The 72,089-nt window shown below is 42.4% G+C and overlaps 1 long non-coding RNA gene across 1 annotated transcript; it reads right to left on the bottom strand.

Moving 5' to 3' along the window:
• Positions 1-26,851: 26,851 nt before the first annotated feature.
• Positions 26,852-49,849, bottom strand: LOC125451770 (uncharacterized). The gene is made up of 3 exons (XR_007247379.2): positions 49,668-49,849; positions 46,112-46,331; positions 26,852-28,242 (listed from the first exon to the last, which is right to left on the bottom strand). It is a non-coding gene; the product is annotated as an uncharacterized LOC125451770 (long non-coding RNA).
• Positions 49,850-72,089: the final 22,240 nt, after the last annotated feature.

Genomic DNA, 72,089 nt, shown 5'->3' with positions numbered 1-72,089 from the left:
ACCTTGCCCTGGAATCACTACCACCAAGGCAGAAGTCTAGCCAACTGAAAGCTGTATGACAATCAGAGGCCTTGAGCTCAGTAGCACCACTGGGTAGGCTCAGCATGCATTCAGAAGGACAGTCACCAGAGTAAAGGGATTGTGAAGCAATCCAGGCCCCAGGTATGCAATCTGATGAGGGCATGGTGGTTTGCAGGGGAGGATAGGAGGGAGAGCGAGGGAGCAAGGTGGGGGTTACATCAGGCTTTGATTCCCAATGTTCAGTCCATCAATCAGATACTGAATGCCTGAGGAGGGAAGTTGTTGGGGTCCAGACAGGCCACAGCTCACCCAATTATATGCTCTTCCCTTCTTCAAGTTTGCTACCAGAGAGAACTTCCCCTCTAATCAGGACTAGATACTGGGTCAGTAGACAGATTGAGAGTATTTTTGATCATTTCACGTGGGATTCTACGACTGTGATTCTGAAAAATGGGTTAAATGTTAACTTGTGCCATTTGCCAGAATTGTAAATCATGTTCGTACATGTTTTGAAACAGTAAGCAGCGTCCATCTCATTTCCATGATTGTAGCAAAAAGTTGTGGGTCTGCTGCAGTGGTTGCTGCTATCTCTACATTTAGCAAGAAACTGATCACCCTGGGCTAATATTATGTTGCGAAACCTGCTAGTTTTCTGTTCTTAAAGGCATTCTGACCCTCTGAAAGGAAAGCTGTACTCATTCACAAGAGATTATTGCTAAATGCTACCACTGCCATTTAAAACAAGGAGAATGAAACACACAGGTAAAGATAAAGTTTGAGAGTTGCTGATGGAGTGACAGATAGCTGTTATGAGTGGGGAGTGGGATGATGGGGGAGGAAGAGCGTTAATTCTCAGGAAGGATTGGGAGCAATTCAATTCCTAGCATCTAGATCTGAGAGTATTGCACTCATGCCTTAAGATACCATGATATCATTAGACTTTTTACAGCACTGTATGCAGCAGTGCAGCCTTACTCTTGAATAGCTCAAAGCACAATGTCCTGTGATACGACTGAAAACTGCAGTGGCTCTCAAGTTGTTCAGCTGTTGATTCAGTTCTTGCATTTCTGAGGTGTTCCATTCTGATTCCCAGGAGAGCCCCTTTAAATAACAGATCAGACTGAGATAGCAGTAGATAACTTAATTCATAATTTTTGTGCCTCATTTTACAATTGGCTGGAAATTCAGAAAGAAAATACTGTGGCTGAATTAAGAAACCACAGACAAGTAAGCTACAGATACTACCTGATTGTCAACACAAGACAGCCTCCACACTCCAAACAGGTCAGGATAATCCAGTTCAACTCAATGGTTTTTGCTTAAAAACATAGATTTGTAAAATTAATTAACAAAAGTTATTTGCTTTATTATAGGATAATGAGATTAATGGATAGTTATAGATAAAAGTAATAAAGAACACATGGCTATCTTGTTCCATATCACAGCTTTACTTTAAATAAAAGATCTTATGAATTCATGATCACCCCACCTACTCATTCATCATTGACAAAACAAACATTCCCAATGAAATCTCTTGGACATTGCAGCCTGGCAATAGAAAAACTTATTTCGATCCATAATAATGCTCAGCAGAAACTTGAGTACAATATATCCTTACCCAAAGCCCTTGGGATACGTTCCACCCTAAAAGCACTGAGTGGCCACTCACAATTCCTGGCAGGAGATCAAGTTCACTTTGAAAGGCAAGTCTGAATTAGAATTCCGCCAGCAGTTTATGCATGGAAAATAAGCATTTTGGGGACGGAACTGGCTGATATTAATTCCGGAGACTATCTGAAGTAGCAGTAGGCCAGGCTGCATTAATGGAGTTTTGGGAAGCACTCCTGATTCTCCTGACCAAGCTCCTTTGTTTGGCTGGGCCACCAGCTGATTCAGGATGCCAAGCACATGCAATGCCTGTTTCTCCCCATACAGAGGTACATGCAAAAATATTGAGGGGATCCTGTGTCATTTATGGGAGCAACCCCAGGCTCAAGGTGATATTCCACTACTTCAGCAGTAGGCATGGGAGGCTGGTGACGCCGGAGATACAGCTAGAAGGGGGTGTTCAGTCAAATCAACCACATCAGAAGTCTCAAAATCTAGGCCATTTGTTCAGAAGATGATACTAGGCATAGTTATGATGAAGGGTCTAGGCCCAAAATGTCAGCTTTTGTGCTCCTAAGATGTTGCTTGGCCTGCTGTGTTCATCCAGCTCCACACTTTGTTATCTCGGATTCTCCAGCATCTGCAGTTCCCATTATCTCTGACAGTTATAGTAATTGCCCATTTTGAGTTCAGAAGATGATACTAAGCAAAGTTATAATAATTCTTGAAATGCTGAGATTCCTGATGTTTCCACAAAGTAATTAGGTCAGAAATCCCAGGATTTCAGCCAGCAATGAAGGAGTATTGATTATACAAGCAATTCCAAATGATATGTGACTGAGAGCATGATGATGCCGCTATCCTAAAGCTATAAATTTCTTGTTGGTATAATCAGGTGCTGGATGTGCTGCTGAAGAAAGTGCTTGGCAAGTTGCTGCTGTGCAAACAGCTGAAAGTCAATCCTACAAATAGCATAAACTACAACAATAGTGCAACACTGAGGGAGTCCTTATTGGTTATGGAGTAATTAGAAAAGAGAATTTCCATGGAAAAGGGTAAACCATTCTATCAGGCCAGAATGCCAACCAATGCGTGAGTTTCAATTTACATCATGATTAAGTAACCTTAATTAGCTGAGGAAAGTCAGTAGTCACATGTAATCTGAGATAATGGGAACTGCAGATGCTGGAGAATCCAAGATAACAAAGTGTGGGGCTGGATGAACACAGCAGGCCAAGCAGCATCTCAGGAGCACAAAAGCTGACGTTTCAGGCGCTCTGATGAAAGGTCTAGGCCCGAAATGTCAGCTTTTGTGCTCCTGAGATGCTGCTTGGCCTGCTGTGCTCATCCAGCCCCACACTTTGTTATCTTAATCACATGTAAACTGTTCGATGACAAGAGGCTCCAGGAACATCCATCGGTACCCCTCCCAACAGGAAAGCTGAGATACATTCTAGCATTTATTGTGATCACTTACATTCCATTGAGTCTAGACATGTATGGGGATGTAATCAAAGTGTTTCAAAATGTAATTAGCAAAATATGCCTTACTTACTGAAATAAACATGAATTATTCTGACATCCAGATAACCCATGCGGATTTTTTTTCAAAGTGTTTGTCCGAAGTGTATAGTGTAGAGTTGTGTCTGGACAAATTGTCACAAAATTCTAAAACGTGGAAATGATGACTGACAATTTGGGTTTTGATCTTTAGGTTTTGCTGGCACAAGGTGAAGCAGACTTCACAGAAACTGTTGGATTAGCTCCTCCCTTCAAATGCAATGGACTCCCAGCACCAGGAGAAAAGGCACTCAGTTATGAGCGAACTACTGCAGATGCTGGAAATCTGAAATTAAAACAGAAAGTGCTGGAAAGGCTCAGCAGATCTGGCAGCATGTGGAGAGAGATGGACAGAGTTAACATTTTGAGCCCTGAGTAGATGTAATTATCTATATTCCACAGCCCTCTAAGGTAATGAATTCCACGACTGACTACCGTACGGCAGAAAAAAGACTCCTCAACTCTGTCTTAAATGAGCGGCCCCCTTACTCCGGGTCCTAGAAGAGAAAACATTCTGTCAGTATCCACACAGTCACGTCACCTAAGAGCCGTATACATTTCAATAAAACTACCCATTTGTCTTCTAAACTATAATGGATACAGGCCCAACATGTTCAGCCTCTCCTTAGAAGCTAATCCCTCTATACTCCGAATCAACCAGCTGAACATTCTCTAGATTGCCTCCAATGAGATTGAAAGAGCTCACAGAATTTTAACTAGTGTCTTGTATAGTTTTAGCAAGACTTCCTTATTTCTATACTGAATTCCCTTTGAAAGAATGGCCAACATTCCAATTGTGCTTCCTATTACCTGATGGACTTGTAAGTGAACTTTTTGTGATTCAAGTACAAGGACTCCCAAATTGCTCTGTGTTGCCTCTTTCTCCATTTACATAATTTTCTACTCATCTGTTATTCCTAATAAAGTGCATAACCTCATATTTTCCAACATTATATTTCATTTGTCAAGCTTTTGCCTACTAATTTCCCTGTCTACATTCCTTTATTGGCTCTTTAAGTTATCCTCACTACTTGACACATATTTTTGTGTCATCTGCAGACTTGATGATATTACATTCACTTCTCTCAAAATCATTAGAATATATTTGATACGGTTGTGGCCCCAGCACTGATCCTTGTGACACTCCACTCGTTACAGGTTACCATCCTGAAAATACTCTCTAATGCCAATTCTCTTATTTCTATTAGTTAGCCAATTCCCTGTACATCCAAATATACTCGACCAGCACCATAAGCTCTTGTCTTATTAAGTAGCCTTATATGTGGTACCTCTTGAAATGTGTGTTAGAAATCCAAATATATTACATCCACTGCTTCCCCTTTATTCATCCTGCATGTTACATCCTCAAAAAATTCTAATAAATGTGTCAAGTATGATTTCCCCTCCATAAGCTGCATAAGTTTGCAGTCACAAAGAGGTCACTGGCCTCAGGGCTCTCTGACTGAATATTCTGCCAGTTTTTAACATTGAGATGTCCTGTGTGTATTTTTTTCCCCCAGGAATTAATTGCCAATGACAGTGAATGACCAGTCATGGATATGGGTAGCATCATACTTGGAAAGACTAGCATAAAATAGTGAGATGGCCTTGACAGACTTGGTCCTCAATAAACAGGAGGATATGTTTGGAGGAGTGTTGCCTCTTACATAGGAAGCATTCTACTTCTTCATTGTTGCAATTTCTCATTGTCAGTCAGAAACTAAGAAGCAAAAATTATGCCGCAATTACATACTATCCTATGCCTGTTGCAAATCACATCTCTATTGTGTTCTGAAACAACTGTAGAACACGTTCATTCCCTCTTCCAATAGTCTCTTCAAAGTTTAGAAGAACTATTGAATGGCAGCCAGGAAAAGAGCACTTCGCAGCATATTAGATCGCACGGCCCACCTTTCACAAGCACTACCACAGTTCATGACTCCTCGAGAAGCAAAATAGAATAAATGGAAGGAGCTAGTACAAGAATAACACATTTCGTAGAGATAACACATTTCCCAGGCTTAAACCTGAGATAGCTCTTTGATTCATGTGATTCATAGATATCAGATTGATATCCTGAGATAACAAGCTGGATGAACACAGCAGGCTAAGCAGCATCAGACGAAAAGGAAAGCTGACGTTTCAGGCCTGGACCCTCCTTCATAAATGGCGGGGGGAAGGGGACTCTGAAATAAATAGAGAGATGGGGGAGGCAGATGGAAGATGGATAAAGTAGCAGACAGGTGGAGAGGAGACAGACAGGTCAAGGAGGTGGGGATGGAGCCAGTAAAGGTGAGTGTAGTTGGGGAGTTAGGGTGTGGGTTGGTCAGTTCAGGGAGGATGGACAGGTCAAGGAGGCGTGAAAGAGGCTGGTAGGTAGGAGGTGGGTGTGGAGGTTGAGGTGGGAGGAGTGGATAGATTAGATTAGATTACCGACAGTGCGGAAACAGGCCTTTCGGCCCAACAAGTCCATGCCGCCCCTTGAAGCATCCCACCCAGACCTATTCCCCTATTTCCCACACACCCCTGAACGCTACAGGCAAATTAGCACGGCCAATCCACCTAGCCTGCACATCTTTGGATTGTGGGAGGAAACCGGAGCACCCAGAGGAAACCCACGCAGACACGGGGAGAATGTGCAAACTCCACACAGTCGCCCAAGGCTGGAACAGAACCCGGGTTCCTGGCACTGTGAGGCTGCAGTGCTAACCACTGAGCCATCGTGCTGCCCCATAGGTGAGAGGAAGGACGGGTTAGGGAGGCGGGGACCAGCTGAGCTGGTTTTGGGATGCGGTCATGGGCAGGGATAATTTGAAGCTTGTGAAATCCACATTGATACCATTGGGCTGCAGGGTTCCCAAGCAAAATATGAGGTGCTATTCCTGCAACCTTCGGGTGGCATCATTGTGGCACTGGAGGATGCCCAGGATGGACATGTCATCCAAGGAGTTGAAGGGGTTGTTGAAGTGGTTCTCAAATGGAAAGTGCTGTCGTTTGTCGCGAACCTAGCGTAGGTGTTCCACAAAGCGGTCTCCAAGCCTCCGCTTGGTTTCCCCGATGTAGAGGAGGCCACAATGGGTACAGCGGATACAATATACCACATTAGCAGATGTGCAGATGAACATCTGCTTGACGTGGAAGGTTTCCTGGGAGCCTGGGATGGGTTTGACGGGAGAGGTATACGGGCAGGTGTAACACTGCCTGCAGTATCAATGGTATCAATGTGGACTTCACAAGCTTCAAAATCTCCCCTCCCCGACCACATTCCAAAACCAGCCCAGCTCATCCCCACCTCCATAACCTGTCTGTCCTTTCTCCCACCTATCCACTCCTCCCACCTCAACCCCCACTCCCACCTCCTACCTACTAGCCTCATCCCCGCCTCCTTGACCTGCCTGTCTTCTCTGGACTGACCTATCCCCTCCCTAACTCCCCACCTACACTCACCTTTACTGGGTCCATCCCCGCCTCCTTGACCTGTCTGTCTCCTCTCCACCTATCTGCTACTTTAGCCAACTTCCATCCACCTCCCCCTCTATCTCTATTTATTTCAGAATCCCCGTCCCCATTTCTGAAGAAGGGTCCAGACTTGAAACGTCAGCTTTCCTGCTCCTCTGATATTGCTTGGCCTGCTGTGTTCATCCAGCTTCACACCTTGTCATCTCAGACCCCTGTATCGGCAGTTCCTACTATCTCAGATAGATATCCTATTTTGATGACCTTCAGAAGTGAATTAACTAAGTACCAAAAGATATTTATGTCATCTTTTGGGTAGCCTAAAGAAGCTTCAGATCCCCACTCCTGCAGAGTTGCCCAAATACCTCTGGCATTAAGGATGTGATGGATGATGGAGTTTCTGCTGATAATGACTATATATCCATACCACTCAAATCCCTCAAAAGGTAGAAGATATGTCAGGTAGCAGAAAGACCTTGCACTCGGTACTAGAAATGTGATACCACCCAATCTCTGGAGGTGTCCACTCACCAACAACATCCTCACCCCTCCTCGTATTCAGAGAGTTCTAAGACATATTAATAAGGTTGACATTAAAGGAACTATGTTTCTTAGGGTCTCAAGGGGAAACATGATTGTAAGTATAATCAAAATATGATTTGAATCTTGTGTAATCAAACTGGAACACTTGACAAAAAGTAAACTGCAGATGCTTAAGATCTGAAACAAAAACAGAAATTGCTGGAGAAACTCAGCAAGTCTGACTGCATCTGTGGAGAGAAAGCAGAATTAAAGTTTCAGGTGCAGTGACCCTTCTTCAGAACAGACTGTAGCTTGGAAAAGATTGAGACATATGCTGAAGATGGAGTGGAGGGGGGGTGGTGATAGGAGTAAATGATGGGTAGAGATGGAACCCACAGGGATAGAAGAGAGGTTAAGCAGACAGAGGAATGGGTTAAGATCAGCCTGAAAGAATAAGTATCCGTTAATGAGTACTATTGGGAACTGACAATGGGTTGCTTGTGGTAGCAGCCTATGTGATGATAAGGACTCATGTGGGGAGAACACATAGACAAAGGAGCTCAGGCCCTGAAATGATTAAACTCAATGTTGAGTCCTGAAGGCTCCAGGGTCCACAAGCAGAAATGATGGACTGTTCTTCCAGTCTGTGCGGAGCTGTGCTGGAACTCTACAGCAAACCTGAGACAGAGATGTTGGCCAGGAAGCACACTGGTGTGTTGAAATAGCAGGCTACTAGAAGTGCAGGTTCATTTTGCAGACAGAGCATAGATGTTCTGCAAAGCTTTCAAGAAGTCTCTGTTTTGTATCCCCAGTGTACATTGTGAATACAGTAGATTAGATTGAGTGAAGAGGAGGTAAATCGTTGTTTCACCTGGAAGGTGTGTCTGGGGCTTTGGAAAGTGAGAAGGGAGGAGGTAAACAGGCAAGTGTTATACCTTCCACAAATGCTTGGGAAGGTGGTGTGGGAGTGTGGGGGTTGTTGGGAATGGAGAAGGTGTGTACATAAGGGAACAATCCCTGCACAGCACTGACAAGGAAAGGGAGGGGAATAGGTGTTGGGTGATGGCGTCCCACAGGAGGTGGTGAAAATGGCAGCTAATGAAACTTCGGATGTGGATGTTGACGGGGTAGTAGGTGAGGATGAGGGAGATCCTACTGCTGTTGTGGGAGAGGAGAGAAGGGGTGAGGGCAGAAATGAGTTGGAAACGGCTGAAGGCCTTGTCAACCATGATGGTGGAAAATCCTCAGTTGAGGAAGAAGGTGGGTATTTCAGAGGCCCTCTGATTATTGAATGGATCTTAGAATCCCTACAATGTGGAAATAGGCTATTCGGCCCAACAAGTCTACATCAAACCTCCGAAGGGCATCACACACACAGATCCCACCAATAATTCCCATTGCTAGCACATCTAACCTACACATTCCTGGCCACTATGGGGCAATTTACCAAGGCCTATCCACCTAATTTGCACATCTTTAGACAGTGGGAGGAAACTGGAGCACCTACAGAAAACCCCACGCAGAAACAGGGAGAATGTGTAAACTCCATACAGTTGTCCAAGGGGGGAATTGAACCCAGGTCCCTGGCACTGAGAGGCAGAAATGCTAACCATTAAGCCACCGTGCCACCCCTTGTGGCAGCAGCCATCATTGGAACCGATACAATGGCGATGGAGAAACTGGGAGAATAGAACAGAACGTTTACAGGAAGCAGGGTGTGAGGATGAGTACTTGAGGTAACTGTGGGGGTCAGTGTGTTTGTAGTGGATATTGGGAGCCAGGCTATCCCCAGAAATGGAAACAGGGATGTTGAGGAAGGGAAAGAAGGAGTCAGAAACAGACTAGGTGAAAGTGAGAGCAGGGAGGAAATTGGAAACAAAATTGATATTTTTTTCCAATTCCAGATGAGAGAGGGAAGCAGCACTGATGATGTTATCAATGTACCACAGAAAGAGTTTTAGTTGGGGTCTGAAGTAGGACTGGAACAAGAAATGTTCCATGTACCCCACAAAGAATCAGGCATAAATGAGGCCCATGTGGACACCCAATAGCCACACCTTTGACCTGAAGAAAGTGAGAGGAGTGAAAAGGATTGATGTTCAGATTGAGGAAGGTCTCAGCCAGGCAGGTGAATGAAGTGGTGGTGGAGAGGGACGGTTCAGGCCTTTTTCTCTAGGAAGAAGCAGAGGTCTCTGAGGCCACCCTGATGGGTGATGGGTATGTAAAGGGATTGGACTTTCATAGTAAAGAGGAGAAAGCTGGAGCCCACAAACTAGAAATTCTGAAACTGGTATAAAGTGTCAGAAGAGTCTTGGATATAAATGGAAGGGGAGAAAAAAAATCATGTTGAGGTCAGAAGAGGTAGAGGATTAGACCTGGTTCTCTGTGGCCAGGATCAAGAGTCCCTTAGGCCATGTTGCATGCCTTGTGCCCAGGTTCAGGATATCTCATTGCGCTACAGAGGAACTTAGAGTGGGAGAGGAAACATCCAATTATTATGGTCCATGTAGATACCAATGATATAGGTAGAAAGAGGAAAGATGCTCTGTTGAGGGGTGCAGCTGAAAGCTAAATTAAATATCAGAATCAAAATGCTAAAAATCTCCACATTAGACGAGGCGATGGGATCTGCTTGAATCATGCTAGGACCAGAGTCCTGGTATATCACATTATATTGTGTGTGTGTGTGTGTGTGTGTGTGTGTGTGTGTGTGTATGTGTGTGTGTGTGTGTGTGTGTGTGTGTGTTTGCACTGAAATAGAAATCGAGTTATACAGGGCTTGGAGACAATGAGCTTGGAGGCAATGCAGCGGAGTTTACCAGATGAAATGAGGTTGGTGACTGTTATGGACACACTGGCCTGGTGTTCAACGATGGCATCATGGTCCGAGGAAGATAGCAGGAGGTATCCGAGAGCTGATGTTCAGTCTCTGCAATGTAGAGGTCAGTACGCCAGACGACAACAGCACCACCCTTATCCGCAGGCTTAATTACAGAGTCAGGGTTGTATCTAACAGCATGGGCTGCATTCTGTTCAAGGGAAGTAGGTTCAAATTGTTGAGAAGGGCAGAGAAATTAAGGCGGCTAATGTTGCTTTGACAGTTCTCAATGAACAGGTCGAGTGCAGGTAAAAAGCCAGAGGGAGAGGACCGGATGGAGGGACAGTGTTGGAGGTGGGTGAAGGCATCTCTTGGACGGAGGGAGGACTCCTGTCCAAAGAAATGGACAGCGATGCGAACATGACAGGAAAAGAATTCAAAGTCATGTCATGCTCGAAATTCATTGAAGTGGGGACGCAGAGGGATAAAACTAAGAACTTTGCTGAGTACAGAACATTCAGCAACAGAAAGTGGAGTCAGAAAGGATAGTAAACACTAGACAGGAGATGGGGTTAGGAGAGGGGATGGAGTCAGAGGGAAGGGGAAGGGACAAAGGTGTCAGATGAGCATGGGTCATTGCATCTTGAGTCCCCCAGTGCCAAAAGGAAAAGAAAAAGTTTCTTGTTTGAACATCGAATGAGGCACAGGATGGAGCAGATCTGATGGCTTGGCAGCTCTGAGCCAGCAAGAGGTGGTACTGATAGAGAGCGAGGTTAAGCGTGTGCAAATGGCGATGCAGGCACTGAACGGATCACAGAATGAGGCAAGAAATTATTTCCCCTTGAACTGATTCTTTTGAGATTGATCATATTAAATCTTTACCTTAGATCTCATTGTAATCAATTGCTTCTGCAGCAATACAGTTTTTCTGTTTCTGATTGTTGCAAATTGTGGTGCAGTTAACTGGGCACAAGTTCTTGCATGTCATATTATTATGATTTGGGTGTTCCCATGACAAAACTCCAACTAAAGGACGTTAAACTTCACAATTTCAGGGCTTACATGTTTTCATCATCACGTTCTGATGTTGCGTCCTTGACACTTGATTTGAGGACATTGTGATAATTCCTTGACAGCATAAATGAGCAGATTTATTGAAGATCTAGTTACTCAAACTGCCTGCAAAGTGCAAATTATGGCAACAAAAAAGCACCAGTACAATGAGCTAGCTTAAGAACATCGTGATTTAAGAGGATAAACCATAATTACTGATTTATTTTTCACACTTAAGGTGAGATTTTACGAATTATGATTTCCAGCAGAAAGCTTCACCTTTATTTAGGTTAGGAATTCAAGTGCAGGAGTCAGCAAGTTCTGGAGGAATTAAATCAAAGAAAGGAAAGTTCTGTGAAGTCGATAAATTTTCATGCCAGAATTTCCCTACTTGTGTGGCTCTGCGTCAGAATTTCAAAATTGTGCAATCTTCCCTCCACTAGGTTTTTGTTTAAACTTTTGCTACACACACAGCCAAGATAGTTGAGGTAACTTGTTACACCCTGTAAGAGAGGAAGCTTTCCTTGGTAAATTCCCTTCAGGGAGATGAAAGCTGAAAAGACGCGAGTTGTTTCAGTCAAGAGCAAAGGCAAAGGTAATTGGATTCCAGAAAAGTCTCAGGGAACTTATCAAGTAGCAACATGTACTGGCCACATCAGAATTTTATGACCATGGTGGATCAGTTAAATCTTTACCGTTTACATTTCACCTGTAAGGCATTTTTGGAGCTTTATCCTTTCCTCCAGTGGGAATTTTTTTTGTTTATTTGCAGCACGAGGGCATTGCTGGCTAGGCAGCATTTATTGCTTAACCCCTCTAATAGCCCTGAGGGCAGTTACAGTCAACCACATGGCTGTGGGTCTGTTGTCATATATAGATCGGACCAGGTAAGGATGACAATTTCCTTCCCTAAAGTGTGTTAATGAACCAGATGTTCTTTTCCTAACAATCGCTAATGATTTCATGATTGTCATTAGATTCTTAATGTTAGATTTTTATTGAATTCAAATTCCACCAACTGCCCTGGCAGATTTTGAATCCGGTCATGAGAACGTTATCAAGAATCTGTATTAACAGTCCAGTGATAATACAACTAGGCTGGCAACTCCACTGATGTAGTAGAGATTCAGGAAGGGTTTCCCTAATGACTCACCATGACTTTAACAGAATATAAAGTGATCCCCATCAAAACCGTTGGTTTGTGAATTGCTATCAGATAACCCCATTGGGGATGCTGCCTCAGACATTCAAAAGGCGATTTGCTCCACCAGCTTATTTTACCACAGAAAGCTGCAGTGGCACTTGCTTCCACAGTGGTAACTATGGTTACTGCAAACATTTCATATTTTGTTTTACATCATTTACTGTTGTAATCAAGTACTGCATATTACAATCAGAAAGTAGCACCAGTGGTAAAACCTCAAGTTCCTTCTTACAGTGGTGCTTACTTGAAACCTATTGCCTCATGCTCTAGACAGCTGTCAGTCTGACCTATAGTTACCTCTTCTTACTTAATTCATTGGCACTAATGCGAGGAAAATGTTAATGCTGCTGTAAATTGTAGGTTGTGGCCTGGAGTTCTTCATGCAAATCCAACTAAATTTTTGAAAAATACTTCAATTTTTAAAAGAACTTGCCCTCAAGCAATATTTGCAATACATATTTACTCACGACTATGACAAATTACAGCCCTTATCATACTGTAGCATTTCAACTCCATAGTAACATCAAGTAACACCACAGTTGCCACTGTTTAAATTAGATCAAAAGTAATGATTTAATGTGCTACCTTTCCGCTTCAGACATTTAAATTGTTCTATCATACCCAGTACAAGGCCAATGATTAACAGTTGACCATTTTGTTTAGAAAATGCTGTGGAATTGTGACTCCAAACCGTTGTGCAGGATGTGACATTGGTGTGTAAGCAAGATTTGCACCATTTCATGCAAACTACTCTGAATATGCTGAAAGGGATGTGAAAAGGACTTCGGCTCATTCACAACGACATTTCAGTACATTGCTCCTGTAAGGTATGAGCCTATTTAAGCCACATTAAGGCCTACCCCTGAACTCTGCGTCCACAACGTCTGCTTGTTGCTGTCCCTCACTTGTCACCTTTTACAATATGGGCCATTACATTCATGCAAAGGGTCTAGGCCCAATGCTGCTGGGCCTGCTGTGTTCATCCAGCTCAACACCTTGTATCTCATGCAACCATGTAGCCTGTTTCAGACTCAATGTACTTGAGACAAGATAATATTGTCTGCAAGCATATTGGGTTTCTCACTTGAAGAAGGCTCATTAAGACATTTTAAATTGGCATTACTAAAGAATTTCACTTTTATTTTTGGATAGCCCTCTCCTGTAAGGATGTCCCATTTTGGAGTTGCACTCCAGAAATTTGGACAATGTTGTTTTCAGGAGATAATGCATTTTCTCTCATAAACAGAATTGTCCATCTTCGCTGAACTTCTGATCATATGTTGTCAAGAGTGTGTTTTGAGACTGGAGCAGTTTCACTCAGGATGTATTTTTGTCCCCACAACTGCCTCACCACCCAAAGTGACTCTCAAAAAAATTTCAGCTTTGAGACCCTCCTGGAATCTTTTTATAATTTAATAAGCCAGCACAAGATCATTATTGAAATCTCAGCAAGCAATAGGGAAATGCCGCAACAAATTAAGCAGCTGACTTTACATTATCAGTAAAGATTCACTGTTTGCCCCCTAGTGTGTGTATGTAGTGTGATATTCCTGACAAAGCTGCATTAGGTGCTCCTGTGTGCAGACAGCTTATAGCAAAAGCCACATGTTCACACTTGTGTTTCTTTTCACTAACAGTATCTGATCTGTTCCATATGCAGGTGATTGTTTCTTGGTAGCTGAGAAACTGAGATGTGCACAGACAGGAAACCTCAGTCTTCAATGGCTTTCCTGTCACACCCTAAATTCAAAAATGTCCACCAACTATATTTCCATGCTGAACAACTACAGCTCCTACAGATCAGTTCTGAAGAAGGGTCACTCCTCATACTGCTGCTAGAACTGCTGGGTCTTTTCAGCATTTCCGGGTTTTGTTCCGAAATGTTTGTTTTCTTTATGAAACCACAGGTAGGATAGTTCTATCGCTGTTCATTCATCCAGTGATTTCACCCACTGCTGTAGGTCACTCTATTTACGGGCAGCAGAATTCAGTGCCATAGGGCTTGGGTGCTACAGGGCCTGGGAGCAAGACGAAACAGGTCGATGTCCACTTGGATTATTCCCAGCACACTCACCCCAATTGCCATGTTTTGAAGAGCAATAGCGTGGAATTCCTATGCATGTGTTGGAGGTGCCCCTTGGTCCCCAGCATCACAGATACCCGACTTCAGCCAATTCAATTCATTTTATGTGATATCGACAAACTGTTGGAGATACTGGATACTGCAAAGCCTATGGTCCCTGACAACATTGCAGCAACAGGCATGAAGATTTGTGCTCTAGAACTTGCCTCTCACCTATCCAAGCTGTTCTAGTACAATTACAACACTGGCATCTACCCCACAATGTGGAAAACTGCTCAGGTATGTCTGGCACATAAAAAGCAGGACAAATGCAACCCAGCCAATTACCGCCCTATCACTCTACTTTCGATCATCAATAAAGTGATGGAAGGTGTCATCAACAACACTTACTCAGCAATAACCTGCTCAGTGGCGCCCAGTTTTGGTTCCGCCAAGCACACTCAACTCCTGATTGCATTACAGCCTCGGTTCAAACATGAACAAAGAACTGAATTCCAGAAGTGAGGTGAGGGTGACAGCCCTTGACATCAAGGATGCATTTCACTGAGTGGCATCAAGGAGCCCAAGTAAAACTGGAATCAATGGGTATCAAGGGGGAAGCTCCCTGGTGTTTGGAGTCATAGGAAGATGGCTGTGGCTGTTGGAAGTCAGTTATTTCAGATCCAAGACATCTCTGCACGAGTTACTCAGCATAGTGTCCCAGGCCCAACTATCTCCAGCTGCCTCATCAGTGGCCATACCCCCCCAATTAGGTCAGAAGTGGGGAAGTTCGCCAATGATTGCATAACGTTCAGCATAATTCATGACTCCTCAGACACTGAAGCCGCCTCTGTTCAAATACAACAAGGTCGGACCAAAGCGCCACACAATTGCTGGGCAATGACCATCAACGATAAGAGCCAATCTCACTACCGTCCCTTGACGTTCAGTAATGTTACTGTCAGTGAATCCCCACCTATCAACATCGTGGTGGTTACCATTGACAAGTAACTAAATTAAACTGGACTCACCACATAAACTATGATCACGACAAGAACAGGTCAGAGGCTTGGAATACTGCGATGAGTTACACACTTCCTGACTCCCCAAAGCCTGTCCAGCATTTACAAGATACAAGTCAGGAGTGTGATGGAATACTCCCCACTTGCCTGGATGCGTACCGCTCCAAAAATAGTCAATAAGTTTGACATTATCCAAGACAAAGCAGCACGTCTTGATGGGCTCTACATCCACAGGTATCCACTCTCCACCACTGATGCTCAGTAGCAGCAGTGTGTACTATTGGCATGATTTACTGCAAAAATTCATCGAGGATCCTCGGACAGCACCTTTTAAACCCACAACTATTTTCATCTGAAAGAACAAGGGCCGCAGATACATGGGAACACCACCACCTGCAAGTTCCCCTCCAGGACACTCACCATCCTGTCTTGGAAATATATCGCCATTACCTTACTAGGTCAAAATTCTCAAATTCCTTCCCTAATGGCTGTGAGGTTCAGCCCACAGCAGGTGGACTGCAGCAGATCGAGACGGCAGTTCACCAACATCTTCTCAGGGGCAGCTAGGTATGGGCAAAAAAAGTTGGCCAGACAGCAATGCCCACATTCCACAAATGAATAAAAATTTGTTCAGCGAAGGAAGATGATAATGGAAGTAGGCTGGAGAGTGCAGTCACGGTTATGTGGAATATTCCTACTGATTCTTTTTTCAAATCTTATGTTTAACTCTGAAGAGACCAACAGTCATCCATTTTAAACCGCCCAGCTCCCTCCATTTAATTCCATCTATTAGCATGCATTGCCAAATATGTACATAAGGGACGATCACCATTTCACAACCCAAACCTCACAACTCCACTACTTTTGCAGTGAATGTATGAATTTGAATGTAAAACTACCTTTCTATTCCCTTCTAACTTCTGCTTAACACCTTCAGCACTGCCACTGAGAACATTAGACCTCTGCCTCTCTCTCCCTCTCTCTGAAACTTTTCTCCATTGATCTGATTTCTTCCCACCAAGAAAATAACGTCCAACACTTCCAGGGCCTGTTGCAGAAAGAGCCATATTTAAGAAATGTAGTTCACATCAGTTGGTGCTAAGCTTAGATAAACCTATTGTTCCAAGTGACCTTGGAGTCAATCAGCAGGTGTTCGGCGCTGAAGGAGTACTGTGCAATTTGCATGAAGTCTGCATCACTTCCATAGGGCATGAGTCAGTTGCATATTGTGACCTTCAAATCCACTTATCCAATTTTCAGCCCATTTATTTTGGATCTGTTTTGTTACCATGTTCTTTCCTATTCGTTGTTTCTCTTGGTTCATTTATTGTTGCCATGAAAAGATCCGGTCACATCAATATCAGTGCCACTTTTTAATAGAACTGAAAAGGGATGCAAATATAGCCATACATATACACTGTCTCCATCACACTATCTGGGTTACTTGTGTCCAGTCCGGGATTTTATGAATAAATTCAAGACTGGAGCACTATGTTTTAGTTCATTTGTGCCTACTTGTCTTTTTCTATCAGGGTCTTCAAAATAGGTCTAAGTAACTCATATATTCCTGTGATCTGCTTCAGCTCCAGTACTTACTCTTGCCTTTGCATTGTTCTCAGCTGACTGATCATGTTGGCAAGGGATAGTGAGGACAAACAAATAGCCTGCTATGTACATAGCACCATTAATATCAGAATGACACCTCCCTCTTTGGTAAGAGGCAACTGTTTTCACATTTGCTTGTGAGGCATGATCTTTGGGGTGGCACAGTGGTTAGCACTGCTGCCTCACAGTGCCAGGAACATGGGTTTGCCTCGGGTGACTGTGTGGAGTTTGTACACGCTCCCTGTGTCTGCGTGGGTTTCCTCCGGTTGGTCCAGTTTCCTCCCACAGTCCAAAAACATGTGGTTTAGATGGATTAGCCATGCTAAATTGCCCATAGTTTCCAGGGATGTGGGGGTTAGCCACGGAAGACGCAGGGTTATAGGGTTGGGGTAGATATGGGTGGGATGCTCTTCAGAGTGTTGGTGTAGACTCGATGAGCCAAATGGTCTGTTTCCATACTGTGGGGATTCTATAATTTCCCAAAAACAATATTATGGTGGGCATTTTATGAAGGATATATATGGGACTTTTTCTCTTTTATGTGGACAGAATTTTTGAGGAATGTAATAAATGGATAGTTTTACAACTCATTAATGTGAAGTCAAGATGAATAGCTGCAAAGTAAGAGCAACAGACTTTGCTGACTTCCTATAATTTTCAGTTCATATGCATAAATAGTAACAGTTTGACCTTCATTGATTGGCAGATCAAATTTAAAAATTATAAAGAAATTCATCAACATGTCTCTTCACCTCTTCCAACGTGTTGTGAATGGGGAGGTGTTTGAAACCACCATTCAAATAATTTTACTTGCATTGGCCATCAGCACAGCTGTGAACTCTGTTAAATTTTAACTGCTGCAAAATGGTGCACGTGGCACATTGGATGCTTGACTAATTTCACAAACTGTGTACACTGCCGGCATTCCCCACACGCCTCAATGAACGTATGGCAGGAGAACAACAGAAGAATTGCCTCTTTTAAGGTTGACATTCATGAGGGGCAATTCTCCTATCTCTGTTGCCATCTTTCTGCTTCGAAACAGATGATAACTGAAACAAAATAGCTTGGCTGGTTGATGAGTCAACTTTACTACCTGCCTGAGAGATAGTAGGAACTGCAGATGCTGGAGAATCTGAGATAACAAAGTGTAGAGCTGGATGAACACAGCAGGCCAAGCAGCATCAGAGGAGCAGGAAAGCTGACATTTTGGGCCATTTTCCTGAAGGGTCCAGGCCCGAAACATCAGCCTTCCTGCTCCTTTGATGCTGCTTGGCCTGCTGTGTTCATCCAGCTCTACATCTTATTATCTTGGTACCTGCCAGTTCTAGTTTTGCTTTGGAACCTGAATTAGGCTTTATATTTCCAAAGTAAAGAACTTAAGTGGTTTGGATAGGTTGGAGAAGATGAGGTTGCTCTACTCTGACAGCAATGTTTTTGTGAGGAGACTTAGTAGATCCTATCAAAATCATAAGGCATCTGGGCAGAGCAGACAGGGGAAAACTGTTGCCTTAAGGTGAATGGTAGGCGAAGCAAAGGTGGCATGAGGAGAAACTTTTTATGCAGCTTGTGACTAGAATCTTGAATGTGATTCCTAAAAATACGGTAAAAGCAAATTCAGTCACGACTTTCAAAGGGGAATCGGATAATTGCAAGGAAATAACAGTAATTGGAGCATCACAGGGAAAGGGGGCAGATATGAAGGGCCAAATGGCTCACTTCTGTGCTGTAACTATTTCATGATTCTATGAAAACAAGATTGCTCTCATCTCTGATGCCCTTCATTCTTGATTAGCTAACTGAAGAATGACTTGGTTGCTCATAACAGTTTAACAGTCAGCCCAGCAAGATGGAGTGCTTAAAATTAGAAAGTTGGAGGATGCAGTAAAGGGAATTAGATAAGCAATTGAAGGAACAATGTATGGGAATACGTATATGATTAATTGAATGGCTCCGTCAAAGAGTGGCAAAGGCATAAGGGGATGAGTAGCTGCATTTTCTGTTGCATCTTTCGACTGAAATGGGACCTGTTCCTTCTTTGACACACGATGAGATAACTGGGAAAAAATATTGAGCAAAAGATTATCAAATGCAGTTTCTGCAAACAGCTCTGGCATGTTAGCTATTGAAGAGGTTTCAAAATGCCCATCTTGTATAAATTTGTGCTTGAAAGAAATTGAAAATTTTTAAACAAATCACTTGATTGCTGAGACGATGGGATAGTGCTACTCTGAGGGTATTACATTTGAACCATGTTTTTCAGAAAGAATCAAGGATGCTTTGTCCTGGACCTGACCTGGATGTGTTAAATTCGCTAATTGAGAGACCGAGAGAAAGTCAATTATTTCATGCACCACCACTGACACCTATTTCCCTGAGCAAAAGTACAAATAACTTGGTAAAGAAAAAAGTGAAGAGTGCTCTGGATTGCATCAAATGATATACAAATGCAGGTTTCTCAGAAGTCAAAGTTGTATTAATTCCCCAAGATTAAGAATGTAAGTGTAAGATTACATGACCTTTAGCACCACCTGACTTCTGTTGTCAAGTTTTAAAAATAGGAGTTTGAAAATATTCGCATATGAAATTAAGGGCAATGAGACATGGTTGAAGTGTCCTCTGGCTGGCTGTGCAAAGAACAACTAGCAGTTCGGCAATAAGCAGACAGCTCTACTCTCTGAAAGTCGTGTCACAGCTGCCTTGCTTTGCAATTGGCTGCTGATTTTCTCAGTGCCACTGGGGTCAATTTACACGGCTGTGAGGTGATCATGCTCTGCCTGGATTCCTCCATTCAGAATCCAGCATTATAATCAGACCACTAGGATATTATACGACATGATAATGAGAAATTGAAAACTCCATCAGCAAGGTTTTGTAAGAGATCAATACTTAATCTGCTTAGCAGCTGCCAGCCTCTCTGAATATGCCTGTGAAGCTTTCATGGATATATCTCTCTGTTGATTTGTGAAGAACTGGCAGAGGCATTCCTTCCCAACGTTGTTTAAATAGGAATATTCACTTAACCACAGACACCATATCTAGGTCAACTATTTGAAGCGGTAGTAAGAGTATAGGCATGATGTCCTAACCTTGTGTCGAATACTGTGAAGTTCCCGTTCTTTTCACAAACCATTTGTGAAATGCTATTCAGGAGGGCTGAATTATGTATGTTGTAATAATAATAAATGTTATAATTTGACAATCTGCTAGATTATAGAGATGGGGGAAGGGTCTGGTAAAACTGACAATGAACATTATCTGAAAAGTTGTTACTGATGTACTTGAAAGGTAGGTTGGCAATTCAGATGAGGCTGATTATCAGTAGCAGCCATTGATAAAGGGCATATTTATGAATGCTTACAAGCACTTGAAAATACAAATACTTAGCTAGGTATTAGGTTCATGTTTTGAGCAGGAAAATAGGAACAGGAGGGGCCCCCAGGATAGTTTGTGACAAACAAAATGATTAGATATTTTAAATATTAAAGGCAAAATGCAACATATTAAAAATAGGAGTAGAAATTTTTGAACATGGAGGCAAGTCTAGCGAGAGGAAGAGCAGATTTTGCCATTTATGCCATGACCATGGCATTAGATGCCTCCTAATGGCTGGCAGGACTGATATTATTGTGCCAATCAGAGGGTCAGCAGCTCTAGAACTCAGCAGTTCCTCCAGAAGTGATTGGTGATGCTGATGCATCTCGAGGGTAATTTAACAGGGAGGCAACTTAGAGAGGTAAAAGTGAGTTGTTAACTGATCGCATGAAAGACAGTGTAGGCCCCTTGGATCAGAGGGAGTGCCTTTCCAGATACTTCTTTCAGACCTTGTGATCTGCCATTCGTAGCTGTTGCCCTTTCTTTGCGGCAGAGATAATCCACTAAACTATCGTGGGAGGACCGCCCCCATTAAGTTTATGGTCCTTCATGTAGCAGGGAGTAGTCACTACACTGGCAAAACAAGGCCAGAAAGTCATCTGCAAATTGGATCTTTAACTACAGTTATTGGTTGCTGCCTCCTGCTGCACATATCTCCGAGGCCCATGTGAGGTCATAGCTTTTGGAAATGGAAGGTTGATCAGTGCACACAGCCCAGTTACTCAGCAACTGTGGAATGGCTGTGCAGCCTCGAGGGAATGTTGCCAGAGGGATGGGAATGTTCAGCCCAAAATCTCATCCCTATCCAGCTTTGTAACTCCCTCTTCACCTTCTTTCTTCTCTTCTTCATGTATCTAGCCCTCATTATGCGTCAAATGGCCTTTTTCTGCACCAAGGCAGTTGTGAGACTTTGTACTTAAACTAAAACAATGATGCATTATTCATGCAAAAGGGGCATCATATCAAATCCAGAGCCTGTGCTGAGATAGGAAAACAGAAATTGCCCAGAAAACTCAGCAGGTATGGCAGCATCTGTCAAGAAAGCAGTGTTAATATTACATAGCATTACCTATAATTATTAACTCTGGTTTCTCGCCACAGATGCTGCCAGACTTGCTGAGTTTTACTTAGCAATTTCTGTTTTTGTTTCTGAATGCCAGCATTCACAGTTTTTGTCCTGTGTTTAGATGAAGAGTTATACAGCACCTTTCAGCATGACCTGACATCTCAAAACATGTTACAACAGATGCAGTGAAGTGATGTATGCGAGAGTATGACAGTCAATTTGCATGCAGCAAATTCCCATCAATATTATTGTGATAATGACTTTATAATCTATCTTCTTGCAATGTTCAATTGCAGGGATAAATTTCCTTTTTTTGATATATAGTTGTGCGATTGCATATTATTGTGAAAAGTATATATGATTGCATGGTCTTGGAACTGTGTCTTTAAGATAAAATGAATGGGGTTGTGTGACCTGCTCTGAACTTTGCCTGACACCTGGAAGCATTTATTATTGGAGATTGAAAACGGACCAGATAATTTTGTTGCAAAGAAGGTGCAAGGTGTTTACACTTCAAGACAATAATGTAGCTATAAGTTGGCATATAATGGTATTCTGTAAGGGATGGTCACATCAGTTAGATAACTGGTGTGTGATGCCAATAGCACAGGTACAATTCCCACACTGGCTGAGATTACCATGAAGGAGACTTCTCAACCTCTCCCCTTACCTGAGGTGTAGTGGCCTTTAGGTTAAACCACTATAGTTGTGTCTCTCTCCCTCTCCCTAACTGAGAGGTCAGCCCTATGGTCCAGTAGGACTATGGCAACATTACCTTTATATATTAACAGTGGATTAACTGAGTCTCCAAAGCCCTGGGAGAGTGCTGACAAATATACAGTTATGTTTTAAATTGCCCTCTTACTTCCAAGATAGCAGAGCTGAGGTCTGAATTATAGCTAATCTGCATTGCTACCTGGACACAAGGCTCATGTGATTCACATTGTTGTAGAGGTAGAGAAGTGTCCAAGGTATTCTGGAAAATTCTCAGCCAAGGTTTCTCTGCTAGAATCCACAGGGGCAGAGCAGCATTAGACAGCAAGATGGTGTGGCTCAATATGGATGGAAGCTCATACTCAGATTGAATGGACTGAATTCGTGAGGAATTGAAATTAGGCTGGAAAATTTGCATAACTTATGCTAGGGGAAGAATCTCCAGAGGGAAAAAGAGATAAACTAACTGTATAAGACAGTGATAATGGGAACTGCAGATGCTGGAGAATCCGAGGTAACAAAGTGTGGAGCTGGATGAACACAGCAGGCCAAGCAGCAACTTAAGAGCACAAAAGCTGATGTTTTGGGCCTAGGCCCTTCATCAGAAAAGGCTAAGCATAAGACAGTTCTGATTTTTTAAAAATCCAACTGGGAAAGGAAAAGAACAGAAGTAAATCCTCAGGAACCAAAATTTCATGTGGGTGCTTTTTCCAGAAGAATTGAATGCCTGCTTAAGAGCAATGTAAAATATGTCTGTGAGCATGTTTCCAGACCATGGAGTGACAGACAGAATTTAATTTAGATAAATGTGAGACGCTACATTTTGGAAAGGCAAATCAGGGCAGGACTTATAGACTTAATGGTAAGGTCCTGGGCAGTGTTGCTGAACAAAGAGACCTTGAAGTACAAGGTTCATAGTTCCTTTAAAGTGGAGTCACAGATTGATAGGATAGTGAAGAAGGTATTTGGTATGCTTGTCTTTATTGGTCAGTGCATTGAATATAGGAATTGGGAGGTCATGTTGCAGCTGTACGGGATGTTATTTTGGCTGCTTTTGAATATTGTGAGCAATTCTGGTCTCCTTCCTATAGGAAGGATATTGTCTAACTTGGAAGGGTTTAGAAAAGGATGTTGCCAGGGTTGGAGGATTTGAGCTACTGAGAGAGGCTGAATAGACTGGAACTATTTTCCCTGGAGTATTGGAGGCTAAGAAGTGACCTTATAAAGGTTTATAAAATCATGAGGGGAATGGATAACATAAACAGACAATGTCTTTTCCACAGATAGGGGTGTCCAAATCTAGAGGGCAGATGTTTAAGATGAGAGGAGCAAGGTATAAAAGGGACCTAAGAGAAAACATTTTCATGCAGAGGGTAGTGTGTGTATGGAATGAGCTGCCACAGGAAGTGGTGGAGGCCAGTACAATTACAACATTTAAAACACATCTGGATGGGTGTATGAATAGGAAGAGTTTAATGGGCCAAATGCTGGCAAATGGGACTAGATTAATTCAGACTATCTGTTCAGCATGGACGGGTTTGACTGAAGGGTTTATTTCCACGCTGTATGACTCTATGGTTCTATGTATGAAAGATAAAGGGGAATATTATGTTTTGTGGTTGAGAGTTAAAGTAAAAACATTGTGACTTCTATATTCAAAAGTGTTTTTGGAGAAGTGTAGACTGCAGTTCCATATCAAAACCATGCAGAAGCTTTCAGATAACTCCATGGGAACTTCCAAGGATATTTAATGTTTTTATGGGTAAATACCTGATGTCTGGAACCCATCTAAAAGGTCCACTGAAGTTGGACTGTCTTACCTCAGCTTAACAGTTGTTAATCGTTAGAATCAAATACCTGCTCTAGTTCCTGGATAACATTGGAACTGACCTCTAACACATCATTAACTTCACCCATCCACACATCACCCCACCCGACCATACCTGGGCCCTGAAGAATCACTGTAACCAATTTCCCCACTCCAATTCCAGTTGAAACTCTCAAAGATCTTCTTTAGTCCTCTCACCCAACACTTTCTTTTCCCGAGCACTCACATGACAACCAATACACCTAGCACTCTCTCTGCCTGGCACACTACCTCTCACCTACTTAGCTCACCATGTCCCTCACCCACCTGGCATGCTACCCATGTATCTAAACACCTGGCACCCTGTCCAGTCACGTACCTTGTGCATTTCTCTTTCTTCAGTCGATAACAAATGCCTTTGAAACTTTAAACTCCTGAAAATCAGGGGCAAGTATTGTAAAACAAGGGGTACATCTTGATATTTAATGCTACTCTTGTGCTGAGTGGACTTCTCCCTCCAATGGACAAATTTAGGAGAGGCCAGAATTGGAATCTTGTCTGGAAATATCTATGAGGTAGGAGCATGTATTGTAAAACCATCACTGTTTTCCAATAGGAACTCCACCTATCATTGGAATCCCTTGTCAGTGTTTCATCAATAATGTTTTATGGATGGCAGGATATAGACGCAGAGGACATAGATTTAAAGTAAGTAATACTGCAAGTGAATAGGATCTGGAACACACTTCTTGCAGGACTACTGAAGACAGATTCCATTGAGGCTTTCAAAGTAAATTGGATCATATTCTGAAAATGGAAAAATTGCCAGGCCAAGGGGAAAAGGCAGCGGAATAGCAGCAAGTGAATTTCAGAGGGCCAGCAAATGACTGGCCAAAAGGCCTCATTCTGTCCTGAAACAATTCTATGATTCTAGACTTTTTGTAGCTACTGCTACCTCCCCAAGAAACCACAGCTGCTTGCTGACACCATTCCCCACACATTCTGTACCTCTCCACCATCTGCCAAATTGGATTTACCACCAACGTGCAGTTATTAAATAAACTGTAGCCTGTACGACTAACAATAAAAAATTAAGCTCAGCTGATAGAATGTGTGTCTACAGTAGTTACATCTAATTATTATTATGTATAGGACTTTAAATATAACCACAGCTAGAGTGAAGGTTTTTGGTAAGGCACACGGTTGATATATCAAAACCTTGAGAAGATCTGTTCAAATGATTTCAGAATATATGTCCAAAAATTATAGGTAGGCTGATGAAATTTGAGCTTTGTTCAAAAGTGTAATAAAGCCTTCTATATAATTTTTTTTAACTATAAGGGACATAGCTCTATTCATATTCATAATTAATAAAGCTGGATAAGGAGAAAAAACCTATGAGGCATCACCAAAAAGAATAAAATGGCAAGCCTGATTAGAAGTTATTTGAGTAGCATTCTACAAATGAGAATGGATTTGACTTCAAAAAAGAGCTGGAACAGTTCTTGCAAAAGGTGTGTTGTGGTATAGAAATAAGTGGGGCAAATGGTGACTGATGTATCAGGACTACAGACAGCTGGAGCTTGGCTCTTTACTTTCAGGATGGCAAAGAAATTTTGTAGCATTTTCCTGAGGTCCATTTTACTCACTATTCTGTTGACTCCCCAAAGTCATTGTATAACTGCTGGTGGGGTGAGAGGTTGGTGACAGTACAAATAGGCTTCAAAATATTTAGATGCCATAAGCCCATCGTTACTTCTCTCTTTTATTCTGCATTTTCATAACTTCAGGAAACTTATGAAAAATAAAACTAAAAATGTTCTCACTGCCAAAGCATTTGGAGAAAAAAGAAAATAAATAAACTTCTGGAGGTCTTCATCTTGTGTGTTTAGATTTTCCTGTGTCATGCCCTCCCCCTTTGCTAGGTAACTGTTGTGTGCTGACTGATACATGCAAATATGCTACTGCCTGTGCATTGACTTATCTCTGTAGTGTACCTTTCTCTGAACAGTCACATTTTCTCACTTAAACCCTCTCCCTCTCCAGATAATATGTAGGAACTCAGAACCTTGAAGGGTGGTAAGGGTAGAAAGCTTCAAAGCATGAGAAAGAGCACTTGGAAATGCAATTGAGGTGTCATAATCAACAAGACAACAGACCACAATCTGAAAAGAAGGATTGAAATGCACGGCTTATTTTCACCCAGCTTGGCTTGATGGGCTTCCTTCATTCTGTAATGATTTTTTCTTCTTGTTTCTATGAGTTGAATCCGTTAGTGACTTGAAGAACATGACCAAAGACAAGAAATGTAGCAGAAGCACACAAGAAGCCTGGTGAGACTCATCTCAACATCAACTCACTGCATCATTTAAATAAGTTCTGGACATAGAAGCAAGATTCTCATATAGCTATTACAAGATTATTGCTTGCTCATAACTGCAGATCTCACTGAACAAGGTTACATCTCTGCACTGGTCACTTGTCCTGTTTGCACTCATACACTTTGAACCTACCTGGATGCTATTTAGCGCAGACACAGGGGGCTCATGGTTGCCAACAGTCTTCAGGCAAGTCAAGGAGGATAGGCCTTCAGACTCACCACAGTAAGTCAAGGGCAGCCTATAATCCCAGTCCAGGGTTGGATACAGTTAGTCAGTCACTAAAGGAGGTCAGAATTCTCTCCTCATTCAGGATGAGACAGTGAATGTCAGGTAGTGCAACAAGCTTGCCTCTTTCTGCCCTGTTGTGAACTGTTTCTCTTCTGGAATGGCAGAGAAGCTGTTATTAAAAAAAATGAAAGGGTGTGACACGGATGATACTTTTGGTGCAAGTAGAGACATGTTCCAAGCCAATAAGTAGCCAGTGAAGACGGCATGCAGGATTAGTACTGTAGGAGTGTGGGATCATGATCAATAATGACTGAGATCAGTGAATGGCGAAAATAGCCTCTTTATGGAGCATCCACAGTGGCACAGTTCGAGGTGGCAATGGAATCCAAAGTACAGTTTTACAGCAGCTTCTTTTAAACATAATCTTTACATACATTAACATTTTAGCATTATGTTGTCACATAATTGTATCTATTGTACACAAAAGTTTGCGTGACATCTGCCCTGGGGAAATAGGAAATAGTTTAAGCACTTGCTAAATGCTGGTTAGTACTCCTAATGGGATTAGAATGTCAATCCAGTCTGAGCTTGTATAATTAAGAGGTGTTAGTCTTTTTGTTTTTAAAGTTAGTAATGTTAGTAAAAATACTAGACCTATGTGATCTAAATACATCAGAAATTATTGTGTACTGAAGAAAAGTAGAGAGAATATTAAGTGATCTCCCATAGCTGGGGTGTGAAATTTTATTTACTATTGCCAGTTTTGATAGTTTCTGCACATTTATTCATGCAGTTTCACAGAAGTGCTGTTTTGATAGTAAGTTGTTTAAAGGGGACAGCTGCCCTATTTAATATGTATCGAAATGTACATCCTAGTGATGGAAACTGTTGATGTTCTGGAATCTATTCAGGTCCCAAAAAATAGTTGCTAAGGTCTAATTAATATAATAATCTTTCCATAGTTTCGAGTGGGTCATGGAGATATGATGGTGGGGATTGCATGTTCTGAGTAGGTTATGGTATTAACACTTATTCAGGGGCAGCCTTTGATACAGAAACATATCTAAACACTGCTTCAGCATGGGGCCAATAAGAATTGAAAGGTGTTAAAAAACAGGAATGGGTTGGAAGGGATGTCTAATTTAGCTTAGAAACTGTACTATAAAGACAGAGTCTTATGACTGAGTAAATGGAAACATGGCATAGTAAACATAGAGTGTTTGTGAGTGATAGATAACAAAGTGTGAAGCTGGATGAACACAGCAGGCCAAGCAGCATCTCAGGAGCACAAAAGCTGACGTTTCGGGCCTAGACCCAGCTTGTGAGTGAGTTGCTAAAGAAAATGATAATACAATATCTCACAGAGGTTTGGTTTGGGTTACAGGAACGGGGGAAGATGTAGCAGGCAATAGCAAGAGCTGAGGAGCCTGGCTTGATAGGAGGTGTGTATGGTAACAGAAATAGAGGGAGAGAAGATGGTGGAGAAAGTCATCTTCCTGCATTATGGTGCATTCGTCCAGGTGACTGGGACTCACTGATCTTGGACCAGGTTGGCATGGCCTGTTGTCATGACCTCCCCACTGGTCCTGGTGAGTGAGTACATCCTGTCTACGCATCACCTCCAGGTCTCTGCCTGTAAATGGAAAGCCGATTTTCCATAAAAATCAAAAGAGCTGCAGATGTTGTAAATCAGGAACAAAAGCAGAAGTTGCTGCAAAAGCTCAGCAGGTCTGACAGCATCTGTGTAAGAAAAAAATCAGCGTTAATGTTTCAGGTCGAGTCCCTTAGAACTGACGGCAGAACCTCTACCCTCACGTACCCTCCCCCCAAAAAAAAACAAACGCAGAAGCCCTCTTGTCCTCACATATCACCCCACTAATCTCCGTATTCAACATATCATTCCCAGCCACTTCCACCACCTACAATCTGCCCCCCAGCCAAAGATACATTTCCCTTCCCACCCTTATCTGCCTTCTGGAGGGACCGCGCTCTCCATGACTCCCTTGTCCACTCCACACTCCCCACGAGCTCCACGAGGCCCAGCATCTTTCCCTGCAACCGCAGGAAGTGCTACACCTGCTCCCTCACCTCCATTCAAGTAATCAAACAATGCTTCCACTTCAGACAGAGGTTCACCTGCACATCTGCTAATGTGTTCTACTGCATCCGCTGCTCCCAATGTGGCCTCCTCTACATTGGTGAGACCAAGTGGAAGCTCAGATACCGTATTGTACAGCACCTGTGCTCTGTTCGCCTAAATGTGGATTTTACCAGTTTCAAAATCTCATCCTATGTCCAACCCTCCTGCTCATCCCTGCCTCTTTGGCCTGATACAGCCTGTCCACCTTCTCTCCCACCTACCCACTCCTCCCACCTCACTGACCAATTCCCGCCACTGCCTCCCTGCACTCACCTATCACCATTTCTTAAGAAGGGTCCTGGCCCGAAACATCAACCTTGCTGCTCCTCTAATGCTGTCTGCCCTGCTGTGTTCCTCCAGCTCCACACTGTGTCATCTTTGACTCCAGCATCGGCAGTTCTTGCTATCTCTGTAGCTGGGAAAATGTGAGTTTATATGCAGAAAATAGGAAGGGTGATGGGGTAGGAAGTAAATGATAGGATAAAGGATAAAGCCCAAAGAGAGAGAAGAGCAGTTGGACAGACAAAGGAGTTGATAATGATCTGGCTAGGTGGGTGAATAGCTGTTAATGAGGACTATTAGCGACTAGCAATGGGTAATGTGTAATGTCAGACTATGTGGTAACAAGGCCTGGAGTGTGGGGTAGGGGGCTGGGACACGGGAGAGTTTAGGCCCTAAAATTATTGAAGCAAATGCAAAATACACTTTTCACTGCATTTTGGCACATGTGACAATTTTCCACACTCAGTAACAGCTGAGACTAGTGTCAGGAACTCTGCAAGGTAGCTCCTGACAAACAAGTGCAATTGCACAAAGACATTTTAAAGATGGCACCAGCGTCAGGGATGCTGGACAATTCCAGGTTATCTTATCAATGGCTAGTTGCTCCAGGTACAGCAAGTGGTAGAATGTGGCTAGTATTGGATGAAAGGGGCACCTCAGCACCAGGGTAAATCGTTAATGAAATAGTAGGAACTGCAGATGCTGGAGAATCTGAGATAACCAGGTGTAGAGCTGGATGAACACAGCAGGCCAAGCAGCATCAGAGGAGCAGGAAGGTTGACGTTTCGGGCCTAGACCCTTCTTCAGAAATGGGGGAGGGGAAGGGGGTTCTGAAATAAATAGGGAGAGAGGGGGAGATGGATAGAATATGGATAGAGGAGAAGATTGGTGGAGAGGAAAAGGACAGGTCAAAGAGGTGGGGATGAAGCCAGTAAAGGAGAGTAAAAGGGAGTTAGGGAGGAGATAGGTCAGTCCAGGGAGGATGGACAGGTCAAGGGGTGGGATGTGGTTAGAAGGTAGGACATGGGCGTGGGGCTTAAGGTGGGAGGAGGGGATAGGTGAGAGGAAGGACAGGTTAGGGAGGCACGGATGAGCTGGGCTGGTTTTGGGATATGGTGGGGGAGGGGAGATTTTGAAGCTTGTGAAGTCCATATTGATACCATGGGCTGCAGGATTCCCAAGTGGAATATGAGGTGCTGTTCCTGCAATCTTCTTTGCATCGTTGTTGCACTGCAGGAGGCTCAGGATGGACATGTCGTCTGCAGAATGGGAGGGGGAGTTGAAATTGTTTGTGACTGGGAGGTGCAGTTGTTTAGTGCAAACTGAGCATAGGTGTTCTGCAAAGTGGTCCTTAAGCCTCCGCTTGGTTTCCCCGATATAGAGGAGGCCCACAATGAGAACAGCGGATACAGTATATCACATTGGCAGATGTGCAGGTTAACATCTGCTTGATGTGGAAAGTCTTCTTGGGGCCTGGGATGGGGGTGAGGGGGGCAGGTGTAGCACTTCCTGCGGTTGAAGGGAAAAGTGCCAAGTGTGGTGTGGCTGGAGGGGGAGTGTGGAGTGGACAAGGGAGTCACAGAGGGATGGTCCCTCTGGAAAGCAGATAAGATTGCAGAGGGAAAAATGTCTTTGGTGGTGGAGTTGGATTGCAGTTGGCGAAAGTGTTAGTGGATGATGAGTTGTATCCGGAGGTTGGTGGGGTGGTACGTGAGGATGAGGAGGATTCTGTTTTGGTTATTATTGCAGGCAGGGCGTGTGAGGGATGAGTTGCAGGAAATGCAGGAGACACAGTCAAGGGCGTTCTCAACCACTGTGTGGGGGGTAGTTGTGGTCCTTGAAAAATGGTCCTTGCGGTCCATCTCAGATGTCCTCATTTCTCCTCACCTTTACTGGCTCCATCCCCACCTCTTTGACCTGTCAGTTTGCTCTCCACCTATCTTCTCCTCTATTCATCTTCTATCTGTCTCCCCCTCTCTCCCTATTTATTTCAGAATCCCCTTACCCTCCCCCATTTCTGAAGGAGGGTTTAGGCTCGAAACGTTAGCTTCCCTGCTCCTAAGATGCTGTTCGGCCTGCTGTGTTCCTCCAGATCTACACCTTGTTATCTGAGTCATTAATGAGGCAAGTTTGGTAAGCGTTTCTATACTTCCCACTACCTTGGGAAGGTAACCAACACAATCAAAGACCCTTCCCATCCCAGTTATACTCTCTCCTACCCTCTTCCATGCAAGCAGAAGAGACAAAAGTTTAAAAACACATAACAACAGATTCAAGAACAGCTTGTTCCCTACTGTTATCAGATTTTATCAGATCCCTCATAAAGTTAATCTTTCTTTGCACCTGGACAAATTGCATAGTGAGCAACCATTTCGATATGGTCCACAATGTTACCTCCTCTGTAACTGTAACACAATGTTCTGCATTCTGTTCTACTACACTGACGTACTTATGTAAACTATCATTTGCCTTGACATCATGCAAAATATGTTTTTCATTGTATTTCGGTAAATGTGACAATAATAAATCAAATGTGATAAGAGATCTCAGTAGACATTGTGGAGAAAAATTCTCCATGAAACTGGGCCCAACTGGTCCTTAGTCAAAAAAACTTAAGACTGAGTCCCTCTTTGTTAGTGACCTCAATGCCTCTTTTTTCAGTAAAACTGTCCAGTCACTTTGCATTCCCAAATCTTCATACTTCTTAGACAAATATTTTTCATTACAGTGATTCCCCAGTTTCAAAGACATTCCAACATCTTCGCATTTTTGCAGTGTAAAAAAAAAGTAATCATTGAGTGTTTTTCAGCATTATTTATCAATACCCTCAAACATTAATATTAACGTCCTGTCACAATGACTTTCTATTGAACTGATTTACTATCTGCATTTCTATTTAGACAAATTCTAAAACTAACAAATGCCCCAGGAAACCATTAAAATAAATTGGCAAAAGAGAGCTAAGGGGAAGTATTTTAATTATGATCAACTTGCTCAATAGTTCAGCTTAAGCCAGTGAGTAGTTGAAGCAGATTGAGAGGTCGCAAATATACTACCCAATAACCCATGGTAAGTGAACGCAGAAGACTGCAGTATGTGTCCTCGAATTATCCTCAGGAACATTAGGTTAGGACAGGTAAGTAACATGAGTTTCAGGCGGGTCAGGACTTAACTTTGGCATTCCTGAAGCTGAACAGATGTTGGTATTCACTTTGTGACAGGTAACATAATGAGGTGTAATTTTCTGCCCTTGTGTTTCCTGTTTAAATTTAATGATAATGTACTGTGTTTGACCTGCATTTCGGATATTCATTTTTAGATAGCTAAGACTGTTTCCTGGCAACTTAAAAGTCACAAAATTAAGCAGTGCAGGCCAAGGTGAGATAGCAAAGTGTTTGGAGCTGACACCATGGTTCAGTATGATGTGGATGAGGCAGAAATACAACTTGTGCTGTAACATTGTGGACCATATTGAAATGGTTGCTCACTGTGCAATTTGTCTAATTTTAATTCCCTTGCCCACCTTCGGACCTTTCTCACCTCCCATGGTGAGCAGTGCTATTTATTATTCCACTATTTCGTCCTGCCTGCCAATATAGTTAACTCATCCACTTTTGGGGCATTTAAACAGTCCTTGGATAAGCATATGGAGAATGATGGGATAGTGTAGGCGGAGGGGCTTAGATTAGTTCACAGGTCGGCGCAACATCGAGGGCCGAAGGGCCTGTTCTGCGCTGTATTGTTCTGTGTTCTATATTCTATTTCCTCTGCCAACATAAAGCTCTTTTTAATGGAGTCTGCAAAGTGCCTTTGACCACAAACAGATGCTATCTTGAGATGGAGATAACAAAGCAAAGGGTCTAGGCCCGAAATGTCAGCTTTTGTGCTCCCAAGATGCTGCTTGGCCTGCTGTGTTCATCCAGCTCCACGCCTTGTTATCTTGGATTCTCCACCATCTGCAGTTCCCAGTATCTCTTTCTGGAGAAGGACTCTGTCAGGAGCAGACCCATTCAATGCATGACAACTTCTGGCAATAATGTTTACAATGTTCATAAGTACTCATCCCAGTGAATACATTTAGTAGAAGAATAAGACACAAATAAAATGATAGAAATCAGAGAGTCCCTACAGACTGGAAATAGGCCATTTGGTCCAACAAGCCCACATCACCTCTCTGAAGAGCATCACACCCAGACCCATTCCCCTACCCCTGCAATTGCCTTGTCTAACCCACCTAGCCTAAACATCCCCAGGCTCTATAGGCAATTTAGCATGGCCTATCCACCTAGACTGCACATCTTTGGACAGTGGGCGGAAACTGGAGCACCCGGAGGAAGCTCACACAGACACAAGGGGAATGTGCAAACTCCACACAGTTGCCCAAGGCTGGAACTGAATCTGGGACCCTGGTGCTGTGCAGCAGCAGTGCTAACCACTGTGCCCCCAGAAATATTTGTGACTTCACTCTCATTTCATCTGACTCGTTCTCACAGCACCGGGGACCCGGGTTCGATTCTGCCCTCGGATGACTGTCTGTCTGGAGTTTGCACATCCTCCCAGTGTCCGTGTGGGTTTCCTCCAGCTGCTCCACTTACCACCCACAGTCCAAAGATGTGTAGGTGAGGCAGATTGGCCATGCTAAATTGTCCATAGTGTTCAGGGATGTGTAGCTTAGTTGTGTTATAGGTGGAAGGGACTGGGTTGGATGCTCCAAGGGTCGGTGTGGACTTGTTGGGCTGAAGGGCCTGTTTCCACACCGTAGGGATTCTATGATGATTCTATGATGATATGAGAGTCACTGGCTAGGCCAACATTTATTTCCCATGCATAGTTGCTCTTGAGAAGGTGTAGTAAGCTACCTTCTTGAACTGCTACAGTCAATTTGTTATGGTACTCCCACAATGCTGTTAGGGATGGCCTTCTAGGATTTTGATCCAGGAACACCAAAGGAACTATGATATATTCTCCTAACATGGTGAGAGACTTTGAGGAGAACTTCTAGGTGGTGGTGCTCCCAAGTATATGCCGTCCCTATCCTTCTGGATAGAAGTAGCCAGGGTTCTGGAAGATGCTGAACAAGAAGCCTTTGTGAATTTTCTGCATTGCAACCTGTAGATGATATACACTGCTGCTACTGAGTATTGGTAGTGAGGGAGTGAATATTTGTGGAAGTGATGCCAAACAAATGGGCTGTTTTGTTCTGAATGGTGTTAAGCTTCTTAAATGACTGGTCAATTGGGGCAAGGCGAACCAGTCAACACAAAACTGTTCAGGATTAAAGCTGTTTGAAGAAGAGAAAGAAAGGTTTCTGGGAAAGACAAATTCACTGACTCTCCACCACTTGGCCTGATACATGTATTGATCCCCTGCCAAGAGCTAGACTCTTTCCCCAAGCACCTCACATCTCAGCCCTTACTCTGCTTTGAACCCCCTCACCCCCACATCCCACAATGGCCCAACTCTAACCCCACTTCACCCCCAGTTTAATTCTCACTCTGCTCACCACTCTCAACTGTCGGACTGTCACCCCACTTCCTGATGGCTGAACTCCCAAATTGATCCCCCAAACAATGTCTTGAATATCACTCCAATCTGTTCTGAAGGCCCAACTCTCTCTCCACTCTTCTCAGCCAATGATCCATGTCTGTCTCCACCTGTGGACCCAAGTTGGCCTGAAGCCTAACCCCTCCCAATATAACCTGACCCTTACCCACTTCCTAGCTGTTGATGCCTGACTGTCATTCCCCCCGCCCCCCCGCCCCCCCCCCCACCCCCCTAGCTCCCACACTGCCCATCTCCCAACTGATCGCTGGACTCTCTAATTGCTCCTGCAATGAGCCACATTTTTTTTGTTTAAATTATGAACTGGAAAATGGAAGTTAAACACCACCATAGAACTAAAACATCAAGAGGGTTTTGCAACTTAAAAAAACATGGGCATGCTCACTGCTGTGGTTTCCAGACCTCTATTGTGTTAAACCAATCATATTGCCCTGCTTACAGTTCATCTAATGAAAGACCACTTCTCTCCACATTTCCTGGGAGCTGAAATTGTGGGAGAGAAATGGCCTCTGGTTGGAGGAACAGTTGCTTGTCGTCATGCCTTAGCTGTCTTCAAAGGCCAGAGAAGACCATTCAGCAGGCCACACTGTGACCCATTGGATTAGTGGTTGTACATGGTTTACTTTGCTGCCAAGGTGAGCTGTTGCCAAATGGTGTGAATGTTCAAGGTGGTGCAGATTGCAAATTGAACAGATGGCTTGATCACAACGTTGCCAGGTTTCTCAAATGCTGTTTGAATTGGAAGTGAATTCCGGGAAGGAAAATGTTTAAAAGTTACTTTGACAGCTACTGAGAGAAGGCAAGTATGTAAGGAAAGCAGGAGATGGAGTAAGGGTGCAGGAGGGTGGCTGAGGAAATGAGCCATCAGGCAGATGGCAGACGAGGGTGCCAGATGTGTGAGGGGTAGGATGCTTGGTAAGGGAGAAGGATACCAGTTGGTTAAGGAATTAGGCTCTCAGGTTGCTGATGAAGGGGTAGGCTGCCTGGATAGTTGAGGGGATTATAAAGAAAGGTATGTCAGGATATAAGGGGCAGGTGGTTGATGGGATAAGGTGCCAAATAGCAAAGGGGCTGGTGGGTAAGCTTATAGTCTCTCAGGAGAGTGATTAGGTTGTTAATAGGGTGAGGGATAGGGTAGGTGATGAAGGGACAGTGAAGGGATGGTGTGCTGTATGGTCACAGCAGCAGATCATTGAGGAGGTAATGTGGCAGGTGAGTGATGGGGTTTAGGTGGCTGGTAAGTGGGTGAGAGATTGGAGTGGGTCAGAATTTGAAAGGAATTTTCAGGTGTTGAGGAAAAAGGAGACAGGCGTCAGTTTGAGTGGTGGGAGGTCAGTATCATGGAGACAGAGAGATGTACAGCACAGAAAGATGTGTTTTTGGAACATTTTAGCAGCTCTGATTAAAAGCAACCAGTTATCTCTTATCCCATTTTTCAGCACCTGGCCCATAGCCTCTTAGGCCTTGGTAATGTGAATGATTGGGGGTTCATTCTTATTGTGTTGAGTTAGAGCAGATTTTAATCCCTCGACCTTGCATGGTGTAACTATGGAGGAATAACTCAAGCTCAGGCTAAGGGACTTTTTTGGAAGACACCCAAAGTGCAGTAGTTGACCTTTGAATGTTTACACTTCCCAGACAGTTATCACATAGTCTCTACATCCGGACATCTGAGAGGTTCAAATGTGCATCTTTCTGCTCTGTCACTATCTGAAGCCTGGAGGATTTGGGTTCGGAAGTTAGGCGGAAATATGCTGGGTTGTTACTGATAATGTCCAATAATCATTAATGAGGAGTGGATTAACTCTGTACGTTTGTTTATTTAAAGCTGTAAAATGCAATACAAGTTAACAGTAGACATTAGGGAAGAGACGTAAATACTGGCCTATCCAGCAATGTCCACATCTCATAAACAAATTAGAAGAAAAATTAGAGTAGCAGAGCAATCTTGAGAAGCTGTAGAGTCTACTCTTCTGCTAAGTATGTATTGATTAAGTTCTTATGTACGTATGTGCACAAGTAACAGGGAATCTATCAAATTTACATTAGTTCAGTTGGCATCCACTTATAACATTAGTGGGGTCATATTAATCACTTACCTTAGGTTTGTCTGATCTGTCTTCGAATTACAAGAAATACTTTATCCATTTACTGAAAGCATTATTAATATTCTATATAAGCAGCTCTGCTATAAAAATGTATTATATGGGTAATTTATGTTGGGAACCTATGATTACTAGTGCATTTGGAAAGGGTTCTTTTAACCAAAAATAGCTTTGAACCTCTGACCTAAATGTTTGAGAAATTTGAAGCTGTTTAGTTTCTGGTTGACAGTAATGTTTAGAATTCAATTAGCCTAGCAAATGAAAAGCAACACTTAGATTTTACTCATTACTTAAGAAGTAAGTTGAAAATTATTTTATTATGCTGTTAATGTGAAGCTGAATCCATAGTTACTAGTCGACGATTACAGCAATGAGTAGCTGAAATTGTGTTTTGCAACTGTGTTGCTTCCTTATAATCCTCACTGCAGGAGATGTTTCCTGTTTCATATAATATTTGATTAGTGTTGGGTGGTGCTTTGAAATTTTTTTTAAATAGACAACTTAAGTTTTGTGGCAGCAATGTAAAATTAAGGAGGCGTGGTTAGTAAGTTTATGGATGACACTAAAGTTGGTGGTATAGGTTACAGAGAAGAAGGTTATTTAAGATTACAAAGGGATCTTGATCAATGTGGCCAAGGGGCTGAAGAGTGGCAGATAGTTTAATTTGGATAAGTTGAGGTATGATATTTTTGTAAAACAAACAAAAGCAGGGCTAATACAGCTAATAGCAGGGCCCCGAGTAGTGTTGTGGAACAGAGAAACCTAGGGGTTCAGGTGTATATTCTTTGAAAGTGGGGGTCAGAGGTAGGCAGGGTGTTTAAGAAGGTATTTAGCATGCTTGTATTCATTTCTCAGACCTTTAAGTATAGGAGTTGTGTAGGCTGGGACTTCTTTCACTGGAGGAAAGGAGGTTGAGGGGTGACCTTACAGACATTTATAAAATCATGAGGGGTACACATAAGGTGAATAGCAAGGGTCTTCTCTTTAGGTTGGGGAAGTTTAAAACTAGAGATGACATTTTTTTAGGTGAGAAGAGAAAGATTTAAAAGGAACCTGAGGGCCAAACTTTTCACACAGAGGGTGATTCATATGTGATTTGATTGCCAGAGGAAGAGGTAGACGTAGGTTATAGTTACAAAATTTAAAAGACATTTCAATAGGTCTGTTAACAGAAAAGGTTGAGAGGATATGTGCCAAACACAGGCAATTGGGATTAGTTTAGTTTGGAAAACTTGTTCAGCATGGACGCTGTGTGGCTCTAAAACTAGCTAGTTTCTACGTGTGGAGTTGCAAATCCAACTGACAGGCGGAGTCATGACATTGTATGCACACATTGCATGGAGTCCTGAAAAGTGAATCCTTTTGCCTACGGTGGCAAATATTAAAAATAAATCAATTCTATTAATTCCTTTAAAAAGATTTTCTTGCAATATGGGTGCCAGTGGCATTAGGAATGTTCTGGTGAAAACTAGAGGGCTTAAAAATGTCACAATGCAACTGGGAGAAAAGCCCACAAACTGATGAGAGTATGATAAGCCACCCACCATATCACTCACTGCCTATTCTTTGGTTCAAGGAGTGGTGGGCCTGATTCATTCTGCACATTAACACTCACTCTTAGCCATCTATCCGCCAAGCCCCCTCCTTCTCCAAAGCCCTCTCACCAAAAATGAAGAAGATGCCATTCCAGAGTTTTCTATTGACGTAGGTGTAACAAGTCAGGAAATTTCCCATTTCAAGCTAACTGCCTCACTAACAAAATTCCGGACCTCATATCTGGACTGGAAAGTTTAGCAAAGTTGAAATGTGGACTTCTTCAAGTACATATCATAAGTTTATTTGTCTGCTTTCTTCCACAGCTTTGTTCCTTCAAGTTATCAAAATATTGCCTTATCATGTGGATATGCTCATCAGATTCACAAACAAAATTTTCATGTCTAGGCAAATAGTAACAATGACAGAAAAAGCCATTAAACTGGCAAAATCAGCTACATAAATATATTATTCATGGTGAACTGAGACTCCCTCAACCATTCAGCTGGTCGATCCAGTCAGCAGATGAAGCATTTAGATTTGTGATGTCCCAGATTTATTCAGGGTTCGACGTTAAGCGAATTTAAAAACTGCTGTGGGAATCACACAAATTAGCCTCAGTGATAGAAATTTCCAGTATACATATTGATTTATATGCTCATCTATGGCTATTGTATTATGTGTCATTGTCAGTACACCTTTCACCTTTAAGAGACACATTCATGACTGTTCAGATTATATTACTCATGTCTATGTTACTGATCAAGTGATAAAAAAACTTAAAAAAAATCTTGCTTGTCATTGTCAAGGAAGAGCTTTGTACAGTTAACGTACACAGTCTTTCTGTCAACGATCAGAAAGATGCAGAAGAGATCTGGAAAATTTTCAAAGACCAGCTCAAGTTAAGAACTAAATTCAGGTGTAGTAGAGTACAATTCATGTCATACACACAACTTCAGGTGACCACTCTGTTGAAAGATGCTACAGCGAGGAACTGACAGACGGACTTATTGAGTTGTTAACCGTTTCTGTGTCAATTAAAGACTTCACAAAGAATTTTTTTTGGAAAGTGAAAGAGCAATACCATTGTATCAGAGATAATAGAAACTGCAGATGCTGGAGAATCTGAGATAACAAGGTGCAGAGCTGGATGAACACAGCAGGCCAAGCAGCATCAGAGGAGCAGGAAAGCTCTCCTGCTCCTAAGATGCTGCTTGGCCTGCTGTGTTCATCCAGCTCTATAACCTTGTTATCTTGGGCAATACCATTGATTCACGAATTGAGAATGAATGCAAGTATGAAGGCATAATGTCAGGCCAACAATTACATGCATTGGGTGGTCTTTCAGGCCACTGCGACAAGCCTTGGCCCAGTACGATGGTTTCCCGGCCCGGTGTGGAGGTCTTTCAGCAGACCATGGCAGTGTTTCAGCCTGGCATGTCCTCAGCTGGAATTCCAGCCTTGAGGTGAATCCAAAGCAGTCTCCTGGCCTCAAGAGCCTTGATGTGAAGTTCAGCACAGTCTGGAGTCAAGGCACAGTGCAGCCAGGAGGCTAGGTGTCACTTGGTCTGGACTGGAAGGACTGTTGCTCTGAATTTGTACTTCTGTTTTTTCTAACTTATTCTTGCGATCTGTAATACTGAACTTTTTAAAAAAATTTTCTAATCTTTTTTCCCCCGAGGAACTTGCGCCGAAGAATCTGTTCCTAGGTACTTTGTACCTAAAATGGTTCTGTAAGAGGCAACTTGCAGAACTTTTCACTGAACTCATTTGAGTACATGTGACAATAAAGCTAATTCAATTCAATTCAGATCTTTGTTGACCAGTGCAGACATGATTGTTAAATTGTCTCTTTATGTACTATCGACCTCAATGAGTCAATGTGTCTACGATTTGTTTCCAAGCAAAGATATCAGTAACTCCATTTAGCTGGAATTAAAGCTGATCAGATGGTGACCATGAAGTAATTGTTGATTGTCTTAGAAGACCATCTGGTTCACTAATGCTCTTTATGAAAGGAAGATCTCACATGCTCCCCTGGTCTGACCTATGTGTGACCCCAGATCCATAGCTATGTAGCTAAAATTTTGAAGTGAAAAGCGCAGGACAGCATGTCAGGACCAGCACCAAGCATACCTCAAAATGAGTCATCAACTCTAGTGAAGCAACAAAACAGGCCTATTTACATGTCAGACAGAGTAAACATCAAGTGGCAGACAAAGTTCTGATATCACCACTAAAGACATTTTTTCCTCTCCACCCTTTTCTGCTTTCTGGAGGGACCACTCTCACCGTGACTCCCTTGTCCGGTCTACACTCCCCTCCAGCCCCACCACACGCGGCACTTTTCCCTGCAACCGCAGGAAGTGCTATGCCTGCCCCTACACCTCCCCTCCCTCACCCCCATCCCAGGCCCCAAGAAGACTTTCCACATCAAGCAGATGTTCACCTGCACATCTGCTAATGTGGTACACTGTATCCCATGTTCCCGTTGTGGCCTCCTCTACATCGGGGAAACTATACGGAGGATTGGGGACCGCTTTGCAGAACACCTACATTCGGTTCACACTAAACAACTGCACTTCCCAGTCGCAAACCATTTCAAGTCCTCCTCCCATTCCGCAGACAACATGTCCATCCTGGACCTCCTGCGCTGCCACAATGACGCCACCCAAAGGTTGCAGGAACAGTAAATTATATTCCGCTTGGGAATCCTGCAGCCCAAAAGGTATCAATGTGGACTTCACAAGCTTCAAAATCTCCCCTCCCCCTACTGCATCCCAAAACCAGCCCAGCTCATCCCTGCCTCCTTAACCTGTCCTTCCTCCCACCTATCCCCTCTTCCCACCTCCTACCTACTGGCCTCATCCCGTCCTGCTGACCTGTCCGTCCTCCCTGGACTGACCTATCTCCTCCCTACCTCCCCACCTACACTCACCTTTACTGGCTCCATCCCTGCCTCTTTGACCTGTCTGTCTCCTCTCCATCTATCTTCTCCTCTATCCATTTTCTATCCACCTCCCCCTCTCTCCTTATTTATTTCAGAACCCCCTTCCCCACCCCCATTTCTGAAGAAGGGACTAGGCCCGAAATATCAGCCTTCCTGTTCTTCTGATGCTGCTTGGCGTGCTGTGCTCATCCAGCTCCACATCTTGTTACCTCAGATCAAATCTGAGATCTGCAGTCCTGCCACATTCAGTTGTGAGTGATAGTGGTTAAATAACTCACTGGAGGAGGAGGCTGCACATATGGCCCCATCCTTAAAGATGGAAGAGCCTAGCACTTTAATACAAAAGGTAAGGCTGAGCATTTGCAACAATCTACAGCTAGAAGTGCTGAGTGTATGATTCTGCAGAGGTACCCAGCATCACAGATATCAGTCTTCAGCCAATTTGATTCACTCCATGTGTGTTGTCAAAAAACAGTTTGTGGCACTAGATACTGAAAAGGCTATTTATTAGGCCTGACAATATTCCAGCAATAGTACTGAAGACTTGTGCTCCAAAACTTGATGCTCCCCAGCAAGCTGTTCCAATATAGCTACAACACCAGCATCAACCTAACCATATGTAAAACTGTTTGAAAAAACAAAGTCCTATACATAAGAAGTACATAAGTCCAACCCAGTCAATTACTGCCTCATCAGTCTACTCTCGATCAGCAGTAAAGTGATGGAAGGTGTCATCAACAGGGTTATTCAACACCACCTGCTTAGTGATGCCAAGTTTAGGTTCTACCAGGGTCACACAGCTCCTGACCTTATTACAGACTTAGTGCGAAAAAAAAGCTGAATTCCAGGGGAGATGTTAGAGTGACAGCCCCTGGTATGAAAGCCACATTTGACTGAATGTCATCAAGGACCCCAGAAAAACTGCAGCCAATGTGAATGCTTGGCCTGCTGTGTTCATCCAGCTCTACACCTTGTTATCTCAGATCCTCCAGCATCTGCAGTTCGTACTGAGAATCAGGAGGAAATGACTCTGGTGGTTGGCTGAAATTACATCTGGCACAAAAAAGAATGATTGTGGTTGTTGGAGATCAGTTGTTATCTCAGCTCCTGAACATCTCTGCAGGTGGTCCTCAATATAGTGTCCTTTTCAGTTGTTTCATCAATGATCTTCCTTTCATAATGAGAATATCTGCTAATGGCTGCACAGTGCTAAGCACCATGCACAGATCGTCAGAGACTGAAGCAGTCTATGTCCCAATTCAGCAAAACCTACACAATATCCAAATTTTGGCTGGCAAGTGAAAAGCAACATATTATGGGTGGCATAGTGGTTATCTCTGCTTCCTCACAGCACCAGGAACTTCGGTTTGATTCTAATCTTAGGTGACTGTCTGGTTGAAATTTGCATGTTTCAGTCCAAAGATGTGCAGTTTAGGTGGATTGGCCATACTGAAATTGTCCGTAGTGTTCAGGGATGTGTAGGCTTGTGGGATTAGTCATGGTAAATTGGTTTTGAGATTGGATCTGGATGGGGTGTTGGAGAGTTGGTGCAGAGTCAATGGGCCAAACAGTCTCTTTCCACATTGTAGGGGTTCTAAAATTCTATGACATTTGCTACAAAAGTGTCAAGCAATGACCATTTTGAATGATAGATAACCTAATCATAACCCCTTCATATTCAATGGCTATTACTATCATTGCTGCCCCCCTCCGATGCTACTAATAATCATAAACTGAACTGGACCAGCTATATAAATGTTGTGGTTGCAAGGACAGGTCAGGCACACCATCTATAAAAGTCAGGAAGTTGATGGAATATTCTCCACTCGCCTGAGTGAGAGAAGTTCCAGCAACACTAAAGAAGCCCAAAAGATAATCCACTTGATTAGCAGCCCACTTAACACCTACAATTTCCATTCCACCACCACCAATGCACAATGTCAGTACATCTGAATGCATCCCATCTACCATCTTAAAGCTTTACTTCCTTCTCAATTGGTACACTCTCCAAGCAGTAGATACCTTCTGAAACATGCACTGCAACAACTTGTCAAGCCTCATTTGATAGCACCTTCCAAACCTGCAAACTCTACCATCTAGAAGGTTCAGGACAGCAGATACATGAGGACAGTACGAGTTGCAAGATTACCTCGATGTCACAAACCATTCTGACTTGGAACTATTATCTCTTTTCTTTCACAGTCCACTGGGTTAAAATCCTGGAATTCCCTTCCTAACAATACTGCACGTGTACCTACACTCCACGAACTGCAGCAGTTCAAAAGGCAGTGTATACCCCCATCTTCCTCAGGGTAATTAGCGATGAGAGGTAACGGTGGTCAGCCAGTAACACACCTTTTACACGAATGGTTGAAAATAAATAAATTACTTACGTTTGTTAGAACCATTTACAGGTTGATATAAATATCATCAGTATATCAGAGTAATGTGTATATGTGTCAGCTAACAGTACTTTATTTCACGTATATGCACAGTGTCAAAGAGAAAAGTCAACATTAATAATAAATTGGTGACTACAGTACTTAATCTTTGCTACAATCTCAGGAGCTAGTGGCACATACTTCTATGGAGACAAGCACAATAGGTTGCAGCAGAAGGAATAATGCCTACGGAGCATGGGTGTGGGTGGAACTGTTGGAACTGGAACTTGCTGATCATAAAATCCAATTATTACAGGCCCTAAAGATGCAGAGCTACAACAGTCAGATGACATATATACTTCTGTAGCTCAGCATCAGCAGCTCATTCAGTAATTTTAACGGTGCCAAATAATCTCTACAATTTGTGGAGATATTGACAAGCTTATATCTTTACATTGTGGCATAGCTTGCACAGACATTGCTAAACCCTCTCTAATCATAATATTTGCTTCCAGCACTGCTGTTGTTTGAGCTATTGAGAGCTTGTGCTCTAATCCATTACAATCTATTTTCTCTGGTTTCACCTTACGGGTGAACTGGATAGCAATTGTAGCTGCTTTGACAGTCTTTTGTTGCCCAATAGCCTGTCGAAGCACTGATCTTTGCATTAACAGAGGGATATTTTGAGAAGAATATACAGGTTCTCAGGACATTTATAAACCTCAATTGTTACGTAAGTGGATTATTTCACTTTCTAATGTCATTTTTGTCCCCCTTTACCATCACTCATATTACACTTCTAGTAAATCAGAGAATATTTGAGTAAATGGGATATATAACTGAGGATGTGTCTTGTACAGAAGTTCCGACAGGGATGCGTTTTGCAGGAGCTGAATGAAGAATCAACTAATGTGAAGCAAGTTCTTTGCAGCCTGATCATTTTTAAAATATTCGATCTTAAAGTGAGCAGTTTTGGTGCTAATCCTTATTTGCATTCAGAGACTTTGTTCAGCTACTGGATGTAACACGTCGAGTTGACTATCGAGTTCGTACCATTAGTTTTTCCATACGTGATTATTGCATCATTCCAGAAGATTGGTTACTTGCAGCATATATTCAGATTTTTACAAACAATTAACTTATGTGTGAATTAATATTACTGTGTATAATAAATTTCCAAAAGAATGAAAAAGATCACTAAAGTGTTTTTGGTACAACATATGTTGTGTCAGGGTGGCTCAGTGTTGAGCACTGCTGCCTCACAGCACCAGGAAGCTGAGTTTAATTCTAGCCTTTGGCCACTGTCTGCCTGGAGTTTACACATTCTCCCTGTGTCTGTTTGGGTTTCCTCTAGGTGCTCCGGTTCCCTTCCCCTGGGCCAAAGATGTGTAGGTTAAGTGGATTGGCCGTGCTAAATTCTCCATTGTGTCCTGGGATATGCAAGCTAGGTGGATGAGCCATGGGTTACAGGGATAGGGTGGTGGTGGTGGTGGGGGTGGGGGTTGGGGTTGAGTTGGGTCTGGGTGGGATGCTCTTTGGAGGGTCCGTGTGGACCTGATGGACCAAATAGCTTGCATCCATATTCTAAGGATTCTATTGATGATTCTATGACCACTGTGAATGACCACATCATCCAGAAGGCAACTGGTGATGAGTAACAAATGTTGACATTGCCAGTGATATTTCACTTTCTGGGAATTGATCCGAAAGACGAGAATAAAGATACAAAGTGAAAATAAATTTTTACATACATTTGCTACATACTTTCCTCATGGAAACCTATGAATTTTATATCCAAATGTTGCTGTTTCAATACTTTCTGAATGCACGTTTATATATCAGCCTATCCCTCTGGCCTCAAAGAAATGCAAATGCTGAAATTCGGAAACTAAGTCGGAAATTATTAGACATACATAATAGTGAAGGGGAATATCCAAGGTCAGAAACAGTTAAGATTTCAACATTGAAGTGTTCTCTCTTGAGTTTCTGCCTGACCTGTAGTATAATTCTAGCATTAGTCTGGTTTTATTTCAATAGTCCTATCCTTTGGTCACTTTCAGGAGAAAAGTTGCCAAGTATCTATGAGGCGTGAACATTTAACGTTTCGTGCAACCCTAATGTTGCATGCCACACAGCTAATGCATCACATTTCACTATTGTGAAATTTCAGCTGTTGCACTTTAGCACTCCATATCTGAGTGAAGAACTGTGACTGGCTGAAATGTGATCTTGCCTTATTATTTGCTAAACCTGAACAAAGCAAAAGCAAACCGATTCATTGAATGAGCCATAAAGAATTGAACAATCAGATCACTATATTTAGCTTAAAAGCTCATAATATGCAAACTCCACGCACACAGTTGCCCAAGGCTGGAATTAAACCAGTGTCCCTGGTGCAGTGTGACAGCAGTGCTAACCACTGAGCTACCAGGCCAGTGACAAAAGTAATCTCACTGGGCAGTTACACTGTCTTGGAGGGAAACGTGGAGGTGGTGATACACCCACGTGCCTGCTGCTCCTATCCTTTTTGACAATGGAAACTGTGTTTCTGAAAGATGTTATTGAACAAATGTTGGTGGGTTGCTCAATGCATCTCATTGATGGTATGCATTGCAGGCACAGTAAAAGAACTAAAAGTTTTTGACATCTTATCTACCATCGATCAAATGTGCTTCCTTCTCCTGGATGGTGCAGAGCTTCTTCAACATTGCCAGGCAGGCGAAAAGTAGTCCACCATTTTCCGAACTTGTACCAGTCACATTGAACACCTTGAACTCTGTAACAGCATACCTTCACCACCACAATGGTCGACCATACAATTTCTAAGGCAACTGGGGACGAGCAACAAATGCTAGTGATGTTCACATTCTGTGAGTCTGTCAAAAAAAAAACAAAGAGTTTGAAAACAAAAACATTTATCAGTATTTTTCTGCATACTTTGGGGATTCAAGATGACAGCCCCACAAAACCCTGAATCTGACTGCATCTATTAGTAACACTGCTAAAGTGACTGGTCCAGTTAACTTCTGATCATTGATCTTCCTGGGATGTTGTCGGTGGTGGAGACAACAACTATAATGCAAGTGAAGTCAAAAGTAGATGTTTAAATCACTTTCTGTTGGAGATTGCTGAAAAGTGGTATTTGACATTGATGCCTGATAACTGTATGGCCAGAATGTCAAATGCTATTTATCATCTCAAGCTTCAATGTCATTCAGGCCTGAACTGGTTCATTACTTGAGTAATTTCTTTCCATTCACTGAATGTGATCATTTATCACCTATTGAGCTTCATTGACTGAATGTCTGAATAAGCCATTTCAGAGAACAATTAAGAGTGAAGCACATTGATCTGAGTCAAAGGGCCAAATAACATTGGTGAACCAAATAATTTTCATGATAATCTGTTGCCGACATGACTGGTTACCATTACTGAAACTAAATTCCACAGCTGCAATGGTTGGATCTGAATTTGTGGCTCTGGATTACTAATCCAGTAACATAGCTACAGTGTTACCATTCCTCATTGAAGATATCATGCCCTTGATGTGAATGACCAACATCTAAACCCTAAGATGACATTCATTAACTCAGACAACCTGTCATTATAAGACACAGTTGCAAACAGAAATGTCTCCTCTGAGCACCAAAAGTCAACTTCCCTTTTTTTAAGTAAACAACCACAAATTTCAACTATCACAAAGGGGAATTATATGGTTAGATTACAAAAGTCCAAGGGAAACAATTGCTGAGTACAGAAAATAAATGACACAAAGAAAAAAGACAGCAAATTTCCAAAGGCACATATTCCTTCCAAGTGATAAGTTCTTACTATTTCAAGAGCCCAATCTCTTCACTCTTCACAAGCACAAGAACGGGTGTAACCTGACTTCTAACACTCAACGTTTTCAGTTCGCCGAGCAACTTCACCAAAAAGGCATTTTAAACTTCAAACAGCACATTTGCTCCGAATTTTCTCAAGACCTGGTCACTCCCAGCTAACAAATATTGCCCAAAATACAGTGGATGAGATCGGAAATTGGAGAGGACCTGGAAATGTTATGTCTCTTCTCAAAAGTTGATAGATGGGAGTGCTTGATGGGACCAGTAGTTGACGAAATTATGCTACCATTCAGATTGCTGCTATGTTCTCAATATACTAAATAGTATTAGATTCATTAGGGCAGGGAAAAACAAGTGCAAGAGTATAGCCTCTTCTGACAGAATTCCACTGACCTTTCCTTTTGACAACCTAGTGATATAAACACTGCAAAGATACCAGTGTCTATATCTTTGGACAGTTTAAATGGACTCAATGGAGTCATAAGGCCTAAATATTGACTAGATCCCTCTAAGATATTGTTGGTTTTATGTGATTAATATTCTTTATCAATAACTTACAACTTTTTTGAAACCAAAGGTGTCACCTTTATCCCCACTTCCTCTACCATTATGAATGACTCATTAGCACAATATCTGCCACTCTCCAAATCCACTGAAATGTTGCGACTGTATCTGTGACAGCACCTGACAACAATATTAAGATTGTCCGGCTCCACTTTCATTCTCGATACTTACAGTCCAAGGACAAGTCTTCTCGTTTGAGTAAAATGTGTGTGAAAGTATGTTGGGACTTTCTTGAAAGGTCAGAGATTAAATCTTTTGTCCCACTCTTATCACAAGATTGTAACAATATAAGTTAAAACGCTAAGATAATAAAATGTGAGGCTGGATGAACACAGCAGGCCAAGCAGCATCTCAGGAGCACAAAAGCTGACGTTTCAGGCCTAGACCCTTCATCAGAGAGGGGGATGGGGGGAGGGAACTGGAATAAATAGGGAGAGAGGGGGAGGCGGACCGAAGATGGAGAGTAAAGAAGATAGGTGGAGAGAGTGTAGGTGGGGAGGTAGGGAGGGGATAGGTCAGTCCAGGGAAGACGGACAGGTCAAGGAGGTGGGATGAGGTTAGTAGGTAGCTGGGGGTGCGGCTTGGGGTGGGAGGAAGGGATGGGTGAGAGGAAGAACCGGTTAGGGAGGCAGAGACAGGTTGGACTGGTTTTGGGATGCAGTGGGTGGGGTGGAAGAGCTGGGCTGGTTGTGTGGTGCAGTGGGGGGAGGGGATGAACTGGGCTGGTTTAGGGATGCAGTAGGGGAAGGGGAGATTTTGAAACTGGTGAAGTCCACATTGATACCATATGGCTGCAGGGTTCCCAGGCGGAATATGAGTTGCTGTTCCTGCAACCTTCGGGTGGCATCATTGTGGCAGTGCAGGAGGCCCATGATGGACATGTCATCAAGAGAATGGGAGGGGGAGTGGAAATGGTTTGCGACTGGGAGGTGCAGTTGTTTGTTGCGAACTGAGCGGAGGTGTTCTGCAAAGCGGTCCCCAAGCCTCCGCTTGGTTTCCCCAATGTAGAGGAAGCCGCACCGGGTACAGTGGATGCAGTATACCACATTGGCAGATGTGCAGGTGAACCTCTGCTTAATGTGGAATGTCATCTTGGGGCCTGGGATGGGAGTGAGGGAGGAGGTGTGGGGGCAAGTGTAGCATTTCCTGCGGTTGCAGGGGAAGGTGCCGGGTGTAGTGGGGTTGGAGGGCAGTGTGGAGCGAACAAGGGAGTCACGGAGAGAATGGTCTCTCCGGAAAGCAGACAGGGGAGGGGATGGAAAAATGTCTTGGGTGGTGGGGTCGGATTGTAAATGGCGGAAGTGTCGGAGGATGATGCGTTGTATCCGGAGGTTGGTAGGGTGGTGTGTGAGAACGAGGGGTATCCTCTTAGGGCGGTTGTGGCGGGGGCGGGGTGTGAGGGATGTGTTGCGGGAAATGCGGGAGACGCGGTCAAGGGCGTTCTCGATCACTGTGGGGGGAAAGTTGCGGTCCTTAAAGAACTTAGACATCTGGGGTGTGCGGGAGTGGAATGTCTTATCGTGGGAGCAGATGCGGCGGAGGCGGAGGAATTGGCAATAGGGGATGGAATCTTTGCAGGAGGGTGGGTGGGAGGAGGTGTATTCTAGGTAGCTGTGGGAGTCGGTGGGCTTGAAATGGACATCAGTTACAAGCTGGTTGCCTGAGATGGAGACTGAGAGGTCCAGGAAGGTGAGGGATGACATACTAAATGACATTACTGTTTGTGGGACTACACTGATATGCAGCCATGGGCTCTTCCAGTAGGGTGATACAGGTGGACTACATTAAAAGTTGGGAAAAGAATACCTGAAAGTTGGTCTTCCTCTCAAGATGATTCCACTTCTCAATTATTCAGCCAGCAGCCCCTCAGAAAGAAGCCTACATGCTACTTCCTGCTCCAATGACTGTGTTTGTTTCAGACAAATGCAGATGGAGCCATTGGCTCGATGAGCTCCATAACCTGGAGGACATTTATTACTGACCCTGTAACTTTCAAAGCAAGAGAATGAGTAACCTGCATCTAGCTCTGTTGAAATAGCAGATGTGCAACAATGTACAAATCATGGGAAGCAAAAGGGAAATATTTCAGTTACATCAGAGAATTCACTTGGGGTGTTTGTAACGATATAAACATTGCTTAACTTGTGAAATAGTAAATGAGGAAAGTCTTTCTTATTGGAGCATTTCAAGTCCCCGAAGATCAAAATGCTTTATCAGATTGGCACGTAAAGTTAGGGAAGGCTGCGTATTTCCGATGGGGTGATTTGTGATTGTGGGATTGCATTGTGCTGGGGGCAAAAAGGGGCCTAAAGAGTTTCAGGTAATGAACAGTACTTCTATGATGCCAGTGGTAGGTGGGTGCCTCTCCGGCAGTTCAATGTTGCCTGCAGCTACTCCAGCCAAGTAGGTCCTCATTCCCAAGTCCTTGGGCACAATGTTGGTTGGCGGCAACAGTAAGAGCAGAGAGGGTGAAGTCTAGCATTGAAGAGAGGGAATAATAAACTTTTGAAGCTGTTTCTATTTTAGTAATATCAATTTAATATTAATTTATTCAGTAATTTACAATTTATATAATTTATTCTGTAATCTGGTCTGAAGGTGAAGGGGAGGGAAGGGTTCAAATTAAAATAGAAGTGGAGGGGAACTCCACAGTGCCCACCCCTCCCAAAAGACATCAGGCGATCTCCCGGTCATATTGGTCAGTGAGGGCTCCTTGATTGGCCCAGGTTAACAACCCCATTCAAGGGTCTTGTAGTCAACAAGATCCAGCTGTTCCAATCACTGCATCATTATATCAATACTTGAATTGAGACAACATGCAGTATAAAGGCACTATGTAGGCCATGTCATGGTACCCAATTTCATGGACCCTTTTCTTCCGACCTGCCAATTTTGAAAAGATAGGATAAAGGTCAATCCATTATTGACACAGAGTGGAATCTTCCCAGGTCCTGCGCAAAGTAGGCAAGAGTGAGAAATTTGGGAGAATCGTGGAAGAAGTTGAAGGAGGCTTCTCTTGACATTGGGAACAAGAAATCCCACTTTTCAACTAAGTTTTTGGAAGTCAAGTTGAGATTTTCACTAATGCTCAGAGATCAGCCAATTAATGGAGATTATTGCAGATTATCATCCTCACTTTTACTTAAAATCTCACATTGTAAATATGCGCTCCTCTATGCTACCATCGGTTGATAGAAACTAAGCACAAAGAATTCCTGACATGGAAGTCAGAGCGGGTACCAGGCCTTTCCAGCTCACCACCTGCTCATCCGAACCACCATCCTGGACTCCTGTCAACAACATATCAGAGAAGACTCCACGTGCAGCAGCTGCATTCACTTCACGTCTACGGATTCCGGGGTCTGACACATGCCAGGCCCTACACACCATCATGGCTCATCTATCTCCTTAAAATATGCTTCTGCACTTTAATGCTACATTTTGAATTGCACCAAAAACTGACATTGTAATGATGCTACAAGAATAGTTTGCATGCACAGTTTGGTACTCAGCTCACAGGTTGGAAAATGCTGGATCTCCAAGCTGCTGGCTTGTTTTCTTTACGCTCGCTCACTTAGGATCTGCCTGTATGCTCGCATTATGCCTGCCTTGCCTTTTAATGCTTTGCTAGCTCAGCCAGAGCTAGTACGTGTACAGTACTTCTGTCTAGACTTGGCTTTTAGCTCACCCACAAAGCCAGCAAGCTTGTTCTGAATATCTTCAGACACCAATGGGGTGTATATGTTGCTGTAGAGCACCATATTATGTCAGTCTCAAACCTTCACTATTTGCCAGCAACATAAGCACCTAATACACCACAGGTGCTTTAAGCAAATGATCATGTCTCAATGTCGAGGCTAACAGTCCTCAGTCAAGAAAAGGAAGATGGCCTTTAGTTAGGGAGTCCCAGCACGGTATGACAGGGGGAGGATCTCTAAAAGACCAAGACTTGGACACATTATTCAGCTGCTCAGAACCAGGATCCTTTCTCCAAAGGGGTGAGCAGCTGAATAATGGGAGCCTCACAGTCTTATCATGAGCTGTATTCTCTCAGAATAAAGAGAAAGCAGTGATTGAGATGAAAATGGGTGGCAAGGCTGCTTGTGCTGGTGCAGATGGTCAGAAGGTGGGTGAGATGTCCCAAGTGAGTGACCAGTCAGTGCAGAGGCCATACAGAGTTTGTGGTGTGAAGGAATTGTGTCAAAAATCCTGAAATACCCCAGCAAGCGGTGATACAGATGGAGAAGTGCACTAGCATCAATCACAGGGGTACTATAGGGGCAAGGTACATAGTCATTTGGGAAGATGACTTGAGAAAACTCACTAGGCTCATGGACAGAAGTCCTCTGTGAAATCCAATGAAAATGGCAGTGCCAAAGTATTGTACTATTCAGCCCTTAGTACCTTATTTCATCACTACTATTATTTGCACATTAATCCAATTGTTATGCAAACATTTTTGGTATTGCAAACTCTTTCCTTACCACATCTTGTTGTTACCACACAGTGTTGTTTGCACCTGCAATTTCATTTAAAGGAAAATCTCAGGATCACAGAATCCCTACAGTGTGGGAGCAGGCCATTCGGTCCATCAAATCCTCACCATCCCTCTGAAGATCATCCCACCAAGATCCACCATGTCCTACCCTGTAACTCTGCAAATTCCACGGCTAATCCACCTAGCCTGTACATCCCTGGATGCTCCTGGTAATTACCATGGTTAGCCTACTTAACCGACACAACTTTTGACTGTGGGAGGAAACCAGTGCGCCCTGAGGCAACCCATGCAGACATGGGAAGAATGTGCAAGCTCCACACAAACAGTCGCCTGAGGATGGCGTTGAACCCCGGTCCCTGGTGCTATGAGGCAGCCGTGCTAACCACTGACCCACATTGTCATCAATAACTGTACACTTCAAATGACAAAAAATTATTTATGAGAAGTTAAAAAGAGCTGTTGTGCGTTGCGTATGCATCCATTATTACCGAAGGTCTGCATTTATAAATCAAGCCAGACCCACCTGCCGATCTTTGTTACTTTCTCCTTGCAAGAAAGATTATCATTGGAACAATGCCATATACTCTGAAGAAACCCACAGACAACTTGAGTGAATCACCAATACAGTCATCTCTTACTTATCCAATCCACCCAAGACATCAAAGCCAATTTAACTACTCTACCAACCATGAGAACAATATTCAAGAGTAGGCAATTGAGGAGCACAGTTTTTCCAAAGTTTTAAGCCTTTACATTCCAAAAATTCCTTTTTTTAAATCAGTTACTGTCTGGTTTGGAGAAGGTTCTGGGTAGTGAGTTAGAAGAAAGTAGAGATCATTGCTTCCTAGGGGTGGTGTTATGTGGTATAAGGTGAAACAAAGTAAAAGAGAAAGATCAGGTTAGAAATACAGCAGGACAGAATGTGGACAGTCAAAACCAATGTTTAATTCATTGAAGCAAAATTCTGAATTCAAAATTCAAACTGACTTTTCCAGCGAAGATTTAGCTTCTCCTTAAACTGTTATAAATCTAATCAAAAGAGAAAATACTCTTAATGTAACTGGACTGCAAACTTACTTTCCTAGACATAGAATGCCACCTCACTGAAATTATTTATTTTGTTGTCTCCCAGACAATTTGATAGGAATGTCATTTTGTTCTGGCCACAGGCCAGCTGCAGAAACTGCTAGAAATATATAATAGTTACACCTAGTTGCTCGAGTTTGTAGGGATTTGAAACAAATTAATATTTAACCCTTTATCAAAAATTTCAGATGTCTGATTAAACTGTGCTTTATATATGCAGTGAAAGTATTTATTTTGCCAAACCTTTTGTGAAAAAATAGTAAACAGACACTAAACACATCAACATCAGTTGGATTTTGCCAAATTATAGTCGGATAATGTTGAAGATGATGGAAACGTCGGGCTGGGAAGTCTCCTGCAATCTAATTGACTAGGCAGCATTTACAAACACCAATCCTCACTGGCCCACGACTCAATTTTGACAAAACACGTCTTTTTAGACAAATACTCAAGCTCTTTACTACCCATGCAAATTTGACTTCTGTATAGGTAGGGATCATCCATATATCTCCTTCTCAGAAGATGGACAACACATACAATCGCTAGTGGAAGCAGCATTCCAGCCAGGTTATTTTTGCTTATTGTTCTTACAATAAAGAAGGTGATCATAGATCCCATGGTCTTCCCATTAAGGGACAGAGACTTAAAGAAACTATTTCCCCTCCATTCCACATGCGGAAATCACACACAGACATATGTCTCAGATCTAAGTTGAAACCTTCAGTGAATGAAGTGTACAACTCTCCCAGTGCTACAGTGAAGATCTGCAATAATGGCAGCAGAATATCTCAACTATTTAGGGTGGAATTCTTCTCTAATAAAACATTGTCAGGGTTAATGATATGTTGGAGGGGTGGACATGATTCCTGAATGTCCAGAACATGGCTAATAGAAGGATATTCCCTAAGGAAATAAATTATTGTTTGCTTGTGTCATACCATTGTAAGCAATCTCTCTCTCTCTTTTAAACATTATAGGTAAGCAATGTGATATTCAACAAATACAAAGAGTTCTGGAACAGTTCCTGGAAGCTGATATCATGGATATGCTCATTCTAATAGCTTCTTAGTGTGAATCAAAGAATGATCAATAACTTTAGTGATGAGTGTGTCAGCATTTTAGTTTAGAGCATTGTTCCTTCTGAGAAGGAGATATATGGATGATCCCTACCTATACAGAAGTCAAATTTGCATGGGTAGTAAAGAGCTTGAGTATTTGTCTAAAAGGACGCGTTTTGTCAAAATTGTTCATCACGACATTTTGCAGCAATACCAATTCAAGGGTGTGCTTAGTGAGTGAACATGAGAGGGCAAGAACAAGGAGTAGAATAGGCAATTCAGTCCCCTTCAGTCAACTCTGCCATCGAATATAGTTGTGACAGATCTCATTTTGGCCTCAACTCCACTTTCCAGCCTATTCTCATTAATTCTAGAACCCTTTATTGATTCCAAATCTGTCTGTCTTCTCCATAAATATATTCAGTGTCTTTGCAACCACTGTACTCTGGGATAGTAAATTCCATAGATTCACAACTCTTTGAGAGGAATAATTGCTCCTCATTCCTGTTTTAAATTTGTCACACCTTAGCCTGAAACCGCCTGTTCTAGATTGCCCTGCAAGAGGAAACGTCTACATCTACTTTGTCAATTCCTATTAGTATCTTAGATCCCCCAATTAGATCACCTCTTCTTTTTCTAAACTCAAGTGAGTATAGGCCTAAACTGCTCAATTTCTCCTCTTTAGATAAGCCTTTGATCTCTGGAATTAATCTAATGAATCTTCTCTGAAATGCCTTCAATTCAAATACATCCTTCCTCAGGTTAGGGGACCAAAATAGTTTGTTGTATTCTACGTGCAGTCTCATCCATGCCTTGTACAATTGCAACAACACACCCCTACATTTATGTGCTATTCCTTTAGCAATGAATGCCAAAATTCCATTTGCCCTCCTTATTATCTATTGTACCTACATACTGACTTTCTGCAATTCATGCAGAAGGTCACCCAGATCTCTCTGCACCAAAGCATTTTGAAGATTCTCTCCCCTCATGCAACAAGTTGCTTTTTCATTTCTTCCAACCAGAGTGGATAACCTCATACTTCTTCACATTAAACTGCCAGGTTTTAGCCCATTCAACTAACCTATCCCTATTCATTTGTACATTTCCTATTTTTTCATTGCAACTTACTTTATTTTATAGCAGCTTGCAAATTTGGCTTTGGTACTAAATTTGGCACATGCTAAAGCTGCGACCTGTGCACTAATACACGTTGTAATTAGTTTGGGCCCAAGGATTGAAACCTATGGCTCCTTACTCGTCATAGCTTACCATTTAGAAAAAGACCCATTTGTCCTAACTTTCTGCTTTACATTGGCAAGTCAGTTCTTTATCCAAGCTGATGCAATACGCCTAATTCTGTGTGTACTTACTTTGTGTATTAATCTTTGTGTGGCACCTTATCAAAATCCTCTGGTAGTCCAGATATACTACATCTACAGAACCCTTATTTTTTATTGTGTTTGTTACGTCTTTAAAGAACTCCAGCAGATTAGTCGAACATGATTTACTCTCGGATGTATTTTTTTTTCCTTTATTACTTCCCTAATAATATATTCTAACAATTTCCCAATGACGGATGTTAAACTAACTGGTCTGTAGTCTCCTACCTGCCTCTCTTTTTCAATATGGGTGTTAAATCAGCATTTTTCCGATACACTTGAACCTTTCTAAAATCCAGGGAGTTTTGGAATATTATAATCAATGCCTTTACATCTCTGCTGCCACGTCTTTTAATATCCTAGGATGTAGACCATTAGGCCCTGGTGACTCGTCTGACTTTAATTCTCATAGTTTGCTGAGTACTTTTCTGTAGTGATGGTGATTGTTTTAACGTTGCATTACCTGTTACTATTGGGATAGTTTCAGTGTCCTCCATGAAAAATGGTGTGGCAAAATATTGATTTAGCATGTCAACACTGCAAGCCCAATTGATAAACCGAAATTGGTTGACCGCTAACTCTTTAACCACATCTAACTAGCCTACGCTTGCAAAACTCATAACACAATGATGAACATCAGATGTGACTATGCAATTGGACAGCACTCCCTGGATACTCCTGAGTGCAACCCCAAGGTAGGATTGTCAGTTGGGCTCCCAGTATGGTGCACTTACACGTACGAAATTTACACATCTTATTTGCAGGACCTGGTTCTTTTCAACTCAATAAATATTTAACAGCCATTTGTTGGTTCATTTCTCAGAGCAATGCCCTGATTAGACAGAGTCACCTTGCTTGGTTTAAAATTTACAAAGCCTGACAATTAGCTGTCAATCAGCAATAATGGGTACATTCTCCCTGGCACTACCCCTACCAATTAGAGTACACATACCACCTAATTTGCGCTCTCCTGTCATTCTTTGGTTGGGTGAGGTGGTGCAGAAGACATTTGTAATGTTGCAAAAAAAATTAGCATTATGTGATAGATTGCCATCTGGTTTTCCACTTTACTTTCTGATTGTCAGCAGTTTAACAGACTAGTCTATGTACCATTAACATTGGGAACAGCTTTTACTTGTGTCCCAATGAAATTATCAAAATAAATAAACTGCATGTCTAACTGTTACCCATATCAGTTTTTGCCAGTAACAGAAAGAACAATTCTGTTTATTGTAGCACATTTAACTTAAGCAGGAAAAAGGAAGGGTTTGGAGTCATCGTCATACAGTCATACAGGATAGAAGCAGGCCCTTTGGCCCACCATTTCTCTGCTGACCAACAAGCACCAAACAAAGCTTTATCCCATTTTCCAGCACTTGGTCCATAGCGTACCATGCCCTGGCATTTGTAAATCACCAATACGCAATTTAAACCATCCTTGTTAACCCTCCCCTAAGTACACATGCAATGAATCATGATTAAGACAGACAAAGTGCATGTGGTTTATCTCATCATATGGTTGAAAAAAAGAAAGTAGAGGGGATAAATTGCATTCTGAGAATAAAAAGTAAAAACGATAAGGTGAAAAGTTATATTCTCATCGACCTTCTGATTTTTGCAATGACAACATGATTTTGGTAGGATGAGAATTTTCAAGTAAGGTAGGCCAGTACAAGAGCAGCGATGATCTCATTGGCATCTTCATATGTAAATGGTATCTTTATGTTAGCTTATTTGGCTAGAGGGTTGGTTTGGGATGCAGGCCATATGGACAGCTCACACCTGCAGAGACCATGAAGATCTCACTTTCTCAACCTCATGCTTTGTCTGAGGCATAGTGACCTTAGGTTAAGCCACCAGTCAGCTCTCTCTAAAAAGACAGCGGGACCGCAGCAACCTAGTCTTTCTTGTCTCAGTTTGGCCAATAACTGTATTAATTAGATAACTTTCAGCAATAGTGGTTTGATTAACAAACTTTTTACTTTGTTCAAAGCTGTGCTGGCTGTTTTTAAATTACAATACTCAAAAAGTAAAAGCAGGAGATTAATATGTTAATTAAAATTCCCAGTTAGTGGACGATTCTGAAGCTATCCCGGGTGTGCTGGTAACAAAAGTAATGACCATCACCAGCTTTAATGTTCAAAGGCATTATAGGTATGAATCTCCTAAAGCCAATGTACTAGTATTACCATTGACCAAAATCTTAATTGGGCCAGTCAAACTATGCTTCAAGAACAGGTTGGAGGCTCAAATTCTGCATTAAATAAGGTATCTCCTGATTACTAAACTCTATCCCCGATTTATAAGGCACAAGTCACAAGTCTCCTCTTGCCTAGCTCAGTTTAACTCCAGCAAGAGGCAAGTAGGTCAATATCATCCTGGTCGAGGCAGCCTGCTTGATCATGAACCCATCCACCACTTGAAACACTTAATTGCTCCACTACTGATGCACTATCACATGCAAGTTTTGCTGCAGCAATTTGCCAAGTCTTGTTCAAAAACACTTTCCTAATCTGTGATCTCTACTGCCCAGAAGAAAAAGGACATGGGAACACGACTAGCTACATATTCTCCTCCAGACCAAAGACCGTCTTGGCTTGGAACTACATCAGCATTCTTCATAGTCTCTGAGTCAAAATCCTGTAACTCCCTCCCTAACAGCTTCTGGGTATACCTACATCAAAATGGACAGCATAGGTTCAAGGTTGTTCACTGAGGGCAATTAGGGATCGCTATTAATTCAGGTTTTGTTAATGACTGTCATGTCTTCTGAATGAATGAATCAAAAACCCAGTTTTCATTACATTAAATCCACACCCTGTGTTTGTCTCTCAGGTGAACTTAAAGATCCCATACCAATTAGCTATTCCAGTGTTCTTCTGGCAAGTTCTTAGCCCACAATCTGCATGACATAAACAGATTTTTTGGTCATTATTACATCACTGGTTTTGTTGTACTCAAATTAGCTGCTTCTTTTTCTCGCATTACAATACTTTAAAAATCTATAGAGTTGGTTGTAAAACAGTTTGAAATGCACATGGTAATGTAAGACAACAGATATTTTTACTAGCTGTTGTGCGTGTTATGTAATTTTAGTACAAACTCATTGTATCTCGAGTAAATGAGATCATTGGCTAGAGCCAGAACACTTGTGGATTTATTGATATGGTCTTGAACTTGAGGCGTCTGGATTCACTTCTTGAGACACATTGTAGTGGTTAATATTTCTGAGAATCTGATGAAACAGGAAGGGTTAGCTCGTAATTTCTGAGGCTGTAGTTTTGTTGAGCAAGATTGATGTGTTAAATGTTTCACAATGAGGAAAGATGACCATGCATTGTACAAAAATAAGCTTACATGTTTCAAATATGATAACCCTTCTGGATGATAGTTTTAACTTTGCAAGGTAGCCAAATAATTGATTTGTTGGGAAGGTTGTTCCACATTGATCACAACAATTTTAATTGATGAGTATGTCAAATGCTTTATTTTGTTATCTTTAGAAACTATTTCTATTTAGAAGATATCACAGTATGTCAGCTTTTGCAATTGTGCTGATGTACATGGGCATTTAATCTCTCTCATTTATTGTCCAAACAAACATCATTGTACTGGTTGGAAAGAATAGTTTCATTTTCTGTCCTTTCCACATTGTGTGCAGGCCAAATAAGGTTGATGAAACATCATTCTTCAGGAGACTGCCTGATTGTCAATTACAGGGCATTTAATTAGTTTGGATTAGCCATGGAATCTTCTGGAATGCCTTTTACAACACTTTAAATTATTCCTAACCTGACTGGTTGTATTTCAATATGAAAAGTTGTCATTAAGTTACTGAAGGAACTTAAGTAACATTGAGTTCCTGAAGTGGAATTATTTTTATTACATTTATGCTGAATTTTTACAAAATCAGCACAGATTTTGAGAAGACAAATTCTCAAATTCTTGGTATTAATATGGTGACAAGAGGAAGGAACCCGGAAGTGTGTAACACACAGCAAAACAGGGTATATGGATGGATCATGAATGTCCTGTCACTCTCAATGGTAGAGTCACATTTAAACAATTCTGCATGAACATTGGTGCATTGGCTGGACCAAGTGCTTAAAATTTTACAGGAGTCCAGTCAGTTGGCGCCGGGGCTTTGGTGGGACAGAGTAGGGAGGGGTGCCATGAGAGGCAGGAGTACATGTTATGGTTGGAATGGTAATGGAGGAAAACTCAGGGTTGGTATTGAGAAGGAATACCTGCTCATGGAAGTTGGAGCTGGCAAGTTTAAAGTCTCCTGTAGTGTTTGCAATGAGATCAGCTGGTTGTATCTCATAGAATATGATTCCCCTGATTGTGGCAGTTAGTCTGGCTCAATCAGGGAGCCGTGGCTGACAGATATAAACAGGAGTATCAGATATCATGTTTGCACTGAGATCTGCCTCTGAGGGAGCTGGATCAGTGTCAAGGACTCTCCACATGTAAATGAATGGTGATTTGGTGATGAATACTGTCCTCTGTAGAGCTATTTCAGCTTCCTTGTGAGGTCTGGAGGAAGCGCGCTGATTCATCTTGTTGCACAAAGAAATTAACAGTAGAGAAAGTTATACCAGTGCCTTTACTGGGCAATGATATTTCTCCTGAGATTAAGAATACGTCATGGTGCCAATGTTATTATTGGGCATGTCTTTTGCATGCTGACTATTTTCTCTTGAAATTTTAGCAGGTATTTTGTTCAGGGTTTAAATTGCCACTATAAATGAATTCCAGTTACTCAAGTCGGACATTTTAAGACACGTCTCTGCCTGTCAGGAGGAGGTTATAATTGAGGCCATTACTTTCACTGGTTTAAGGATTAGCAACAAGGAAATATAGGATTAGTTTGTATGGCATAGAACATAGAACATAGAACATAGAACAGTACAGCACAGAACAGGCCCTTCAGCCCACGATGTTGTGCCGACCATTGATCCTCATATATGCACCCTCAAATTTCTGTGACCATATGCATGTCCAGCAGTCTCTTAAATGACCCCAATGACCTTGCTTCCACAACGGCTGCTGGCAACGCATTCCATGCTCTCACAACTCTCTCTGTAAAGAACCCACCTCTGACATCCCCTCTGTGCTTTCCTCCAACCAGCTTATAACTATGACCCCTCGTGTTAGCCATTTCTGCCCTGGGAAATAGTCTCTGGCTATCAACTCTACCTATGCCTCTCATTATCTTGTATACTTCAATTAGGTCCCCTCTCCTCCTCCTTTTCTCCAATGAAAAGAGACCGAGCTCAGTCAACCTCTCTTCATAAGATAAGCCCTCCAGTCCAGGCAGCATCCTGGTAAACCTCCTCTGAACCCTCTCCAAAGCATCCACATCTTTCCTATAATAGGGCGGCCACAACTGGACGCAGTATTCCAAGTGCAGTCTAACCAAAGTTTTATAGAGCTGCAACAAGATCTCACGACTCTTAAACTCAATCCCCCTGCTAATGAAAGCCAAAACACCATATGCTTTTGTAACAACCCTGTCCACTTGGGTGGCCATTTTAAGGGATCTATGTATCTGCACACCAAGGTCCCTCTGTTCCTCCACACTGCCAAGGGTCCTATCCTTAATCCTGTACTCAGCTTTCAAATTCGACCTTCCAAAATGCATCACCTCGCATTTATCCAGGTTGAACTCCATCTGCCACCTCTCAGCCCATCTCTGCATCCTGTCAATGTCCCGCTGCAGCCTACAACAGCCCTCTATACTGCCAACGACACCTCCGACCTTCGTGTCGCCTGCAAACTTGCTGACCCATCCTTCAATCCCCTCATCCAAGTCATTAATAAAAATTACAAACAGTAGAGGCCCAAGGACAGAGCCCTGTGGAACACCACTCACCACTGACTTCCAGGCAGAATATTTTCCTTCTACTACCACTCGCTGTCTTCTGTTGGCCAGCCGATTCTGTATCCAGACAGCTAAGTTCCCCTGTATCCCATTCCTCCTGACCTTCTGAATGAGCCTACCATGGGGAACCTTATCAAATGCCTTGCTGAAGTCCATATGCACCACATCCACAGCTCGACCCTCATCGACTTTTCTAGTCACATCCTCAAAGACCCAGGAGTGTTCACATGGAATGAGCCCTACATTGAAGTATGAAACCTCACTCACACAAGACAAACACTGCACATGCCTCTGAGGCAGCTCAATGGCACAAATGATCAGCTTCACATTAAAATTCATACCTTTAGAATGACTGCCTGACTATCTTGCCAAATGCTATAAAGGGGGCATCAAACCAGGTCTAAGGGTAGCACAGTGACTCAATATGGTGACTCAGTGGTTAGCACTGTTGCTTCACAGTGCCAGGGTAACAAAGTGTGGAGCTGGATGTACACAGCAGGCCAAGCAGCATCTTAGCAGCACAAAAGCTGACGTTTCAGGCCTAGACTCTTCATCAGACAGTGCCAGGGGCCTGGGTTCGATTCCACCGTTGGACAACTGTCTATGTGGATTTTGCACAATCTCCCTGTATCCCACCAGCAGGGGTACAGGTTAGGCGGATTGGCAATATTAAATTGCCCATGGTGTCCAGGGATGTGCAGGCTGGGTGGATTAGCCATGGTTATAGCAGGGTTACAGGGACAAGGTGAAGGTGCTGGGTCTTGGTGGGATGCTCTTTAAAGCGTCAGTGTGGATTTCATGGGCTGAATAGCCTGCATCCATACTGTAGGGATACTATAATTCTAATCCTCCAATCCTAAATGCAAAATGCCTAATACCCTGTTTCGGCCTGGATCTTTTATTTGCATTTTGTCAATATGGCTGAGGGACATTTTGCACAGGCAATTGTGAGATCATGGAATGGACCAGATAAACTGAGTTGGATCATTTAATTTCTGGTTTTTTAAATTTTAGAAATCTATTTGAAAAGCATAAGGCAGATTGAGTACTTTTTTTGGCCTATATTGTCTCTAAATGACAGCAGCAATTTCTATTCATATGATACCTTTAATGTAGAAAATAACCCAAGGTATTTCCTTCAGACAATACAGTGATGGGGCAGTTGTTTGGGGAAGAGGCCAAATGCTGGCCATGAAAATTGAGGAAATGTTTGACAGCAGGATGATAAGTAATGAATCTGCTGAATTTTAGGAGCATACTTAAGAAGCAGATGGTTGAAGTCTCTGTCACTGAAGGTGAAGTAGAGAATGTGAGAAATATAAAAGGATGCCAGAGTTAGAAGAATGGAGGCATTGGGCAAAATGGTATAAATAGCAGGAGCACATTGGTAAAATCACGAACAATTAGAACAAAGGATTTTAATGCAATGCAGTGTGAAGAGGGAGCCACTACAGACTTGGAAAGGCTAGAGCAATTGCCCTTCCTTAATTTTGCTGAGTCAAAATCCTGGAACTCTGTCCCTAAAGATATTGTAGGTCTATTACAGCAAATGGATTGGAATAGTTCAATGAGCCAACTCACCAAGTCCTTCTTAAAAGCAAATAGAGGTTGGCAATAAATGTTGGCCCAGCCAACGATGCTCAAAACCATGAAAAAATAAGTAAGAGGATAGCAAGACATAACATGAAATACCTCAAGGCAGTGGAGTTTAGGATGATTTGTCATTTAATTAAGGCAGAGATCAAAGGATAGTCAAGGATTCTGTTGACGGAGTTGAGTCTGAAAGTGATGAAGTCATGAATGAGGGTTTCATTAATAATGGGACTGAGATGAGAGAAGTGAACAAAACTAAACAACCATGGTGATCAATAAGGCATGTGGTTTGAACCTCAACTCGAGAGCAAATGAAAATATGCTAATAGATATTTACTAACGAAGATTCTACTCTGACTGTATGCTTTGCTTGGTTTGAACCAATTCCAAATTACATAGTAGTGCTATCCAGGCAATGATTTTGTACCATCTAGAAGAATATTATTGTTCATATGTGTGAGCTAAATCAGTGTCATTCATTCATTAATGCACATTGGTTTTGAGAACAGTAACCACATTGTTTGACACTGAAGCCATTGAGGTCTGGAAAACCTGATTTATATTCTTTGATGTACGTGAATCACATTTTATTGCTGACATCTTACTGGTTTGTTTTTATTTAACCTTTGAATTGTTGGCAGGTAAAGTGAAATGACGGTGCTTCTGGTAGAATGGATTAACAGAGTTTCAGATCTTCAGTAAAAACATCCCTGAAATGCTGAGTGCAAATTTATCGTGGTTATTCCATGTCTTAACTCAGAGTAAAACCCATTTCCTACTGCCCCTGTACTCATTGATCTGTATTGGCTCCTGATCATGCAATGTTTTGATTATTAAATTCCCATTCTAATATCCAAAATCTTCAATGCTTTGCCCTTTAGTTTGTTTACAATCGCTTCTAACCCCATTGCCCTCTGAGCTATCTGCATTTTTCTAATCCTGACCTCTTTTGCATTTGCAAAATTAGCAGCCATGCCTTCACGTAACTATAGATCTCAAACCCTAGAATTCCTTCCTGCTCTGTCTCTGTACTTCACTCGCACTTTTAAAATGTATCTTAACGCCTACTTGTTTGAACAAGCTTTTGGTTGTCCAACCTAATATCTCCTCGTGTGGCTTGGTGTTTTATCATGCTACTTTCAGTGTCTTGGTAAGTTTTCGTTATGTCAGATTTGCCGTATAAATATAAGTTGTATTTTTGTTGCCTACATACCTACTTGGTCAGGGTCATCACTTTTGGGAGTACTGAAGGAGAGTTGCTGCTTGGCCTGCTGTGTTCATCTAGCTCCACACTTTATTATCTCAGACTTGAAACATTAATTATGTTTCTCTCTCTTCATAGCTGCTGCCAGGCCTCCGAGTTTCTCCAGCAATTTCTGTTTTTGTTGTTTCATCCCTTCAGCACTTGCTGTTCTTTCTTTATTTTATTACATTTGGGGTTTTCCAATCAACTGAGACCTTCGTAGAATCTAAGGGATTTTGGAACGTTACCATCCAATCAACAGTACCTCTGCTGATCCTAGGATACAGACCATCGGGTCCAGAGGGCATATCAGTCTTTAGTCCCATTAGTTTTCCTAGTACTATGGTTATCTTGTGATGGTAATTGTTTTAAGATTCATCCTCTCTTATGCTTCTGAATGTCCTACCATCATTGGAATATGTTTTAGTGTCTTTATGATAAAAGACAGACACTAAATGTGTGTTCAAAACCTAAGCCACTTCCTTGTTTATTAACTTCCCAGCTTCATCCTCCAAGGGACCAACATTTACTTTAGCTATTCTCTTTTTTATTTATTTATAGAAGCTCTTCCTACCTATTGTTATATTTCGCAAAGCTTACCTTAGATTACTATCTTTTTCCCATTTAATTCATTTTAGTCATGCTCTGTTGGTTTCTAAAATGATGCCAATCTTCTGGTTGCTTCTAATATTTGTATAAATTTCCTTTCTATCATCCTTAACATTGTTTGTTTGCTACAGAGGTACATCAGTCTGCTAGAGTCCTAGGATATAGCAATGAACACTCATTGAAGCCTGAAATTAAAAGGAAAGGAAATTCACAGTTGCACAGAAAATGAAAAAGGAGAAAAAAATGTTCTCTTGCAATTGTAAATCTGTATTTAAATTATAGGTCAAAATGACTGGTTGCTCTTTAGCTATTTTGTTTTGCAATGTAACTTGTGTGAATACCCAATTTGCATAAAACAGAATTAGAAGGACTCTGCTGAGAGTGATTTTGAAAATCAGCTGAAAGCAATATCAAAAATACCAGAAGGCAGTGGAGGCCAACTCTCTGGGTGCTTTCAAGAAAGAGACAGACAGAGATCTTTAAGATAGTGGAATCAAGGGTTATGGGGATAAGGCAGGAACAGGATACTGATTGTGGATGATCAGCCATGATCATAATGAATGGTGGTGCTGGCTCGAAGGGCCAAATGGCCTACTCCAGCACCTATTGCCTATTGTCTATTGTCTATTATTGTCAAAAAATTGTTACAATATATTGTGCAGCACAACATAGTGGAATGGACAGAATTGAATTGTTGGAATAAAAATAAACAACTGATAACACTGGCTTGAGTGTACACTGCTGGGGCACTATATTTACCTCCATTCAAATGAGTATATCTCTTAAGATACATTCTGGTTAGTTCATTTGCATCATTTGCTGACATTCCAGAAGCATTTAGCACTTTGAAAGAGCCATACAGACCAGATGGGCAAATGGCCTTCTTCTTAGTGATTCCATTCTACACATTCTATTCTCAAAAGTAATAAAGCTGCATGCTAGGTATCAGCAGGCAGCAAGAAGTCATTTATTGTATGTTATGTACTAGGTACTATCATGGGAACCAGGTCAGGAGGGCAAGGGTATAGCAGACGTCGAGATCTGGAGGCAAAGTGCTTGAGACTTTTTTACATCTTTTATTGCAACTTCTAATTCAATGTCTATTCCAATCATTCACAATGCAGGCAGCCACTCTATTAAAGTGCAACTCAGGGTCCTAAGTGGCATAGTGTACAAATTCTGTGGGAGCTCCCAGCCCTTGCATTTATTACTGAGATTGAGGTGGCTGAATGCCTGGGGCACACTGTATGCCCTAAGATCTGAATGGCTATCGAAGACATGAACAAAGGAACATAGGAATAAGAATAGGCCATTCAGCCTGCAAACTCTGTCTCAGCATTGACTGCTTGAACAATTCAATGCTTTTACCCATCATATACGCCAAACCTTGCATGAATCATTTAAGGAACCTGGCTGGCCCCCACATTGTTATTAAGTCATCCATAAACTATTCACGATCAGAAATGTTGAAGACAACACAGTGTGGAGCTGGAGGAACACAACAGGCCAGGCAGCATCAGAGGAGCAGGAAAGTTGACGTTTTGGGCTGGGAGCCTTCTTCAGAAAATCTTCTCCAGCTTCATACTGTGTTCAGAGCTAGTAGGAACTGCCGATGCTGGAGAATCTGAGATAACAGGGTGTGGAGCTGGATGAACACAGCAGGTCAAGCAGCATCAGAGGAGCAGGAAGGCTGATGTTTTGGGCCTAGACCCTTCTTCAGAAATGGGCACGGGGAAGGGGATTCTGAAATAAATAGAGGGAGGGGGGAGGTGGATGGAAGATGGAAAAAGGAGCAGATAGGTGGAGAGGAAATGGACAGGTCAAGGAGGCAGGGATGAAGCTAGTAAAGGTGATTGTAGGTGGGGAGTTAGGGTGTGGGTTGGTCATTCCAGGAGAGATGGACAGGTCAAGGAGGCGGGGATGAAGCTGGTAGGTAGGAGGTGGGGTGGGGGTTGAGGTGAGAGAAGTGGATAGGTGGGACAAAGGAAGGACAGATTAGGGAGGCGGGGATGAGTTGGGCTGGCTTTGGGTAGGGGAAAGTGAGATTTTGAAGCTTGTAAAGTCCACATTGATACCATTGGGCTGCAGGGTTTCCAAGCGAAATATGAGTTGCAGTTCCTGCAACCTTTGGGTGACATCGTTGTGGCACTGCAGGAAGCCCATGATGGACATGCCGTCCAAGGAGCAGGAGGAGGAGTTGAAGTGGTTTGCGACTGGAAAGCCTTTCACATCAAACGGGTGTTCACCTGCAAATCTGCTAATGTGGCATATTGTATCCGCTGTTCCCAGTGTGGTTTCCTCTACATCGGGGGAACCATGTGAAGGCTTGGGAACTGTTTTGTGGAACAGCTGCACTCGGTTCATGACAAACAACTGCACCTCCCAGTCGCGAACCACTTCAACTCCCCCTCCCACTCCTTGGATGACATGCCCATCTTGGGTCTCCTCCAGTGCCACAATGATGCCATCCAAAGGTTGCAGGAACAGCACCTCATATTCTACTTGGGAACCCTGCAGCCCAATGGCATCAATGTGGACTCCACAAGCTTCAAAAGCTCCCCGGTCCGACCGCATCCCAAAACCAGCCCAGCTTGTCCCTGTCCCCCTAACCAGTCCGCCCTCTCTCCCAGCTATCTATTCTTCCCACCTCAAACCCCACCTTCTACCTACTAGCCTCATCTCCAGCTCCTTGACCTGTCCATCTTCCCTGGACTGACCAACCCACACCCTAACTCCCCACTTACACTCACCATTACTGGCTCCAGCCCCGCCTCCTTGACCTGTCTGTCTCCTCTCCACCTATCTGCTCCTTTATCCACTTTCCATCTGCTTCCCCTTCTCTCTCTATTTATTTCAGAATCGCCTTTACCTCCCCCATTTCTGAAGAAGTGTCCAGACCCGAAACATCAGCCTTCCTGCTCCTCTGATGGTCTACACCTTGTTATCTCCACGCTATGTTGTCTCTGACTTCAGCATCTGCAGTTCTTGCTATCTCTAACCATGATGAGAAATGATCTGCGGTCAGTACTTCAAATGGGTTGTTGCTGATTAAAGGTTATTTCTGTCGAGCAAAATTACACAGTACACAGCCATTAAGCAGTTTTCTTGAAACTGCTGAACAAAATTATTCTGCTCCAACTTTCAATGTGCTGCCAGTGACACACAGTATGCAGCAAGACCGTGACAGACTGATCCATCTTAGCAACTCTGATGTCAGATTTCAGCTGACTCACTTTACTCCACATGACATCAAGAAACGGATGAGTGCACTGGATACCGCAAAAGCTATCAGCCTTGGTAGCAATCCACCGTGAATGCTGAAAGCTTGTACGTCTCCTTGCCAAACTATCTCAGTACAACTATCATGCTGGCATCTACCCGGCAAGATGGAAAATTGCCCAAAGTAGGTCCTGTTCACAAGAAACAAGGCAAATCATTTTAGCCAATTACCACCTAATCGGTCTAATTTCAATCATCAACAAAGTGATGGATGGATTTTACCCTAGATTCTTAAAAGATGCGGATAGTTGATGCATTAATTCCAATTTTCCAAAATTCCTTTGATTCAGAAAATGTTCCACGAGATTGGAAAACAGCAGATGTATCATCTTTTTTCAAAAAGGTTGGGTCAGAATGCAGGAAAGTACTGACCAGTTAGTTTAACATCTTTCAGTGGGAAGATGTTGGAAACTATTATTAAAGATGTTGTAACAGGGCATTTAAAAGAGTTCAAGGTATTCTGGGAGGGTCAACATGGTTTTGTGAAAGGGAAATTATATTTAACCATTTCTTGGAGTTATTTAAAGCAGTACCATGAGTTGTGGTCAAAGAGGAACCAGTGAATGTGCTGTTCTTAGATTTCCAGGAGGAATTTGGTGAAGTGCCATATCAAAGGTTACTGCAGAAAATAAGAGCTCAAGGTGCAAGGGGTAACGTATTGACATGGATAAAGGACTAGCTGGATAACAGGAAACAGAGTTGGTACAGATGTGTCATTTTGTGGTTGGCCATATATAATAATTGTTGCACCATAGGAATTGGTGTTGGGGCCTCAAATTCTTAGAATTTGTGTAAATGACTTGTTTGGAAGAACTGAAGGTATGGTGGCTAAATTTGCTGATGACACAAACATAAGTAGGAATGTCAGCCATGAAGATGACATAAAGCAGAGCAAAGGAATATAACTATAATGCAGAATTACAGTGAAGACGTGAATTTGTCTGTTTTGGTATGGAAAATATAATAAAGTATCTAAATAGAAAGAGATTGCAGAACTCTGAGATGTTAAGAGATCTGGACGTCCTGCTGCATGAGTTGCAAAGGTTTAGTATGCAGGTACAGCTAGTAATTAGAAAAGCCAGTGGAATGATCACTTTCATTCTGAGAGGAATTGAGTACAATAGTAGGCAGGTTAAATGCTTCAGTTTTTCAGGGCACGAGTGACATTTTATTTTAAATACTAAATAAAGTATTCAGCGTATTTAGAGAGAGATGTAAATACATTGGAAGCAATTCAGAAAGGGTTTATCAGACTAATACCCTGACATGGGTGGATGGCCTTATGAGGAAAGGTTGAACAGCCTGGGCATGAATCTGCACACTTTAGAACAGTAACATTGAGTTGACTGAAACATACAAGATTTTGAGGAATCTTGCCACGATGCATGCGAAAAGAATCATCCTGCTTCTTTCCTCTTATGGCATTTTCTAGTACTGAAAAAATTAAAGACTTGGCCATTTCAGATGAGATCAGGGAGAAATATTTTCTCACAGAGGATCATGAGTCTTTGGGACTCTCTTCCTTGAAAGGCAGTGGAAGCAGCACCTTTGAATCTCTTAGAGGCTGACACAGATAGATTTTTGACCAACAAGAGGGTGAAACGTTATTGTGATTGGTGGGAATGTAGAACAAACAGATTAGCCATGATTTTATTGAACGGAGTTGCAAGTTTAAGAGTTTGAGTGGTCTACTTATGTTCCAAATTGATTTGTTTCTATATTTGCAGATATTACATCATTTACCAAGAACCAGCCTGCTGATGCCGTTTCCATCACAACCACCGATCTCTAGATCTCAATACAGTTTTGGTCCAATCAAGGGCAAAAGGAGTTCCTGAGGTGAGATTAAAGTGATTGCCCTTAAACCAACACTTGACTGAGTATTACACCAAAGAGCACAAGAAACATTGAAGGCAATGGAGTTTTTTCTAGGATAAAGGAAGACAGTTGTAGTTGTAGGAGATCAATCATCTCAGCCCTAGAACATCTCTAAAGGAGTCCCTCAGGGTAGTGGCCTAAGCTCAAACATCTTACCTGCTTAATGGAATGTATGTGCTTCAAGCAAATAGCCATATTTCGAAGTTGGAGGTGTGTAGTGTTCACTCGCATTAAAGGAAACACCCTTCTATCGGGGAGCCCTGCAGGCTAAGTTAAAGGCAGTCTCTGATAATTGTCCAAGGGTTTCGAAACAGTCAGTGTCCTGACCCTCATCCAGTCAGTAGTGAGGAGCTATGATCATTTGAGTGGGAAACTCCTTTACCCATTTGCTAAAAATGTCTATGATGACCAGGATATACTTATCTCCTGCTAGACATGGTGTTAGGGGTGATCTAGTCTGTTTAGAGGTTAGCCCATGATCCTGCTAATGGCCTAGTATTGCCTTACCTCTCCCTTATTGGCATAGATGTCTGGATTATTCTGGGTGCAGATAATATGATTCTCGACGTAGTGTTTTATGTCTTTTCCCATTTCTTCATTGACACCATTCTTTAATTGCCAGTTGTGGCTTCTGTCCCTTGACCACCCTGAATGTTGTGGCTTTGATTTCAGCCCTAGACTGGTGCCACGTACCATCCATCCTTGAGAACATGTACATCCTTCGTACTTCACTTGTTCTCCCACTTGCTTTACAAGGCGGGGATCATTCTCTCCTGTGCTTGCTTTAACTCAGTGTCTCACAGTGATTGGGGGCTGCCGTGGTTCTCCTTTGTGTTTGTCCTGCTTTGCCAACACTTCTGTCCTTGTGTTCCCAGTTGGGGAAGTTTGGTGATGCGCTCTAACCTTTACGAGAATGTATTCATGGCCTTGGGAAATTTGGAAAACAAATTTGAGTAGGGGTACAGAAGGTAATGGGTTCCCATCTGATGACATGAAGATTCTGCTTGAAGTTTTAACAATTAAATCGACCTGCCATCCCACAGTCCCTTACTGTAAAGCACATGGCTGTAAGTTATAGCTAAAGTTGGCATTTCACCAGAAAAGGTAAAGGCTGTGTATAACAATCTTTTTGATAAGCTATAAAATAGATTTTTAGATAACTCAGACAAATTACTGTTTTACTCTGCTCTGACTTTCACTCTGTTAAAATGTACCATTCTTATAATTGGAACATTTCAGTGTCATAAATCTAATATTACAAATATTTCTATTCACATGACTGACCATAACCTATTCATGACCTCTTTATTCTAGTTATCCAAATTGTTTTATTTAGCAAATATATAAGAAACTTTGAACTACGGTCTCAGGAAGAATTTATTATAGTATTTGTGTAATGCCTTACTAGATCCTCAGCATGACCCTGGTGCATCACAATTATGGCATAATTTTGATGCGCAGTTGTTTAAATGCTGGCAGTCTCAATGTTGCACTGATGTCAACTAATTTGGATTTGCATTAAAGCTGATTATGACTTTTTTATTGATAGTGTATGAATTATAATATTTCTTCCTCAAGAATGATTAACATAGCTATCTCCGATGAAGAAACCATTACCTCGTCATTAAATCCAAAAGTATATATCTGAGAACATTTTCCAAATTCTTTAAATAATGAGTATGACCTTTCATGCAGCATAATTTAGTTCCCTTATCTTG

The sequence above is a fragment of the Stegostoma tigrinum genome, chromosome 5, assembly GCF_030684315.1.
Source record: "Stegostoma tigrinum isolate sSteTig4 chromosome 5, sSteTig4.hap1, whole genome shotgun sequence".
NCBI lineage: Eukaryota > Metazoa > Chordata > Chondrichthyes > Orectolobiformes > Stegostomatidae > Stegostoma > Stegostoma tigrinum.
The sequence above is the reverse complement of the archived record's forward strand: the minus strand, read 5'-3'. Positions and strand labels throughout refer to the sequence as shown.